The sequence below is a fragment of the Anopheles merus genome, chromosome 2R (assembly GCF_017562075.2).
Source record: "Anopheles merus strain MAF chromosome 2R, AmerM5.1, whole genome shotgun sequence".
Classification (NCBI taxonomy): Eukaryota; Metazoa; Arthropoda; class Insecta; order Diptera; family Culicidae; genus Anopheles; species Anopheles merus.
In genome coordinates this window covers 17011270-17072264 of record NC_054082.1, presented here as the reverse complement: position 1 = coordinate 17072264, position 60995 = coordinate 17011270, and the positions used below count along the sequence as shown (strand labels likewise).

General features: G+C 47.5%; 1 protein-coding gene and 1 long non-coding RNA gene across 10 annotated transcripts in view; one reads left to right on the top strand and one right to left on the bottom strand.

Annotated features, from left to right (window-relative positions):
* Window positions 1-867: 867 nt before the first annotated feature.
* Window positions 868-30266, bottom strand: LOC121588067 (octopamine receptor). 9 transcript variants are annotated; one of them, XM_041905602.1, is made up of 3 exons: window positions 30111-30266; window positions 27805-28295; window positions 868-9161 (listed from the first exon to the last, which is right to left on the bottom strand). In XM_041905602.1, exon 3 carries the CDS (start codon window positions 8968-8970, stop codon window positions 7042-7044), a length of 1929 nt encoding a protein of 642 aa, XP_041761536.1. In that variant the 5' UTR covers window positions 8971-9161; window positions 27805-28295; window positions 30111-30266; the 3' UTR covers window positions 868-7041. The 9 variants fall into 9 exon arrangements, with proteins under 9 accessions (XP_041761536.1, XP_041761535.1, XP_041761543.1 ...); XM_041905601.1 differs by having other exon boundaries at window positions 30125-30266; XM_041905609.1 differs by lacking the exon at window positions 30111-30266 and adding an exon at window positions 29929-30090.
* Window positions 30267-52181: 21915 nt separating this feature from the next.
* The window catches only part of LOC121588068, an 11685-nt gene continuing 2871 nt past the window's right edge, over window positions 52182-60995 (top strand). The window contains exons 1-2 of the long non-coding RNA XR_006004148.1: window positions 52182-52374; window positions 53656-53984. This is a non-coding gene — a long non-coding RNA (uncharacterized LOC121588068). The remainder of the gene's footprint in view (window positions 52375-53655; window positions 53985-60995) is intronic.

The following is a 60995-nucleotide window of genomic DNA, read 5'->3' as shown; positions in this document are numbered from 1 at the left end:
TTGCGTCCCGTCCCGTGTTCACACTACTGTTGACTACTATTTTAAACCACCTTGCAAGCACTGTTGGAGTTTCGGATCGATCGGACCATTAAGTGGTTGGGGTGGCACGATTCGTAATTTACATTTTGTTCAAACAGATTCTTTATTGCAAATTGAACTAAAACTAGGCAGCGTTTTTTTGTTGCTTCTTCTTCTTCTTCTTCTTCCGCGAAACACCCTGCTGTTTCTTCCCTTTTTGCTCTCGATTTGTTCGCCATTCTGCTCTGCTTTACTATTTGTTGCTTAACGTTTCAGTTTTAGATTTGTGTTGGCCGATTTGATTTAATCTCGTTTATAGTATCGTTTGTTTAGTGTTTGTTTATTTAAATTTTTATCGAGCTGTGTGTGTGTGGGTGTGTGTGTGTGTGTGTGTGTGTGAGAGTGTTTTGTTTGATTTGTTTGGTTGCTTTATTCGCTTTGATATTAAACTATTATTTATCTTGCATTCCGCCGCAACGGGTGCAAAAACATTCAACAGACCCGCGCCATGCGTTGGTAAAGAGTAAATTTTGCTTCTTTATGTTTTCCCCCCCCCAAACCATTCCGTTTTGCACAATTTTTTTTTAATGTTTTCAATTGCTGCTTCCTACTCTTCTCTCTTTCTCTCTCTCCCTCCACCATGCGGGGGAACCATCTGTTTCTGTTACCTCTTGGAGAGGGTTTGCTTTTATTTGAATTTTGGAATTGGATTTATTAGATACACATCTAGAGTTCGATAACACACTGGCTGGCTTAACTAATTTTCCTCTTTGCGCGACTTTCACTCTGTCTTTCTCGTTTTGTTTTGCTTCCATCCATTTGCTACAGGATGGTTAGCATTTTTTTTTAAATTTATCAAACCAGCTTGGCTCTACATCGTTTGAATTTATGTACACATGGAGTTTTTGAGGGATAGAGAGCGAGAGGAAGAGCGACAGAGAGCAATGTACGAAGAGATTTTCGTTATTTATTTATTTTTTTTTCTGTTTTTTCCTGTATCATCTTCATCTCTCTGTCTCGCTCTTTCTCTCTCTCTCTCTCTCTGCCTCTTTCTCTACATCTAAGTTACTCCGAATTGTATTCCGTTTGACGGTACAGCAATGATAAGCACGGCATTAGCAATTTTCCATGCTGAAGCTGATGCTGTGGCTTTTTTCGTATTTAAAAGAAAACCTTCCCCCACACAACCGGAGGGAAGAAAAACGTTCCCTCCTCCCCAGCTACTCACTTCATCTCTATACACATCTATTCGTTTGATTAATCGCATGTTCCGCCACTAGCACTACCCAATTAAACACGTTTACACACCGTGGCGCATTGCGACGGACCGTACCACCTGGCACCTGGCACGAGGGGGTGACCCCTCGTATGAGTTACCGGCCTCTTCACCCGCGAACGCTCCACCCAAAGCGGCAGCAAAGATGCGCCAACTGGGTGTGTGTTATTACTACTACTACGACTACGATTACTGCTACGGCCACTACTACTAGCTACAGAGTTGCCACATCTCATCTCGCTACCGATGAAATGTTTAATTATTTCCCTTATTCCCTCACTTCCTCGTTCACTTCGCTTATCTTCCCTCCAGTTATCCCTGTTTCGCTTCCATTCTCTGGACCCTTTTTGCCCGAACTTTTTTTGTTTTGTGTATGTGTTTTTGTGTGTTTTTTTTCTGTTTGCTATGCACATGTACAAAAATATACACACAAGCGCGCGGGCGCGCTCGGGGTCTAGTTTTAAAACCGTGCCCCGGACCCACCACGGAACGATATGAGGATGAATTTGTGTGTGTTTTTATGTGTCTCCCCTTTTCTACAGTAAGTTTATGAGTGTGTGTTTATTTCTTCTTCTTCTTCTTATTTCATTTTTAAAAAAACCCATAGGAGCCGTTAATGAAAACGGAATGCGCTAAACAGAAAGGTACAAAAAGTCCCACTACATCGCATTGAAACGAAACTGCAACAGGTACGTTATGAAATTACTATCCTCTTCGCATGCACTGCTAGTACTGGTACTATGTACTACTTAAACTACTTCCATTGCCACTGCTAGCCCTATCGCTGCTGCCGTTGATGCTGCTTCTGTGCATCCTTCCATTGCACCACAGCCCCCCTGTCCGATCCCGTCGATCCGACCTAAACGAAAGCGATGGAATGCACTGAACGACAGCAGCAGTATTTTAAAACACTATTCTTACTGTACATCGGTGTGTGTGTGTGTGTGTGTGCCCCGTTCACTTACACACCACCCACGGTAAATTCTACGTTTATGTTTTCTTTTCCCCCCCTGCTCCGTCTGGCTTCGAAACCGTTCACAAAAGTGTAGTTTTGCCCCAATATTCAGCCCACGTTCTGTGCGCCAAACTTTTTCCAGCGCAAAGAAGCGTGTGTGTGTGTGTGTTGTATGTGAAAGAAAGTGGGACGACAACTATCGTGTTCGAGTTTGTCTCGCATGTCGTGTGTCGTTGCGGAGCTGCGTAGGTTTCGGGGCAGAACAGTCAGTTGTCACCTTTTGTGTGTCGCTCCTGTCGCTCTGTAATATGGCGTTGTGTGGCGTTTTGTGCTGTACAAAGAAGTTGGAAATGGCTTCGTTTGCTAACGTCAACGTCTTGCTGCAACGAGCTTCCAGCTGGCCCCGGTACAGGGTAGTGTGCCGATATGTATGTGTGGCAGCGGGTCCAGCGGGTTCTCTTTGGGCTCGAAAAAAGAAGCTGCTGGAGGACGACTATCGGCACACATATCGGCACGTGTGTGGCTTTTTTCTTGGTTAGCTTTTGGTCGGGCGGGTGTGTGTGTGTGTCGCGTTTGTGTTTGGCTTACGGTAAGAAGTTTAGAGATTCCTTTGACCCCGAACCCCGAAAGATTCGGCTCAATGTTTGATTTAGTTTGATGCTCTCTCTCTCTCTCCCTCTCCAGAGAGACTCCCCATACAATCCTTACAGCCCACCCGAATCGAGCCAGAAGTTTGAGCGGTTCGAGCACACGTGGTTTGATTTTGTTCCATTTCGGGGGGAGGAAGGATGAAAACGGTTCACCCAATCGGGAATTGAAGGGGAAGGAAGGGTGTGTAGTTTTTATTCCTCCTCTCTTTGCCCGTCTAAATTTAAACTAAACTCCCATCCTTCCGGTGAAAGTTTTGTGTGCTAAGTTTCTTGCTTTTTCTTCTCTACATCAATTCGCTTCAACGCTCGCCTGTCCACGGATCGACCGTACTGTACAAACAATAGATTACCCCAGTTCCACACACCCTCCTCCCCCCCACTGTGTGAAAGCTACTGCAGGGAAAGTTTCGCCAAAGTAAACCAGCCAACACGTGGGCGCACGTCGGTCGGCGAGAACTTTCGCAAGTCGACTTTTCGATTTTCTTTGGCTGGGGAAAAGAGCGGGTAAGCGCCGGGAAGGGAAGGGGGAAATGCAAGGAGAAGTGCCACTGGGTTGGGAAGCAACGCAGCTGCACATCTGATTGAGAAGCAGGACGCGAGAATTATAATCATAATAATCATAGTTTTGTGTTAGTGTCGATAGACTATTATTGTCTTGCTTGGGTTGGTGGAATCTGATTGGAATGCAAATGAACTAGTTCGCTAGTTTGCTGGTGTGAGGGGAACGTCAGACAGGGAAGAAAGTTGCAGACCGGAGAAACTTATTTGAAAGCGATGATGAACAGGAAACTAACCAAAGCAAAAATGTTTTACGCAAAGGACTTGTTTGGCTTTGTTTGGTAGTTGTTATCCACTACAGTTGCTGTGGAAGTTAAGGTTTTGTTTTAATAATAATTGTGTTTTCTCTTGCATTACCCTCCCTGCCGCCGTGAGCAATAATATGTTAATGGAGGCGTTAAAATAGCGGCGCAAAGTTGTACACCGACGGGAAAATGAAAGAAGCGGGATGGATTTGGTAATTAATTTCCGTGCTTCCCGTGCTCAGCACAAAACACAGCACCTTTGACGTAATAATTATTATGCAAAATCAAAACAAAACACACATAAAGCAGAAGTAATCTCCGGCGCACCGTCTTGCACAATCCTCCATTATGTGTGTGTGTGTGTGTGTGTGTGTGTGTGTGTGTGTGTGTGTGTGTGTGTGTGTGTGTGTGTGTGTGTGTGCGCGCGTGCTAAGAAGCTTTAAAACCGCAGCAACATTACGTGGAAAAGCGTCTTTGGATGTATCCTGCCCTTTGTAGGCGGTAGTATTTCTGCAGAACACGTTAAGTACTCTTACGACACACAGACACACACACACACACATGTAAAATGTGCTAATATGTGCCCGCATGATGTGTAGCGATATGTGTTTTGTATGGGGGTTTTTTTTATGCGAGACCATACAACAGATAATAATGGTGCATTTACAACCGAGCCAGCCTGCCTAGAGGGCGCTGCCTTGTGTCGCTCGTGCCACACTGCCCCATCCCCAGCGAAAGTGTATTGTGTTTTAGCAGGAGCGTTTTGTCGCCGCAAAGATCCGGAGATTGTCAGCCGCACACGGACCGCGCGGAAGCGGGCTGACACGGGGGGGGGAAAAGTTTTCCACTTTCCATTTGCCATCCATCTGGGATGCGCAACCGTCTCTCAGAAACGCGCGCCCCGATGATTGTTCCTGATCGCGGGCGCCCCAAAGTGCCCTACTTCGCGGTAGCTTGTTGTGGCAAGAGGAGGAGGAGGAGTGGGGCCTTTTCTTACCTTCCGGTTGCTGTTTTCGTCTTCTTCTTCTGTTTCCTGGAGTTGGCGGAATGTATCGCGCGGTAGCAACATACAAATGAATTTCCCCAATTCTGCCGGTTTTCTTCCGCGGCGGGGACATCCCGCTCTGTTTGCTCGCTTGCGCTCGCCCGCCATTGTTTGGAGGTGGAAGGGGTGGTTAGAAATTGCGGTATGCAACTTTACCCTCCCATCACATGGTTCCTCCCCTGGCAAGAAGCGATGAAACGGGGAGGTGGGGTCATGTTTTTGAAACTGTTTTTCTTTTCGCCAACCGCTGCTGCGTCGGCGGTTGATTCGTCGCGTTCGCCTTGACGACGACGACGAGCATGATGAAGAATGGACCACCCCGGGGCACCCCGTGCTAGAGTTTGGTGCCAATGGTTTGGTGCCAGACGGTGGGCTGGCTGGCTGGCTGGGAAGGATGGACATGCTGTTGTACCGCTGCTGTGTCTTTCCAGCGCTACCCTTGGTGACGGGTACAAAGTGGCTTGTTATTGTTGTCGTAGCACACCGACGTAGTTAGCCTCGGGGTTGCTGAGGAGTGGCGGCTCGTTCCGAAGCAGCCGTTTCCCACCGGATGTGAACCGTTTGTCGCTTGCTTTACACTCTCAAGCGCAAAACCGGGCGGGATGAAGCGGTTAGAGTGTACCAAAGCGGGCTGGTCGGAGCGAGGCATTTATTGTTGGCAAGATTGGTTTGATTACAATACCAGCTCCCCGGGAACGTTGTGCGCTTGTTACCGCGGCGAACGGTCGGTAGAACTGGGAGGGATGGAGATTGTTGCTCAAGGAGCGAAATAAAAGAAAAGGCAGTCGGAAGCGTCCGGTTGGCCCAAACAAGTTGGGCGCAAAAGGGCGGTGTGGTTTGTATAAAAAGCACCGACTACCAGCGGGTCCGGTTCCGGTTTGTGGTTTAGCAGCGGTTTGGCTCAATAGGAGAAAAAAAATAAAAACGATGGATGGAGCGGGGATGAACTGCAACCAAAGGGGGGGGGGGGGGGGGGGCAGGACAGACCGTGTGCTTGTCCCCTCCTCACAATTTGTAACGCGATATTGTAACGCGATAGGGCCGTGCGAAGGACACTCTCGCGCTTGCACAAAATGGCCCGAAAACGATCAAAGATAAGAGCACACCGGTTGAATGGGACCGGCCTTGAATTGTGACAGCCTCTCCTCCACTCCACTCCTTCTCTTCCATCGACCCCCTTTTGGTGACTTTTGAGTGGAAAAGCGCTGGACGAAAGCGAATGCAACCGGGTACCGGTCTGGGGATACGGGCATACAAGCGGGATATCGCCGACTTCCGGGTATAAAAGGCAGAGGACGGTCCGGAACGGGACTATATCTCTCTCTGACTCTCTGCCGGCTTGAAGTTTCATCACCACATCCGCCCGTCTGAATGGAATGAATGAACACAATTGGCAAAATCCCTTGAACGCGAGTAAACAACAAAAAAAAAAATGTGTAAAAACAGTGCAAGAACAAAACTCGCGGAAGCTTTGGTTGAAAGCGAGGTGTATCGCGCAGTTGAAAAGCTTTAAGACAAAGGGATGAAGCTCTTTTTTTGTCTTTTTATTGTTTGCATGGAGAGTGCTGTTTTTTTTTTTTTGGAGTGCTCTCCCTCATGTTGCCGGTTCACTACTTACTTTCACCCTCCCCGGAAAGGCAGCACAATAAATGAACGAGGCCCAGAAGAAGAAAAACAGTGCGTAGATTAATTAGCAAACCGAAAGCACCGCAAAAAGAGGGCGAAAGATAAAAATCAATAGCGAGCGAGGATGAAAAGCTTTTACCAACAACCCACTTTGGTGCTGGTTGCTTTTTGCGAGAACTACACAATACAGAGCGTGGGTGATGGGTAGGGGAAACAGTGAGAAGGGACTTGGGGGGTTGGTAGCACAAAAAGGGACACTTACGGATGGATGGATGAGATGCGATGAGGACGGTTAATAGTTCCGCTAGTCGTTGCCGTACATAAAAGCTTTCGAGCACCGTCCCACTTAGTGGGCCGACTTGACGAGTGAATTCCGGTACCGCCCTTTGCCCCGCCTGCACTGGGTGAGGGTAATTTGTAGGTCATTTGCTGATGAGTGTGTACGTGTCTGTGTGTGTGTGTGTGTGTGTGTTGGGGTTTTTTAAATGCCACTTTTCTCGCCTTTCCCGATCCCGTTTTGTACAGCATTGCTTTGACGGCAGAGAAGCACGTCAAGTGGACACCGTTTGCCGCAACAGTGAACTGATTTTCCCCGGAAGTGAATGCTCCCCCCTTTCCCCTACTCTGTGTGGCTCGTCCCCCCGCTCTATACCCCTCGCTTTCGCTCTCTACTGCTTAATGCCGAGCAGCCGCTTGAACGCGCGCCGATAGTCCAGGTTGAAGATGGTGTAGATGATCGGGTTGAGCGCGGAGTTGATGTACCCGAGCCAGGTGATGAAGTTGATCAGCTTGTTCGTCGGGCAGCAGGACGGACAGAACGGCAGGATGACGTACATCAGGAAGAACGGCAGCCAGCAGACGACAAACACGCCCATAATGATGCCGAGCGTCCGGGCCGCGCGCCGCTCCTTCGACAGCGAGATCTTCTGCTTCTCCTCGATGAACTGGTTGATGCCGCCCGGCTTGCGGAACGACTGCTTGAGCCGGCCGCCGAGCCGGGTCGTGGGTGGGGCCGCCGCCGCCGCCACCACCATCAGCTCGGCCGTCGACTCGTGGAAGCCCACCTCGCGCTGGTGGTGGTTGTTGCTGGCCCCGTTCCGCGGGGCCGGCTCCCCCATCGCCGACCCGCCCGTCATATCACAGTTGCCGGTGGGGGGCAGTAGGGCGGACGGGTGGGCCGCGTCCAGCGGCGCCTTGCCGCCCCCACCACTGTCGCCCGACCCGGAGTGGTCCGGGTTGTCCGTCACCGAGTCGTCCTCGCGCTGATGCAGCGCGCTAGCCGCCAGCCGGTGCAGCCGGCCGTCCTCCTCCTCCGCCGGGCCGTCCCCCGGCCGCTTCCGGTGGTGTTGCTTTTTGCGGTTGCGGCCGGCCGCCCCGCCCAGCGCCCGCCCGAGGTAGCCGCCGAACCGGAGGGGGCCCTTTTTGCTGGGCTTGCTGCCCGCCAGCACTGGGCCGCCGCTGCCCGTGTCGGTTTGTTCGTTGTGGTTGTTCGTTTCGCTGCTGATCGACTCCTGGTCGTGCTGGATCGCGTGCCCGTCCTGGTGGTGGTGTGGCTGGTGGTGGTGTTGGTGCTGCTGCTGGTGCTGCTGCTGCTGGTGGTGGGTCGTGGTAAGCTCCTTCTCCCCATTGCCAGCCACCATGCCGATGCTGCGCGACGCGAGCGTGTTGATTTTGGACGCTTGCGCCCGCTCGCGCAGCCGGCGCCGCGTCGCGATGTAGATTTCGATGTACACGATCGTCATGATGGCGAGCGGGATGAAGAACGAGCCGAGCGACGAGTAGATCACGTAGCCCTGGTTGCTCGTTAATTGACACGGGAACTCGCTGGAAAACTCCTCCGGCCAGTCGTTCCACCCGATCAGCGGCGGCGAGCTGATCACCAGCGACAGCACCCAGACGCCCGCGATCAGCGCCAGCACCCGCTCGAGCGTCCGCTTCTGGGCGTAGTTGATCGGATCGGTGATCGCCCAGTAGCGGTCGAGCGCGATCGCGCACAGGTTCAGGATCGAGGCGGTACAGCACAGCACGTCCGAGGTGAGCCACATCTTGCACACGTGGATGCCGAACTCCCACCGGCCGAGCAGCGAGTAGGCGACGTTGAGCGGCAGGACGAGTATGGCCACCGTCAGGTCCGCCACCGCCAGCGACACGATGAAGAAGTTCTGCACGATCCGGAGCGGCTTGTACGTGAACACGCTCAGTATGACGAGGATGTTGCCGACGATCGTGATGATGATGATGAGCGTCAGGATGAGGGCCGTACCGATCGCTTCCCACTGTGGCACGGCCAGATCGATGCCGAACATGGTCGGGTAGAGCGTGTCGTCCGGTTTGGGGCAGCCGTCGATCAGCTCGGACAGATCGGACCCGTTCGCACCGTAGCTCGCCCCGAGCAGCTCGCCATTGCTGTCCAGCCCGAGCGTTGCGGTTAGGCCGGCGAGGGACACGGCCGGAATGGAGCCCTCGTTCCGCAGCAGTATGTCGAGCTCGCGGTACGTCGACGGTGATGGGGCGGCGGGTGGCGGTGGTGGTTCGGGCACCTGGTCGGGGCTGTACCTCGCGCCCGGCTGGCTAAAGTTTTGCAGAATTACACCCATGATGGTGAGACGCGGGGTGGGGGAAGGTTTCGCTTTTGCGCCGATGGCCACGACGGTGAGTGTCGCCGCGGCCTGTCACACTCAGCGCATGCAGGTCCTGGACCGATTTGACCAGCTGGTTTCGCTACACTAAGAGAACCGCTGCCCGATCGCTACAGGGAACGCGAGTGGTTGGACAGTTTTCAGGCTTTCTGGAAAAGGAAAAGAAAGGAAATTGAACGTTAGCTATAAGGTTTTAGTACAGGCGTGCTTGCGAAGTCATGATACCGGTTCGTTCAAGCAATAAAAGCCCTTTAGGCTGTCCACAAAAGTTCAGCGTACATTTGCAGATACGGGAAGCAACGAAGCGTGAAAGAATTGGCAGGTTCCGGATAAGAAAGTGGGTCACATACCGAACACCGTATGGTAGTTGAATTGAACAAGTTGTACAATATAGTAGTCCCATATTTACAGACTGCAAACTTGGCTGGCAAGTAATTCGCACGAGACCGAAACCCCTCCCAACTAGCCGAACAAATTGTTTACCCCTCATAATGCACGAAACGTACGGTCGGCAGCCCGTCAATTCCCGCCAACGCGGGGTCGTTTTCATTAGCACTTAAACCGTCCCGTAGCGTTGGGTTGCCGACTGCCGGTCCAGGGGAAGAGTGGAAAGCGGGCGGTAGTGCTCGTAAGTGGGCTCGTAAAGTTTGGGTGACATCGGTTCACGGTTCAGGTGTGTGTGTGTGTTGGAACCGCAAACATACACCCTGACGTGTCCCTTTCTACGTACTTCCACCACGGGCGGCAAGGACAGTTTGAAATGAACACCAGAACGGCCCGAAAACTTTGCACTTAAAACCTTTCCGTTTTCCATCTTCTCGGTGGGAAGAGAGAGTGTGGGAGTCTTACCGTACCCAGGGCCATTTGCCCCGGCCGAGAACTTACCCGCTACGACTCAAACCATCTTTCTTCCACGCATCTCTCCTCCGTGCGCCTCAAAGTAATCGAGCGCGGGTGCAAATTATATTCCGCACGTAGGATCGTTTGCGGCTTAAGATAATTTGTCTCCGACGGGCAAGACGCCCGAGGACATTAACCCGGGGAGGAGAAAAAGAGGAAGAGCGGGTTCGATATTTGCCCATTCATTGTCCCTTAATCTCTACCGACAGCTGGTTAGCACAGCAAAGTGCGGAAAAGCGGAAGGTTTAAAATGATGTGTGTGTGTGTGTGTGTATGCGTGGTGTCTGAGTGGTATTTTTTTATTGTTGATTTTTGAGATCTGTCTGTGGGGTTGGGTTTGCTTCATTTCACGGGTTTTATCGAACGGCAAATATTTGACAAGTCCTCTCGGTGCGGAGAATCGGTCGAGATTTTAATGGTTTGGTTTGGAAGCAAAACCCGTCTGTGCTCGAACACAATGGCGTGGGACGGTAAATTTGCAAAGGATTGAATGTTGGCGACGTTGGGACCAGCGCTATCATCATCATCATCATCATCATCATGGTGCTATCCGTCTATTGGCATAATATTATCTGTGCTTTTAATTAATTGATATTGAAAATCCGATTCGGAATTACCGAGGATCTTCGATTGCGGATGGAGCAAAAACTCAACCATTGCCGGTTCCCCATTAAGTTCCCCATGTATCTGCGTGCGTGTGTGTGTGTGTTTCACTCCACAGAGTTGGCCCCAGATGTGTGTTAGATGCGTGGGTGGTAATTTGCATTTTTTTCACAGATAAGCGATGCCGTACCACGGTACGGGAGACGAATGGGTTTTATTGATTATTTTATTTAGCACTTAATGCCTCATTCACTCATTCACTGGCGTGCTGGTGCTCGTATATATAAACAGCAGAGAGCACTAGGGGTGGTTTTAAAAGCGGCTGCCACTTGGCGTTGGTTAATGCGCCATGTTTGTGTGGCCGACGCGCCTAAATAAATCGCTGCCGGGAATGATTAAGATTATTAGCTGCGAACAACGTATCTGCGGTGCCGTGCCGGTGGACGGATGAGGCAGCAGCCGGAGGCTGGCGGTGGTGTGTGGTGCCGCGCGGGAGCTCGTTCGAGCGTGTTCGGTACGCTGGCACTGAGGCTTAAGCGTTGCGAGCAGTGTGCGTTGAGTGTTTTAACGTATCGTATTCTTCGGCTCCGGTGGTGTGGTAGTTGGATCTTTTGCGCGTTGTATCTCGGAAGCGTGCCCTTTCGCTAGCAGCAAATGATATGATGCCCCGGGATGACGACAGAGAGATTTACGATGATGAACGGGAGTGGTGGTGGCAGCGTGTGTAAGATCTGGTGGGTGGTACGCATCAACCTTCCGTTTTTCGCTTCGTGCTGATTCTGTTGAGACACCAGGGTGCACGAGGGTAAATAGTAAACAACGTATCACTTGGCGGCCCCGAAGTGCCAAAAGTGCCGAATCCGATCGAAAATAACGCAATCTTGGGGCGGGGAGGTCTGAGGGTGGAACGATCGATCGGAGTCCCACAGTGAGGGTCGCTTTCATTTTTTCGGGCACATTTCCATCCTTCTCGTCAGTTGCCCGTGACGTATGGCACAATTGACGGGAGGGATTTTCCCGTTTCGAAAAAAAAACACTTTTAACCTTTTTAAGGAATGAAAAACGGAACAAGCGGGTGAAAGTGGAATGTATATGTCCCTTTTTGCTTGCGGGTTTAAATTTGTTGCCACAGTTGTTGCTGTTGAATTGCTTTGCTGAACGAGAAATGCTACAACCTTTTCCCGCTAACACTTGAGAGTTTTGTCGTGGGCGTTTGGTTATATTAAATTCCCGCAAAACCGACGGCCTTGTCCGTCTTTCTTGTCCGTCTGATCAAACGTGCGTGAGCTGTGAGTGCTGGAAAAGGAAATTAAAGTTTTCCACTCAACACGACGGTACGTGACCATCGGTCCGTTTCGAGGGGGGGCGAGGAGTCTGCGTGACAGCAGAGTGGAAAGTTTTGCTGTAAAGATTACCATATTTTATAGGCAGCTCTCGGTGCAGCAGAAACGGAATTGAGAGCAGGGGAAATGTACTATTTCGGTCCGCTCGTTTTAGTAGTTTTAGCACACACACACACACACACACACACAGCTTCCAGAACAATCAACCGTCGGCACGCTCGGATCTTTTTTGCAGCAGAGTGCAGCAGAGCGCGGTGGCACGTTGGCATGCACCCGGGAAGCGATCGCTGATGGGAATGATTTTATTGACAAAAGTAATCAGCGTTCAGCTGCCAATTTGCACTTAGTTTTTAGTGTCCGCTAGTGGCGCGCTGGAAGGACGGGGTAATGTTTGCGATAGTGACTCGGGGAGGGGCGAACTAGTTTGGGCAGTGCAGTGGCGTACACAGTCGAATTGAACCGTTCGAGATGGTTGAGGGTCTCGATTATGCGAATGCAATGAGTAAGTGACTAGATGACAGACATAACCTTAACCGTTATGTGCTAAACATCGAGTCGTTTGGTATTTTTTTCGTAATAGCCCATAGTTGTAGAGATGCTCAAGTTTCACAAAGTATGACAAGTGTTGGTAAAAGAATTTCACATCGGTTGTACAATGTAATATCTAGCTGCCATTATCGCTTCGTTCTAAGTTAAGCTTCTTGTCAATGGTCACCTTCTACCTAATCTAGTTCTACTTTTTATCCAAACCAAGGTGACTAGGACTTACTGACTGTCTGGGATTATTTTGTCTATTACTTTGGGGTCGCCATGATGGACGGGGATTTGTATGAAGAGATCGACTTGATGATTTGCTGAGGACTCACCATCTCCTCTCGGCGTTGAAATGTAGATTTATTAAGCTCTAGCATAATTTGAAGACCTAGCAGACAGAGTTTTTATTCATTTTTTGACTCCATGAACGACACAAAACCCCCTTACAATAAAATCAACTACTTATGTATGGGCGTTTATTTGCATTTTTCACGCCACTGTACAAAGTGCTTATCCTTACAAACTGGACGGGCATAATTCGACTCTTTTAGAACTTACTGATGTGTAGCAATCAGTGACAAAACAATAAATTAACCGCAAAGGTTGTTTTATAATATGCACTGACATGAAGGAACAATCATATGAAACAATGATGAGAAAAGGACAAACATGTTGATCCTCATGATTGAATTTATCAGACCATTACATTCAACATAATTTGAGATAAGAAAGACTATTAAAATAATTGCTGTTTACATGACGAGGCCACACGTTGATTTTGATAAAATCTTCCACGCAATTTACATAATCTACCCATGTTGAAGCTTATACGAGTAATGGGGACGTAATCGCTAGCGTAATTTGAAGAATAAACTAACAAAAAATACAATTTTCGCTTAACAAGTCATTACATGTTTTGCTAGATTTTCCTTGAACATCAAGTCGTTGGGAAAAATTGAGTTATTTGGGATTTAATATAAGGTTGAAGAGCTTCAAAGAGAAACAAGCGACAAGCTTTGCAAAACAACTATAATATCATGCTTAATTTCACAAAAAAAGTTGTCAGCACTAAATGCTTAGATAATCGACCCAAGTATGTTTCGTGTGGAAATTGTGCCCCGTCCCCAAGGAGCACCATCTGCATGTTGTCCAATTAAGTAAAACTATCCCCGGGGAACGCTTTCGGCAACGTCCGCACCTGCGAGCTCCTACAGCACCGAACATGTCCCAAACTCTGCATAATAAGGTAAAAGAAACTGTGACACTTTTATTAGATCATCAGAACGTGATCAAAGAAGTGTGCCTGTTATCACTATCCTTGGGGTCCTTGGGTCGGTCCAGTATGTGCAACCCAGCTCAGCGTACAGCTCAACGTGGAAACTTAATATTGCACGCTGTGCGCCGTTTGCCGATATGATCTCGGCCCGAATTCTTCCACATACGGCAGAGCTGCTGACGAGGAGGATGTTTTGCCGATTCAACCCTAAATGATTCCCGGTGCACGTGCACACGATACGATAATGATGAATCCATCCGTCCGGCAGGGCGTGCCGCAATGCTCAACATTTGGCAGCAAAGAGTGATGTGTGCGACCCTGCTAAGATCGTTAACCTTCACAAGCAGGCTGCTGGGTGTGTGCACACGCGTGGGAAAAAAGGGCAAGAAGTGCATTTTACCGCACTAATGAAGTTGTTCGCATCGATGCGAGTGCCAAAAAGATTGGCCGATGTTTTTCAGACACTTTTCACGCAAACAACACCCCCAAACTAAGGCGAAACGAGCGGTGCTGGTGGGTAGAAGAGGGGGCAAGTTTCGTGACAAGAAGCAATTTCGACGTTGTGTTGGCCTGGTATGTGTGTGTGTGTGTGTGTGTGGCGAGGCGAGGCGAATCATGATGGGCAACCGTATCGTAGCGCACGTAATGAAGTGTGATGTTCTTTGATGCAGTTTGCTGCTCCTTGTACATCAACCCGTCCACGAAAAGGGGATTGCACGGGTGGTTGCGATTGGCGTAAAATGCGCACGAATAGCAACAAAAGCACGGCAAATGGTTACAAGATCATGAGCAGCAATACCCCCCCCCCCCCCACCCCTGTCAGTGTGGGACGGTTGGTCGAGATTGACACCTGTGGTGTGTGTGTGCGAAGGTTCATTCTTTTCGGTTCGGAATTTATCTCACACGGCTCCCGCCATCTTCTTTTCCCTACAATGCACCGGCTCATTGGCAGCTGACACGGTGGTGCCAGCGTGTGCCCCCCCCCCAAATCGAACCACAAAACAGCCTTCATCGTTGAGTAGGTGGTAGTTTATGAGCGTCGTTTTGTGGTCGACACCGTTTGATTGGTTCAGCAAACAGACCGCGTATCCGTCTGCTGCGCTGTTGATGGGGTTTTCGATGGCAGCAGGATGGATGGTTGCCAAAAAAACGAAACCCAGTAGCAGTAAACAAAGATCGTTACCGGTGGAAAACCCAAACTCTCGTGTTGATTAACGCGAAAAGTGAAGGGCCACAAAAGTTTTCTTCGTGCCCCGGTGGTCGTGGCAGCGGTGCCCATAGCAATCTGCTTTTATGGAGCTTGCAGTGCTTACCCCGCACTCTAGCAGTAAAAGCGTTTGATGTGTGGTGGTGAAAGAAACCGAACGAAACTGGCCAATTCAATCGCTCGTGGCCCGCCCCCCCCCCCACTCTCTCCTGGATAGATGAGGCCCTATGATCCACTGGTGGCCGGCCGGCGGCTGGCTGGTGGTGGTGCTAGTGTTTGTCATCATAAAATGGTCACAATTTATTGTTCGCATCATAAAACATGAATTATGATTTGCTCTGCTCGGGGGAAAATGAATTGTGAAGAGCGAAATGGGTGAAAGATAGTGGGGTGAGGCAGCACATAAAATGGGTTTGATTTTCTACCTCGTTTATGGGGTGAAGAAAATCAATCGAAGTGAAGCGGCGGGGAGGCGTGAAAAAACGGGGTGTGATTGAGCGGGCTGAGCTATCCATAAGCTTTCCACGTGCAATAAATCATAGATTACTGGGCTCAGCTTGGCATGAATGGCGGAGCGGGGAAACACTGGGAGGCAAAAGGCGGCTCAAGCGAGGTGAATCAAACCTTCATCAACGTTACAAATGACTGTAAAACTGTTGTTGCCCGTTGATTTCTCTTTATTATGCTGTGTGCGTGTGAAGGGTGGAGCAGCAGTGCACACGGCTATCATCACGAGCGGTCGTAAATTATGCGTAGGGCAATAAATTAAAAAGGAAAAAGCATAAATGTTGTTAAACTGTGTGTTGGTTGCGAAGAAGAAAAAAAAACAGACAAGGAAAGCTTGTGCTCACCATGGTAGAAGCTAATCAGGAATCGATTTTCAAAGCACAATGGATAACGATTTTTCGATTACGTTTACACGCACGGTAAGCGAAAGGCCACAGGAAGAGGGAAAACGGAGACATTAATAGATAACATTTCCCTTCACTTTAGGTTTTATGTTTGCTCCGTCCTGCCTGGCAGCTATGTTTATGGCGCAAACGGACAAAAAGAGGATGCAACATGATGCACATGATGTGAAGGTGAGTCAGTGGATCGGGGTAAAAATGCACTAGTAAGTGGCCCTTTTCCCTACGATCCCGTGACCATTGCCTGAGCGGTGACGTTGATTTGCCGCTTCACGTGATTAATAAACGTCCACTCGATTCGCAATCAAAGCCAACCGATCGAAAGGCTGATTGGCTGATAGAGGAGGTTTTTTTTTGCTGGTGTTTAGCCGTCGCTGCAGGGCATCAAAAACGTGTGAAAAACGAAAGGTTGGCGGGCGGAAGCAGACATGAAGGCAAATGTTCCACTAACCGAGGTACCGTGGGAATGCTGGCAGTCGTTGCGATGGAATCCAGCACGAGTGTGTGAGTATGCTAAGCGCGCCCAGTACCGTGGGGTGTATAGCAAGTGGAAAAAAGCAGGAGGTAAAGCGAAAAGATAATGCGGTTGTCACGCAACGGCAAACTGCCAGTGAGTGGGCCAACACCCTTTTCGCCCTAGTTCAGCTCAGGTCCCGGTTTGGTCAAATGACCGGTCGTCGCTGGCGTGTGGATTAAGCTGAGCCGAAAAAAAAGGGAAAGAAACTGCTGCGCTGCTCCTCCCACCATCGATCCCCGCTGGAACACGCGGCCACAGGGGGTGGAGAAAACGCAATCGAGTAATCCCGCTTCATTTCCGTGAGTGCTCTTCTGTGTAAGCGCAGTGACATGTTTTTCCGGGCGGCGGTGATTTGTGGGGGATTTGGTCGTTCGTGTTCATGCGGCGAGCGACTGCAACACATAAGCCGGTGGAATTCTGGTTATGCAATGGGAGGTACGTTCACAGTGTGTTGATGGTAATGATGTGTGGGATATTGCTTGCCTTTATATCGGCAGTATTAAGGGAAATGCTAGGGTTGTAGTAATAATTTGGAAGCTAGTTCATGTACACATAAATCTCAATATTCTCGTTTTTGTTGCGGAAAAGTACAACCAGTTCGCGATGATTGCTCTAAAGCTGCACAGGCGACCTTTTTCTTTGTCTGATTACTTCTTCTTCTTTGGCACAACAACCGCTGTCGGTCAAGGCCTGCCTGTCTGTACCCACTCTAGTGAAGTGAGCTTGGCTTTCAGTGACTTATTGTTACCATAGCAGGATAGTCAGTCCTACGTATGGGGGCACGGTCTATTCGGGACTTGAACCCATGACGGGCATGTTGTTAAGTCGTACGAGTTGACGACTGTACCACCAGACCGGTCCTGATTGGCCTTGTCTGATTACTAATAGAAGTAAAAGAGTGCAACGACTATAGAAACTCATACAGTAGAACCTCGATTACTCGGGCAGCTTGGGACTGGACGGTTGCCGGTAAATTTATTTGCACGGATTATTGGTCCAAGAAATGTTAAATTCATATAAAAATTATAAAATTCCCTAGTTTTATGATTAATTCACTTTGAATCAATCGATTAATCGTTAGTAGTATATTATTTTAATCAAAAACTATCGGTTTATGAACAAAAATGAATTTCGAAAATACCACTAAACACTACAGAGCTGCTCAAATAACCTGTTGTCCACTTGTCTATCGGTGCAAATGTTCAAATGAACAGATGTCACATTTATGTGCACGGTTAAGCCGCCCGCCGGTTAATCCACCCCTGGATAATCGACGTTCTACTGTATATGGACTAAGACAGACAGAGCTCTCTATATGTGGACTAGTCGTTGTATACTAATATCGTCAGAACACTGTTCGGAGTATTGATGTGGGATCGGTCCTATGACGAGGAAAATGTACCACGGTAACGTCCTCAACACTAATGAAATTGGCTAAACTAAACTAAACAAAGACGATGTTTGTTTGAACGATGCTCCCAACGTTAATTTGTTACTCGTTAAATAATGCTCTAGCTGACAATAAAGGCCAGCCAATCTCACCCTGGGTTCAGCAATTATTTTTGGAAATGAACCACCTGCTTATCGGTTTTATCGCCAACCTCAAAGAATCCAATAAAACCAATTCGATCGTTTAAATAACCGTATTATGCCCCCTTAACGAGACCTGCCCGTGTCGTTTGCGTTTTTAATGGTATTACATTTGAAATTGATAATTCGTTTCCCAACCGTTTTGCGTGGGGGGGGGGGGGTTTCTCGTGTGTCCCGCACTCCTCAATCCTGTGGCCAACGAGCGATGCCTTCTTCTGCTTAAAACGGATTCACCGTTCCCCCGTTCAGCAGCACACCGGTTGATTTCTAACTTCTAGTCAATGCTAGAGCACCGCGGGCAGAGATAGAGCGAGAGAGATGAAGCAGTAGAATTCAGCAAACGTCATCATCATCGTCATCACGTGGCAATTGATTGGAATGCAAGACGCGCAAAGGCAGCGGCCGTCAATTTAATTTCGCCCTTCACTTGACGGCATGAATTGAATCGCCGAATGACTTGTCTGCTGCTAACAGCTTATCAAACACTCCGCAGAATATATATTTCTCTCTGGCACTCTCTGTGTGTGTGTGTATATATATATATATACATAGAGTCGTATGATAGAGAGATAGATCTGGCGGAATTTGAATGGCACTTTGGCCAACGAGCTGCTGGGTAGCGGATGGGGCGCGGCGGGGGAAATGTATTCGAGTGGAGAAAAAAGGATGGAAGTGACGTGGCATTTGGGTGGGGAAAAGAAGAATGTCGATGGTACACACCCACACCCTGCCTGCCCGGTGTTCTGCTACTTATCGGAATGTCATTCCAATCATTCCCGATGGTGTTCGGTGGTGCTCGTCTCTATTAAACGAACGTCTCTGGCCTTTCCTTTCGCTGCCCGTCGCCCGTCGCCGAAGAGAGCAACACATGGGGCGAGTGAAAGTGATGAGCAATTTGGGGTGCGATTGAAGAGGGGGGGGGGAGGGGGGAAGGTCTAGGGTGCCGAGGGTGCAGAGATGCCTTTAATCTACTCGTTACTGTTTGGATGCTGGGTATATCCAAATACTGTGACATGGTGCACATACAATCAATAAATACAATTTTAGCTCCTAACCGGGAATGTTTTCGTTTCTTGGAAGGTCGTTGGTGGGTTATTGTTGTTGTAGAAATGTATCTGTGTTTTTTTGGTTTGTTTGTTTTGCTTTATCCTGCCAGAACAACGATTTCACTTTCCGTGGATGATGATAAATTGTTAAAGTTTGGCAACAGTTTTGCCCGGGCTGGCCAATTGTTGTTCGATTGTTAGAAAGTAAAATTATTAAAAATATTTAAAAAAAATTGCCCATTCATCCCGAACGCAACGCGGCAATGATTCTAGCCGTTTTGTGCGCAAAGGGAAAACTTTTTTCATTAAATATGCCGTGTTCGTTCTGATTAAGCGTGCACCACCAATTGGGCTTTCGAGTGGCAACAACAAAAAAGGGGGGCAATAAAGACCAGCAAAGAAGGAAAAGAAACCGATTGCACAAGCTATTTCGATTACGAGAACACGCTTCCACCCGGGAGCGCATCAATTTCGGATTTGGACAACGAAATAAAACCATTTCCACGTCGCTTATGATAATGTTTGCCGTTGATGATGATGCTGATGCTTTCGCGTAATGAATACGATGGGTCTATTTTGTCGCTTCGATGAACAGTGGACAGTTGTGCGAATCAATATTACACACACACACACACGCACGTGTGCACAGACAGATTCCACCCCTTGCAGCTGGAGGGATTTGGTCCTCGATTTCGTGCCAGCGTCCGATTTGGGTTCGGATTCATGGATGTGTCCGATCGTATTATGGGAACGGAGACGACTTATGAATAGCAATGGGCGTTATATTTTTGGTGAAATCTATCTTTTTTTCTGTGTGCCTTTATTGGTGCATGGGGTTTGTATCTATATTTTTTGTTAGTGAAGCTGTTTTTTTTCCTTTTTTGAGGAGCGATATATTGGTGTGAACGTGCTTTTATTTATGATTTTGCTTAGTAAAATCCAATTCAGAAAATGAGAATTTTTTCATGCACATAGTAACAGTGAAATCCCTTTTTCCAATATCTTCGTGCGTTGGTTTCGGCGATACGCGCTGGATGCTGGCCAAGGCTTTTCGCTTATACTTTCAATTTTCTCTCAGTTATGTTCCTCTCCCGTTCGTTTTTTTTTTGGTTGGTGAATGAGCTAAAAGCAGAAAGGGCTCCTTATGTAAAACGATCTTAACGAGATGGTTGTCCTTTGGGTGGTTTATGAGCATCTTGATAGATGAACTCTCGTCCCGTCCAAGGAAAAAGCGGCCCCAAAAGATAATAACCCATGATAGACGACGCACCCTCAGCCTGAGCTGAGAGGTTGTCTGCTGAGTTGAAATTTACATATCAAAATGAGGCGGCCCCCGGTGCGTGCGAGCATAAATGAACCTTGAACGAACGTTGTGCGCCGTACAGATTAGTCACAGATTGAACCTTTATGTAACTAAAAAGGGCATACAATTTAAAATGTGTTCTATAACTAAGTACTCTGGCCGAATACACTCCTTCTATCCGCTGCCGTAACAACAACTAGCCGGTTACGCCCGTTAGAATGCGCCGTTTGAGCCAGCGTGTGTGTGTGTGTGCTGGTCCAAAAACCAGCACTCGCTGGGGTTTATTTTGCCACACTTTGCACTGTACAACTTTAGCTCCATAAATGGAGGAAAAGTTGAGACACGTTTTCTCAACACCAACACCACCAGTGGCCGAGTTGCACCAAAAATTCAAGTACGCACCGGTGGTTTGGTGACCGCCAGGAAAAAAACGCTCCAAAATGCTCCAAAACCAACACTGTACCCCGAAATGTGTGTGTGTGTAAGTTGTTCCTTTTTTGAAACCACCACGGTTGGTTGCTTTTTTCCCACGCGGGATCGCTTCACGTCCCCCCCCCCCCCCAGTGTCGACCCTCGCTCTCTCCATACCGTCTTTCAACCGGCTAGGTTTTCTCACTTGCCATTTTAGTAGCTTTTTGGCACGTTTCCATACAACCACAGTTTTCCGGTTGCCGCGCATAGTTTTCCACCCATCCATCTGGCACTGGCGGTTTTACATGTGTGTCCGCAGCTCTCTTTTTTCGTTCGTTTAGTTTGTTTGGTCGGTTTTGCGTCATATGCCTTCCATGGTGGTGGTCATGAAAAGGGGGTAAAAAAGGGAATGTCAAAATGTTTGGTTTTTTTTTTTCAAAAGTAGCTCGCAACAAAAAAGTAGATGAGCTAAACTGCATACGTATGGTTAAAATCGTGTTTTTCTCTCTGCGACATTCGGCTAAATCAGTGTGGAAAGCAACACACACACAGAAAAACTGGCCCTTAAAAAGCCACTCAACGAGGACAAACTATGTGTGTGTGTGTGTGTGTGTGTGTGTGTGTGTGTGTGTGTGTGTGTGTGTGTGTGTGTGTGTGTGTGTGTGTGTGTGTGTGTGTGTGTGTGTGTGTGTGTGTGTGTGTGTGTGTGTGTGGGTATTGCAACATTGTATTAATTTCGGTATTTTTTCTGCCTCTCTCTCTCTCTCTCTCTCTCTCTCTCTCTCACGTGGTTTTCCATTCCATTCTGCTTTAATTTTCAGCTTCTGTCACGATTTTCAGGAGCTGGCAAACTTTATCCACACGCTGATTTCCCCTGAAGCATTAAGCCCCCGGTCCGGGTGGGAGAGAGGCAGCCCAACTTTTACTACCGCTCAGTGTGATATGAATTTTAAGCTCTCTGAGGTTCAGTCATTAGCCGTGTGCGACAGATTCTGCCTTTTTGTTGCAGCAGCAGCGTATGGGAAGGGATTACGCGTGCTCTGTTCCCATTCATTAATCATACCACTGGCAGAAGAGTGGGGGACGATTGGGGGGACGATGGTTGTCGATGGTGGGTGGAGTGGTGGGTAATCTGGGTGGATTTTGGAGCTGCCTTATGGTGATCCATGCCGTGACGGATCACTTGTATCTGTCTCATGCTGGCAGAATAATGATGCTCCCTTCACTTTTTGCTTTTTCCCTGGACGCCCCTGGATGTCCTGTAACTCCCACTCAACCGAGCTCGAGGTGAAAAGGACCTCAAAGTTTTCAACAAGAGATGATGCCAAATGCTGTCACGACAGCTAGAGGAAAAAAACGGAGAAATTAGAAGTGACATTGTGCATCTATAACACACACACACACACACACACACACACACACACACACAAACAGCGTGGAGCGAATAGGCGACAAATTAATTGCCAAACACGTGCACGCCTGCTGCTGTACGGTGGAGTGTGGGAAATTTTAAGCTGCCAGTTTCCGGCCTGCGCTCGCCCCTCCAGGAGTGAGTGTGTGTGTGTGTGTCACGAAGGAAGCAAAAGCACGAAAAAACCGGTTTGTTTCGGTAATTAATTTGCTTTGATTATGTGCAAATGGGCGAGGGGCAAACGTTCCTGCCGCCGCCCAGCGCCGCCTTCATGCGGGCTGCGAAAACTTTCACCGCGCACCGGACGTGCACAAGCGCGCCCCGAAAACGTAGGTGGTCCTGTTTAATGTTTTCCCAATTTCATTAGAGGAGTTTTTAAATTAGAATACTTTGCTAGGCGGCGTTGTTCGTTCGTGCTGGTGTTTGGATGCTTTTCCTCCGGTTCGCTCTCCGGTGCGTGCAGGGCCGTCCAATTATCCCACGTCTCCGGCGCAGCGCAAGATCGATCGATGGGTCGGAACTTTTGTGTCTTGGCTGGGCGGATGGGCGCCGCTCGTACGTTACGCCCCGGCAGAGCGGCATTTAATATCCTGCAAAGAGGTCCCGCAAGGTGCTGTTCCACAGGCCGAAAGGGGTTTGGATCGGGGGGCTCCCTACACCCGGCAGTGCACAAGCTGTTGCCGCTGCCAGAAGGTGACACGATATTGAATTAGATGTTTTGCCACCGACCTGGCCTGACCCTGGCAAGTCGGCTTCGTGCGTACGTCTAACCGCCGCAAGAAAACGGTCTGGCAGTCGCCTGCACGTCGCTTTGCCTTCACTCCGGTTTTCCAATCAAAACGCTCGAACCAGGGCGGGCTCATCCTCCGTTTTGCTGTACAGTGCGAAGACACTAGCATGAGATAAGGCTCTGCTTCTGGATGGCGATAAAGGCCACGTGTATCATGGGGTGGGTTTTGTGGGAGGGGGGGGGGGGGGTAGGTGATGGTAAGAACGAAACGAACGCAACAAGCGAGAAAGCGGCGAGGCAGATTAAGCTGCCGGATTTGTAATAGTTCCGATATTGCCTTCTCCGCCCCTACACAAACTCCCGACCATCGGCTTGACGTTTGACGCACACCGAGACTTCATTTCATCCAGAACACACAGAGAGACACATACACACACATTGACAGGGTATGTCAATATATTGGTTTTTGTGCCATGCGCCCTGTCATAAAACTCCCATTAAGATCATCACGCACGCGCTCGGTTACATTTAATTTGCCAACCGTTTTAAGGTTTTGAGGGCGAAAGCGGTTCCATGCGGTCACCAGTAGATGGTGCGCCTTCCTTCCTGCTGTTCCGTTCAATTGATATTGGCTTCCATGCATATGTACGTGTCCGTGTGTCATTTATTGATTGTGACATGAATGTGAAACGCATTTCCCCGTGTCCGTGTGTGCGTTTAATTGGGGTACATTAATATCAGTTTCAGTGGTCATCGCCGCTGTCAATAGGCATGAAATGTGAACACGCTTCCCCCGGCAGATAATACAGAATGTGTGTGTATGTGTGTGTGTGTGTGAGAGAGAGAGAGAGAGGGGTATGAAATATCGGTTCCCCGCTTGGCTAAGTCCTAATTACGATTTATTTGACCCGCTTCAATGCACCGGAAAGGGTGCATAAATAATGCTGAACGGGCATCGCTCGTCGCTCGAAGGAGGGAGCAGTGATTGGTTATGTTTTTGCTAAACTGACAGCGGCTGTCGTTTGGAAATCCAGACAATGCTGACCAGCTTCGGCGAAGGTCGGGCTGCTGGTAAAGACTCGGCATAGCCGTGACACTGACAACGCCACCCTTCGAAGGCTGTCACTGCGGACGTATATGCGTGGCCGTGCCGTGCACACGTTTAACCTTTGATCTTTCCCTGCAACGCCTCTTCGATGTAACCGGACTAGCGGGACCTAACATACGATGTTCTTTTAGTGTCCTTTTCCTCTCCCATGTTCTGGCTGTGTCTTGTCGATAGTTCGATCGATTCGGGCTTCCGATCCGATACGGATCGTGTGTGTGTGTGCGTGTGGTTTTTAAATGAATACTCTCACTTCCTTCTGTAAAAGGAACCGGCAATTTCTGTGAAATTCACTCGTCACTAGCCAAACAGCTGACTTGCAATAACTACCCTTAGCTTCTGTCAATTTCTCCGAACTAGTAACATGATAATGCCATCACTGGGTCCCGTAAGTGTACCATTTTCTCCGTAGATAAACGCCTTTAGTTTATTTTCGTGCACGTGTACCGAATCGACCCGCCACAGGGAATTTCTCTCCTGCGTTCTCACTCTCTCTCTCTCTCTCTCTCTCTCTCTCTCTCTCTCTCTCTCTCTCTCTATCTCGGCTTTCAAGGTTATCCGGGGTGCGGATATATTCAGCCTACGCACATCCTTCACCCAACAACTGCTTCAACTGCCGATGGGATGAAGGCTTTGGATGATGCTTTTTTAAAGCAACGCTCCCTCCCCGGACGGGACCGTACCCAGCTGGGCGTGTGGTTGGCGTTTTGCATAATTTCAGGCTTTAACAGCAGAAGCAATCGAGGCTGGCTCTTTTCCCAGCATCACATCCCAGCGGTGAAGCTAAAAATATGCAAAAGCTTGGACCGAATCCGTTCGCCGCCTGGGTAATGGCCCACCCTGCCCTCGCCCCTTTTTGGCTGCTTTCCCATTGACCGCGCACGGAAGGTTAAACCATTAAAGTGCCGTCTGCGTGAAACATGCACCCCCTTCGAAAATATACTGGAAAAGAATTTCCAACCCATAATCAGACGCAAATGGAGTTAATGATTTGCGAGTGGTGGCTAAAAATAAAAAGACACACTCAAATTTAGAGGTGGAAGATATATTTCCACCCACTGTATTGCTCTAAAATTAGCAAAAAAAAGGATAAGAAAAAAACATGCCGATCAGAAACGAGACATTTCCTAGAAGGAGGCTCATTTTCCCCGCACCACTATAACCGTGCCAACATCGACAAGGTGTGTAGTAGAATGTTTGCCCGGGAACGTGTAAAATGTTTGCTTGGGCAAAGTGTTTGCCGCTGGTCTACGGGCAAAACCGCCCAAACGAGGCCGTATTTTGCTACCGTCAAGTATGTGGGCAATGTGTAATGGACCCGCTTAAGGGGGGTGTATGGCGTGGCGAAGAAATTAAAGGCTCTTCAACCGTTGTTCTTTATCGCCGTACCGCTTTGTGCTTGCCAAACGCACACACACAAAAAAAAAAGAAGGTGCGGGGAGTTTGTTTGCTGTTTTTGTTTCTATACTTCAGCAAACCTTCTTTCCTTCTTGTGGGTGCACTTGACTCACTTTACACTTTACCCTCCACGTGTGTGTGTGTGTTTGTGACAGAGAAGCAACGAAACGGTATGGAGCAAAAACCCAACCCTTCCGGTAGGTTGCTCGAGTTCAATCAATTCCAGTGACAAGGGTTCGATCGTTGTCGCTGGTTAAGAGCTGACATACGCCGTGGTCAGCATGGGAAAGGGGAAATGGCACTGTTTTACCACAAACTAGAGAGAGAGACACACACACACGTACGGTTGTGTTTTGCATTGCGTGAAGCTAATTGAGTTATGGGAAAGAGCTTGGTGAAAGGGGTTTGATTGAAAGCTGATACTCGCAGGGCTCAACTCAACCGCCTCACCAGCAAACCCTCTCAGTGGGATGATACGATACACGCAACGCAACGAGGACGATCACGCTCGACTGCCGGCTTGAACAAGCGGAGGGGAGCTGAAGCAATAACATTAAAGAGCTGCGTATCGTTGTTTTCGACGCATTCAAAAGGGAAGGACTTTCTTAAACCAGGAACCGCCATTCCATGCTCCACATAAGGCGAGCAGTGCGCCCTGGGGGGCATCCTCCGGGGACAGATAACGTCAATGAGCGCGACTCATAATCTTCTTGCTGGCTCCGAGTAAAGGAAAGACGTCCTTAGCGCAGGAATGTTTCCCGCAACGTGTAGTAAATTGTCAAGTTTTATGGCTTATCCTCAATGCGGATGAATGTTTCGATACCCACAGCAGGACAGAACGCAAGCGATCAAATTTAAAGCAGATTACACTAAGCGAAACGTTAATGTAAACTTGGAAAAAGTGTCACACGTATCGCAAGAATGTGAGCCCGCGTGAAGTGTGGTTTATAAAAATGCGGGTCAAATACAACGCCTCGCTTTGGTCCCTGGAGCGTTGGAGGGTTTCGAGGACTTTATCTTCTTAACAAAATTCGCACAAACAAACGATGGAAGATAAAAAGGCGACCAGGTGAAATCCCCGACGCAACGAACGGGAAACAAATCGTTCGTTTTATTGTCATACTTCGCATAAACATCGTTTAATGTTACCACTGGCTCTAGTAAATCGAATAAGAATATACGGCTGCCCAGCAGCTCACAGTAACGACTCGCACAATATTGAACCTTGTTCGAGACGCCGGTTTCATTGTAGCTCACATGAAGCAACAAAAAATAAGAAGAAAAGTACGGCAAAATAAAACGAACGTGATTCAATATCGCTCGTCCACGATTCGATACCATCATGCCCTGCTGGGTGATGTTGTGCTTCACTCAAGCAGAAGCACCGAGCGGACACATCGCAAGCCAGCTCGGCAGCAACGACGGCAAAGAAAAGAGAAAGATTTTTGTAACGGAATTTGTATATTTCCTGCGTTGCTTTGTCCTGTTTCAGCGAGCGAAGGTCGGTGAGTGATAAAGCAAGTTTCATACACTGATCTCTTCTTGACACGGCGATTCGACCGAACGTCGTAAGTGAGGCAGTGACCAGTGGGCAGTTTGCCGGTTGCTGTTGCTGCTGCTGCAATATAGAATGAGCGTGTAAGCATGAGCAGCACTTTTCCGAGAACGAATTTCATCCCGTCACGTACCCACGAAAGATGCCTTGTCAGGCGTGTGTCTGGCCGCGGCTTGTTGAAAAGCGCGCGGAGGCAATCTGTTCAGTTTTTCTCGGGGGCCAACGTTTCCCAGCCGTCGAAGCGAAATCGCATCGTATCGGATCGATCGGTCATGGTTTCGCACAGACGGTTTAGCGTGTTGTTGATGCTGCGGTAGGAAACGAATTTAAAGCACTGGGTGAGTCAGAGTCAGGGGTCAGAGGAACGGACACTTTGAAATTGTTTCAATCAGTGTCAATGTGCAAAGCGAACCTGAAGTCAAACCGACCTGAAGTGTTTGTTTTTGACATTATGAGATGTTTTTGCCCCATTTCTCACCCAACCCCGACACACCAACGCACACTGTCGTATAGAAGCAATTTGTTGCCCAGTCGCGGCGGAGGTGTTTGTGTTTGGGTGCAGCACGCTCGAGGGCAATCTGGATGTTTTGGGGATTCGCTTTTTTTTTGATATTATTTTCGGTTTTTGTTTGCAGATGTAAATTTTTCAATTTATCTTGCGACTTCCGGCCGACTGACCACCGCCGCCGGCCCGGTCTTGATTAGGCAGCAGGGCCCTGCCAAGGTAGCGCATAAGGGTAGCGAGCGATTTTGTTGTTGTACGCGTCGTCTCCTCCTCGTCACCTTTTCGCTCGTTGCCTTACCACGACAACGTTCTCGTTCTCGTTGGTCGGATGGCAGGGAATCTCCGAACCGAACAAACAGCCTCGAGACATTGGAAATCATAAAAATTATTTATACTTGCACACACACATACACACACACACACACACACACACAGACAGAGATAACTTACACGCGCAGGGCTGCTGGTTCGCTCGTCTACTGGCGTGATGCGTACTCGTGACGGCACGACCTGTGGCACGGACGGCGACGATGGGCCAATGATGTAACGGGCAACGAAAATAGCCCAAGACGGTACCGGTGGTGGCCGCCGCTCCAATCTGCCATCGTTTATCGCCAGGGGCGGGCCCCGCGGTCCGAACGCCGCGGAGCAATAAGTCACGACGCGCTACCGTTGGCCGTTTAAATTAGTCTTCCGGCGCGGCTGGGGATCGTGCTACAGGCGGGCAGATCGGTGCGGGTTGCATTCAGACAAACCATCCGCTTCACTTGCTATTCTACCGTGGTACGTACGCACACACACACACACACACATACACTGGTCTATATCGGTTGGTTTTGTTGTGCGCTTTTCGGCAGTAACATTCACTTTGCGGTTTCAATGTTCACGATTTCACTGATGCTCTCGCCCTACCGTAGCACGGAGAAAATCGCATCTGGATGCTGAAATGGGATAGAAATCACTCACCTCGATCAGACACACATACGCACACACACACAAACAAGCACACACAAGCACAAATGGCACAGTACACTTTCTCCAGACACAAACGCCTCCCGAACGAATGATTTCCCTTTCAACCCCCGGCGTAACATTGACAACAGTGATGGGGGAACGAATTTTTCACGCCTCGCCTGCACCGGGTCGGTCCATCATCGGTTACTTTGTTTCGTTCGAGTTGAATCTTTCTCCGGCTGCTCGGTTGCTAGGGTTCCACCAAACCAGCGCCGATGGTGCCAAAAAAATCGAACCTTGTTATCGAGTTGTCTGTCTGCCGAGCTGCCCAGTGCTGAAGAATAATTTATGCCCCCACTAGTTAACAGCGAAAAAACACAGCTTATTTGCACTTGTTTTCCCTGCAGGCTCACACACACGCGCGCGCGCACTCCAGCAGAAAAAAAAAACAAACATTCGTGTCAGTTGTGTCGCGAGCATAAATTATTCACCTCGGTGGGGCGAAAGGTAGGGACAGCAAATGTGCGCTGCGGCCCACTTTCAATCACCTGCGTGCATCACCACCGTGCCGCGACGATAGACGAGACGCGATCAACACACGTGTTTCGTTCGATGGATGGCGGCGGGACTGAAGACGCTCGCTCTGACCTTTGCGACACAGTCGTTCCTCGTACCATGGGCAGCTCCGTCCTGCCGTACGATAACGGTAGCACCAGCAGCAGCAGCAGTGATTGAATTTAACATCATTTTCGCACACTTTCTAATGGCATACGTACAACCCGACTAGCACACAAACACACGCGCGCACGTTGTAACACTAAACACAAAGTGGCGTCGCGTCTCTTGGCGATGATGGTGATGATGATGATGGTGATGATGTTGATGCAGATGTAGAGAAGGAGCGATGCTGGTATTGGACGATGCTACCGAAAAGTAACGTTTTTCACGCCACATTCGACAGCACGTGAAATCATCATCCCAAATTCGTTCGTTTGCTGACAAAGCACCGCATTTTATGCTTCATTTAAAGGTGAAACGTTAAAGCAACTAAAGGAAGTGTCTCGTTCATATTTATTTTTTGTATTGCTTTTTCTTCTAAAATTCACTCTCTCAAGCGCTGAAAATGACTAATGCGTCTTTTTTGTCCGGGTGAGAGCATTGTGTGTGTGTGTGTGAAAGTAAATCTAAAAAGAAGCAAGAACTAAAAAAAACAGACAGTACCGCTTGCTCATCGCACATTAACAGAAATGATGCGACTTTATCATCTGCTAATGTCCCTACACACATACATAACAACCTCAATCCCACCACTCCTTCCACCTGTAGGACGGGTACACGTAACGGGTCGGTTCAGTATGCCGGGAGATAAACCAGATGAACCACCATTATTACGCGCCTTGTGCTATGCTTACAATTTGTGATTACTTTTAGCCCCCGAATACGAACGCGGTCGTCATCGTGCCCCCGAGAGACTCGCGAGACAAAACCAAAAAAATAAAAAATAAAAGAAAAAATTGAAGACGTATTACGGCCGTACAGCAGCACACCTGGCAGAGGACGTCAGTTTACTCCCGTTACAACCACACAGAAACACACACATACACACATAAGAGCACATACATCCACAGAACACCACACACAGTTGTTTAGGTGCTGCTGCTTCGTTCAGCGCGGCAAGCAACCAAAATTCAAACGAAACTTTTGCCTCCTTCTGTTTTTCCCTCGAACTGGCCAAAAACACTCGTGATTTTGTTTGCTCAAAGCCCGTTCCACTTTTTTTGTTGTTGTTCTGTTTCACTTACAACTCGCTTCTTACTTTGATCGTACTACGGGGGTCGGTGTGTGTGTGTTTGTCTTGCGGGAGCCGATGAGTTGAACCCTCCCGGCAGACGCGATAGACAGCAGGCACGCGCGGCAAGCGCAACGCGACACAGCGACACTTCCGGCGCCGTTCAGACACAGAATCGAACTGACCGGCCCCCGGTACGGTGGCCTGCTGGAGCCAGCGCACGATGCACTCGGGCGATCGTTTCGTGCGCTCGTCGTGTTGTTTACATGCTCGTTCGCAAACGGATCTCGAACCGCTCGTGGACACTCGTGGGCAGCGGTTAAGTTCGCCACTCCCGAGAGTGGCACTCATTTTCACACTGGAAGAATGAACACTGCCGTGAGAGCACTCGCGTCTTAGGGTAGGAATGCTTCCGAACAGCAAGAAATAAAGGAACCACTTCTATCATCCCTAGCGTGCGATTCCGGTTTTCCCTTCCTTCTTCAAGGAAAAAAGGAACACAAGCAAGATAGAGAAAAATGGTAAAATATCAACTGCACTTGACGTTGATCGACAGAAACAGAGTGTGTGTGTGTGTTTGTGTGTGTTTGTATGTATTTGTGTGCGTGTTTCAAATCACGCCAACCTTGCAAACAATGCCAACACGTGGCCCGGCGGCCAAATTAGAAAACCATGTCAACGGTTAGTTGGAATTTTAGCTTTTTTTGCCATTTTTTTTACATTTCCCTTATTGCTTCGGTTCGATTTTTGTGTTCGACCGGCTGTGCCCGTTCGGTCATTGATGGGCGGGTGAACAAATAAGCGCCGTACCAATGCGACACTAGCCAAAAATCCATTTATAACCTTTATCGCGCCCCTTCCTCTCCCATATTCACATTTCACAAAATGACCCCGCAGGCATTGTGGCATCGAAAGGTTGAGTATATTGTTTCGCCTATTGCACGCCCCGAAATGGTTTTCCCGGTTTCCCGGTGTGTTTTATTTTCGTTGTTCCCGCTGCCGGGCTTTTTGGTGCGGCGGAAATGGAGACGCCCAGTCGCTCACGTAGTTCGTAGTGTTTGATTAATTTATGAACCGCAGCGTTTCGCGGCCTCAGTGAGCAGCAGCAATCTGGAAGGGAGCAGCGATAGCTTGCGCGTGCATACCTTACGACGGTAAACGGTGCTAAGGAAATTCGAATCAAAGGGAAAGAATTAGGTTTTCTCGCGCAACAAGGTGCCATTACCTCTGCTGCCACACTCGCTCGGGCCGCCCTCTTGGCGAATCGCTTTGAAGCTTTCCCCAAAACCAACCCGATCAAACGGAAGCACTTTGCTATTAATTACTGCGTCAGTGATGATCGAACATGCTGCAGTGCACCGGGGTTGGTGGAAAGGGATTGTAGTTTCGCGCCATCAGCACGCTATAAATCATTCAGGACGCATAGAGCACACGTGGCAAATGATGCATTACAATTTCACCCATGCACCTTTGATGCACACAAAGAAGAGAGGGGGAGAGAAAGAGAGAAAGAGAGAAAAAAGAAACTAAAATGTGCTTCTACATTGTGCTCCCAACGCTAGCGCGCACTTGACAATGTACGTACCGATCGAATGGTACGACCGTATCAGCCCATTATTTTCAACTTTTCGCAACGGATGAATCGAATTTGAGTGCCGTAAACCATTCGCCAAGCATTACATTCAATGCTTATTGAAGATGCTGCTCGTGCAAGGGGTACATATATAGAGCGCAAATGCTTGTTAGATGAATCGGCGGTGTGTGGCAGAAATCGAATTTCAGCAACCGATGCATTCGTTTGCCAAAGTTGTCGGATCTTGTGATGCGTTTCACTTCTATCTTCCTTGTGCCACACGCTGACGTCAACGGGGTTTTGTTGAAGGCAAAGAGCGTCCGCAAGCGAAACGGCGACACGCTTCCAAACGTTGCCGCGTGCGTGATGGATGCAAATCGTTATTATTTTCGGTACGGTTGGAAATAAAAATAAATTTTACTGCACTCGCCGGATAAACAGCAGTGGTGCGCGTGTAGCACGCGCGCCTAGCGGAGCAATGTACGTTTCAAGAGTCGCTTTTAAGCAAGACAAAGGATAGCTCTCGGTGGAGTGTCGGCGATGCTGTTGGCCGTTTGGTTGGTGATTTGATAATTTACATTCCCGTACAGAGTGGCACAGGGACCGTACACCGTTGCCCCAGAACGCCGGTAGAAGTTGTACTAGATAAATCACATCACCGTGTACATTATTCGTGCGCCAGTTATGATGGTTCCACAGGAAGCAACCCTTCTTGCTTTTAGCGCGAAAGCGACGGGAAAGCTGTGAAAAAAAAAACAAAAAACAAGAAGTGTACCACCATTTCAGAATCTGTCATGTTTCGTTTGGAGTAAAGCATTAAATGAGCACAAAAAAGAGACAGAGAGAGAGAGAGACAGCAATGGAAGGCACAATAGAGAGCAAAAAAGGCTAACCTTCCCGAGGAAAGAAAACAGACAAAAAATAAGCTATCCTTACCGTTTTCTTTTCTGCATCGCCCAAGCGTTAAATAGGGACACCCAGCTACCTGTACCGTGCAACAAAGTCAGCGCACGGGCTTAAGCCAACCATGTTTTATGAACTGTGCACGTTCACGGTGCAGAAGCAGGCGAACATTTTGGCGTAGTAGCTGTGGTGAAATGAGTTGTTTCGACCGAAGCGTTGTTAATGTAAAACTCTGGGCACCCGTTTTTGAAGACATCATTACCTCCCGGAGCTGAAGAACGGCGGAGGACAACACCCACAGCCTCCCGCGATGGTGTGGTACGTGTTCTTACGCCTATTTCCCTTGTGCAGGCGAATGCTTTAATGCTCCACGCGCTCGTTGAAAATAATTGTCGCCGGCAGCATCCGCAGCAGCTGCGAACAAAACTACTCTTTCCCTCTCTCGCTCTCTCTCTCTCTCTCTTTCGTCGGCCCTTTAATGGTACCATAATGATGTTGCCAACCCGTTAGAAGAATGGATGCTTTTTTAATTACGCAACACATTTTGTGGGTCATGCAACTCCATTCCATGGTGGAAACGAGCACTGTTAAGCTTTTTTTGGTCGAGTGAGTGAGCGGAGCGGAGCTTGAAAAGCAACTGCTACTCTCTTCTATTTAAGATGAAGATAATTGTCGTGTGTCTGTGTGTTAGAATCGATTGAAGATTGAGTGGAAAAATAAAGACAAAATGTAAGTGCAAGAAAGATGAAGCAGAAAAACAATCGAAAATTTGAGTGGTAATCTTGGTGGAAAAACTTGCTAGTAGAAAAAAGGTGCTTTTTAGTTTATATGGACTTTGCAGCAAATTATGGACTCATGGCAAGAGAAAAAAACGCACTTCATTGAAAAAATGTTGAAATTGTTGAAAAATGTTGAAAAAAAAGTCTATGAAATTGTTTAATAATTAACTTTTTGCGTTGATGTTTAAAAATCTCAAAATTTTACCATAGTTGAGCTTATCAAAATGGCTCAAAAGTTAGTAATGATTTTAGCTACAGATGAAATTTTTGCAGCCCATTTTTTGTTGAAATGTTTACATTTGGTTTTAAAATTATTGGCCCAAAGTTTTAGAAAGTAAACTACCCGTTTTGCATGGCAAAATATTGTTCGTTATAGCCATATTTGGTACAGCTTCCCTACTTGTGCAAGTGCTGCTGCGAAAGACCGCTTTTTTAGGGTGCTGTGTAGCTCGGGAAAGTGTGACCTTTCATTAAACATACTCGATTTTCACTTGCATGGGCAAAACTGTTAGCGTTCGCTTGTTGGCGAATGTTTGCATAGATGGAAAAGCCCGTCAGAACTCATCCCAATTGCTGACCGGAAAGGGGCGACGCCTTCGTTAGTGCTGTTGCATTTAAATTTATGATATTTTCCTTGAAGATTAGCTAATGAGTTATGGTAGGTGGGGGTAGACATCCTTTTCTCTATAACTTGCTTCAGGGGAGACCACAATTTGATAGTTTTTCGTTTTAGGAAATTTTAGACGAGATCCAGCATAGGGCGGATTTTCGTGTTACTGGCCAAAAACACCCCGGTGTGGGTATGTGTGCGTGTTGCCCCTTACACAAGCACGCTCATTAAATCAGTGGACAAATTTCTCATCCACAAAGACATGCTGGAGGGATGCCCCTATGAGCCTGGACGCATATGGTTGTAATTGGAAAAGTTTGCCTTTATTTGATTTCATTAGCAAAAATGCAAATAAAGCTTTTTGGATGTGGGTGGACGTGGGGTTGACCCACCAGCAGGCCAGTGCTGAGTGGCAAAGGCCAGCATAAATTTGTTTAAACACGCTCTCCGGGACCGCTCGCGGTGGAAAGGGGATTTCGCTTGGGTGGTACGGGATGTGTGGAAACCAGTGGATCGAATGCTTCAAATTAGAGCCCAAAGCTATAATTGGTGTGACCTTTTTTGATGTCAGTGGATTCTGTAGTGGATTGGGGCAGGAAGGTCGATGGAAAGCTTGTAATTTTCGATTGAAGGAAATGTCAGCAACAAGAATCTTCTGTGTGTCTGTGTGTGTATGTGCGAGGATCGGCTTTAATCGATCGCCAATAAATCTCACTGCACTTGGAAGGGAATGCGCAAATAAGGGGTGCCACACCAAGTAAACCATCGCTGGCATGTTTACCAATAAATCAGGATGATAAATGGTGTAACTCGATACATTTCTTGCATTCTTTGCTTTGGCTAACGAGGGGACGGGGGCTGGCGAAAGAGGTGAGCCAAATTTGATGTTCGGATTTGTCCCGCAGCTTCCAGTGGTGCGTACGTACGTGCGAAGGTCGATAAATCGGTTGTGTTATGCGGTTTTGAGTTGGGGAAATCGTGAAACGGAAAGTGAAAAAAAACCAACCCCAGCGAATAACAACAACAACAACAGCTCGTTCCGCTTCCAACACATCTTAGAATTGTTTTCCTTCCGTTGAGAAAAATCACGTCTCAGCGATGCTCCTTTTCCGTCACTTCTCTCTGTCCATAACCTCCCCATTGCCGATGGCGTTTACCAACAACTAAAAAAGCCTTTTCTCAAGCAACCCTTCAAGTTACGCTTCATTTCGTACGTTTACCCTTTAGTCTCTTTTTGGGCTGTTTTTCCCTTCACCCCCTTTTCATTTTCCTCCTCCTCAACGGGTGTTCTGTGAAAACAGTAGTTGCAAGTGGGTGTGTGTGTGTGTGTGTGCGTGTGTGTGTGTGTGTGCGTGCGTGTTTAACTGACTGACAATGGCGCTTGGGTTTGTGGCTTCACCGAACGAGCGCTGGTCGTTATTTTCCATTAAATTCAACACCGTCTTGATACTATGGGGACGGGCGGCAGTGCGGGATGTCGATCGCAGACACCATCCGTTGCAGCCCGCAGCCACGACCAGCACTGTGGTGGTGGAGACATTTTTATGGCCTGTGTTTTCGCTTCACACTTTCCTTCCGGCTAGACGCAATGTCGTGGCGCGACAGCGTTCTGTTCTGTGGGTGGTTCTGGTGGTTCGAGGGCGGGTGTAGATTTGTCGTGGGCGTAAACCATCAGTTCCGTTTCGGGCAGGGGGAGGCAACAACTGCCCGTTTTCCGGGGTAGCAACACAAAAACGAAACCGATTGTTGTATCGATGCCTTGCCATGAAGCATCGCACAGAATGATAGGAACAGGAGGAAGAAATTGTTAGAAAGACGTAGCATAGAAAGGAGCGTTTGGGAGAGAGTGTGAGAGAGAGAAGGAGGAGGAGCGGGGAGGAAGGAAGAAGATGAAAGGACTTTCCTTCCTATTTTGGTTATAAGTTTGATTTCATCGCCTTCTCGTAAGTCCTGCATTCTTGGTAGGAAATAAGTGTAAATAGCCACTCTCGTGCAACTGTTGGTGTAGATGTTTTTTTGTCGGTAGTAGAGAGTGGTCTTAGTGAAGGCTAACCAGGAAAGATATGATTGCTTCCAATTTAGCAACATAAAAACAGAAACGCTTCCAAACAGTGCATACAGTAACATCTAGTCCCGTCTCAGAATGATTGTGTAAAAAAAAAGAAAACCTTTAAAAAAGATTTTAACACAAAAAGTTTCCCCAACAAAAAAACCAAAACAAAATTGAAATACCAAGTACGCGAGTGTACATTAAGTATGAGATTTGTTTGGATACACCACCCCAAGGGTTGGTTCGATTTTGTCAGAGCAAACGGAAGTGCTGTTTGTGTACAAGTTTAAGTGTCTTCATTTTGTTTGTTTGTTTGTTTGTAATGATGTATTAATGTTAGTATCAACAGAGAAAAGGTCTCCAAAGTATGTTTCGCAAGATTGATTGCACGATTGCTCTTAAACTGTTACGGGTGGTCGTACTGCTTTCGTTGAAAAACACAAAAAAAAAACATTCCCACCTCCGTTGGGCGTCTTCAATAAATGGAACGAACAATTTCTTTTCCCCACAAAATAACGAAATTGCAGTCAAGCTTTACGGCCATAGTGCTGTCGGCCGGTGTCCCACGTACCAAAGATGAAACGGACGGGCCTGTGGCTGTGGCTGCATCGCGCCCAAACCGTCCACAGTGTGTAATGCCTTCACTATGCTTAATGCTAAACTGCTTGGAAGCAATACATCGGCCCACGTGTTGCTGATGGTCGCTGTGAGCGCAAAGAATGGCTGCAACAAAATTCGGGGCCCCCCTGTGCAAACGCAAAAGCTCCCGGGGCCAGGGGCATGGTTTGGCCGTACGGTAACGGTAGCTATATGGTTTCAATTCTTCTCGAGAGTCAACATCCTCCAGCCAGTCTGCATATAGCTGACTAAACACGGACAAACACAAAACAGCGCCACACGTTGCCCCTGCTCAGTGTGCTACTTGGTTTGAGCAAAACGTGAACTTTCACCGTTCCGGATGCTTACCGACCGATTTCACTTTTGGAAAGATTTATTTTTTGACATACAATGACACACACACACACACACATGGGCTAGTCGGAGACAAGGACACGTTTATCCGCTCGGCTCGGCTAGAAAGGCAGAGGGAGGGAAGCATCAGGAGAAAACCAAACACAATGCCACAGCCGGTCGTCGGGCCTTTCCTGTTGGGCGGCGAGCAGGACCCAGCACCGCGCACCGTACGAGGTTGATGGTTTGAATTGAATGGCCCCGAACGAATGTATGGCAGGAAATCGATGCCTCTCCGCTGCCATGGCCGGGCTGTGTAAATATTTCATCATTTCGTTCGCCCACTTAGACGGCAGCCGTCGATCACGGGTGACAGTGTCGGATGACAGAGTTGGCGGAGGGATGGGACCGCCAAGCAGTTTGGCACTTGGCACTTGGTTTTTCTGAGCCCCTGGAACACCGACAGTGGGAGCGGACAATCAGTGCAGAAAAGCATTCATTTTGAAGCAGATTTTTAATGTAATAGGGAGCAGCAGCACGTTAGCGTTTGTTTGTGCGATAATGCAAGTAAAAATAAAAATGAATATTTTATTCATAGCAAACGATTAGCAACTCAAACGATAATCGTTTTTAATTAGGCAAATAGCATGCGCATTAAACTGTGCTTAAACGAAGCAATGCTAATTATCGCATTCGATTCGCTGGGGGTCGCCTTCACACGCTGTTTTTGAGTGGCTCCTCTCAATTAGATCAATTATTGAGCGAGAGAAGTGTTTGCGGAGCCAAAAAAAAACGCAAATCGCAACCAATCCAATGGCACAATCATTGATGTTAGATAATTCTCATCAATAATTATTGTCATAACGAGAGTGATACCAGAAAGGGGAGGAAAAAGATTAGCAGCATGATGAGCCTTTCACGTGCAGGCACACGTATACCGACAGCACATTCCCCTCTCCACCCCTTCTGATGTCTAGATTGCGTATTAACCTTCACAGTAATGCAGCAATCCGCAGCTTTGGCTGTCAAAACTGCCAGCCCGCTGACAAGGACACATGGCTGCCGGTGGATGATTGACACTGGTGGATAAACTGGCTCGCTTTACCCGGGAAAATGTGCCCACGACGCTCGAATGGCGTCCTGCAGGGAGGATGAATTATAAATGCTGCCTGTGCCGCACCATGGCCTGTGGGTTAAACGCACAAAACTGGCGCTGGTGGCGCTGGTTAGCAGTGACGATCCCAACAATTCGCGCGAAATGGATGGAATCGCTTGCCTGCCCGGTTGGTCGCCTTTAACGAGTTAGGCAAGTCGTTCCATCCCTCTCCACTCTCCAAAAAAAAAAAAAAAAAAAAAAAACAGGGATTAGAAAAGTGGTTCTTGCTCGTCCCGGGTACTCGTCGTGGCTTTCGGCATTCTTCAAGCAAGGCGCACTGACACGCAGCAAAGGGATAGGGCAAAGTGGGACAAAAGGGGCATGCAACTAGAGTAAAATCCGTTTCTGCTCCAATTAGCATCGAGCATCTTCGACGCGGGTACATTGGTGCGTTGGAGGGAAGGGAAGGCGAGAATCGTTTTCCGCCCATTCCGCACTGGCCGTGACCGTGACAGACACAAGCGCACAAATGGAAGGTGCGGGGCCGGAAGACTCCACAGTGTGGGCGAAGAATAAGACAGATTTCTTTGCACTCGAGCGCACTCGAAAGCAAGTGCAAACGAGCGTTGGCGGAAGAGAGAGAGAGAGAGAGAGAGAGAGAGAGAGAGAGAGAGCAAGAGTAAGAACGACAGGAACGAACGAGCGAGCGAGTTGAGCGCAAATTTACATACTAAGAAATGAGATTTCCGGCGAGTGGCGAAAAGTGCGAATGCCGCTGGGAAATTACGCCCAATGCGTTCGTGTGCGTTGCTTTTGGCTGTTGGAATACGGGAAGCAAAACTAGAACCAGCATAAGAAGCAGCAAAAACACAAACCCATCGACACTTGGTCCTGAATGCCAATGTCGGAAGAATGGCGGCAGGTTGTACGGGAAAGGGGGTGAGGTTTAAGGAGGAAAAAATCATTTGCCAAGCAGGGTTGCCCTCACAGCACTGTCAATGACGGATGCGATGATTGAGCCACTGGTTCTGGCTGCTTGTCCCAGTATGTCTGTGTTTGTATGTGGTTCTCTCTCTGTCTCTCACACTGTTCCAACACTCGCCCCTGCTCGCCCATCGGGTTTTTTTTTTTGTAAATTGTCAGTCAAGTGAAAATGTGTGGAAAACGACAGGTCATTTTCGCGCAAGTGACAGGGCGGCGCACCGTTTGCTGCGTACTGGGCCGCGTGTCGAAAATTGAATCGCACCGGGCGCCACAGTCCATTAGTGGACGGCTGGCTGGAAGCGCTAGCCGCTGTTATTTAAATCACGACCCGGATGCTGGCTGAAGAATTTGTTATTTCCAATGAGGTTTGAATGGCATCGTTGAATTTGGGGCAGCCGGTTTGCTTCTGGCAAATGGGACGATTGTTCTTTCCTTGTTTCCTTTTCGCTATGCTGCAAACACTTTTCGCGAAAACCATTTGGCGCATTGTGTACAGAGTTTAATGTGCTTTCTTTTATGTCACCGCTTCGTTGATGGGCAAAATGTGCCCGTTAACTACTTTCGGCCACATTCCATTAATATTCCGGCCATGCTTTGGTCCGTTGTGATATTCAAATGTCGCCCGGTTCGTTGACGGAAAGCATTTCATTTTACGGAAAGCATTCTTGCGTCTCTATCATCTTTGCTTCATCTTGCCTGGCAGCGCAACCGTTGCCATGGTGGTGACGGGTAATAAGCTTCCGGATTTGTGGTAATGTGTTTCTTCCACGTGGTAGCTGGATGGATGTTGCTGCCTCGTTTGGTTTTGCGCGAATGCAAACGTCCTGCGTCCTCCGTCTGGCAGTGGATGGAAAATGCATTGTTTCGACATAATTTTCTTTTAAAATTTAATTAACCCTGTGATGTGCGTTGTGCACACGGGTGTGTGTGGGTGTTTGTGAGCCACATAAATACATCCCAATTAAATTCTGCACTAAGGTGTGTGTGAGGTAAATGTATGGTGCGGAAAAGATGAGATGGAAGACGAAAGCCACACGAAAAAAAACAGAGAACCGTGTTGTACCTCTCAAAAGTGTACGAAGCGATGTAAAATTTGCTTGAATATACGTTTCATTTTGCAACAACTGCACAGGTTGCGGTGCGCACGTAACATAGCCACCTTCTTTCCAAGACAAAACTAGCAAGCATCTAGTGCCGAAAGTCCCAGCCCTATTAGGCTACGAAAACACGTATGAGAGCAGCGCCCACGTTAAACGTTTGCTTTGTCGGGTCGTGAGCATTACGTTGAGTTGAAAATTTCCCTTGCGACTCACTGCGCTGGCTGGGTCGTCTTGCTCCCCCATTGGACCACTTACGAGCGTTGGTGAATCGATACGAGCGGGAACGAGACGCCTCATTCTTAGCTTTGCTGCGCGCCTCCGGAAACGGTAAAAAGGCTCCCCGTCAATGGGATATACGCTTTTGCTGCTGCTCCCACTACGGCAGCCGAATTATTAATGAAATGGATGAAGAGACTGGTGAGCCCGGGTGGCAGTTGCACGGGTAGTTCCGCGGGACGCCTAATCTAGCCTGAGTTGCTTTATGCTACAGCGCTTTTGTGCCCGTGTTCGCTTTCGAATTCGCGGGCCGCAATGAAAAGCAGCTTATTAGCCGGGTGGTTACAGCTCACTTTTAGCACTTATTCATGTGAGGGGGGGGGGGGGGTTAATTTCTTATTGAATACAACGCCAGCACATTATCGTAATGGAGCAGAGCTTGCCAACTGTCCTCGAGTTTATCCGCGTTGTGAGGTGCGACGCTCGCATGCTCGTGATGCCGTCGACAGTTTTCAGAGAAAACGGAGCCTGCAATAAATATGATTAATCACCTGGCTTTTCCACTTTCCATCTACAACTGTCGTGCTGTTCGTTGAAGCGTGTTTCTAAAGCTTTACAATCTTCCAACCATAGCGAGGGCAGGTCAATAACGATGTGTATGCATATAATTTTGGCAGTGATGCGTGTCGTTGTCAGGCCTCATGGTAGCGGCAAGCGATGTAAGATAAAGGAAGGACATTAACATTCCGTCTTATCGAGAAAATATTGTTTCATTGCGTTTGTTTAGAATGTTTAAAAACATCCGTTTCTTTGTGATTCTTGAGGTCAGGATATGTTTGTGTGCAGTTTGGTTGATTATACAATGCGCTGAAGCATTCAATCAGTATAATTGTATGTGACTGTGTGTGTGTGCCATTTTCTGGTCACTAGTAAGTATTATATCCTTCTGGAAATTGAAAAGCTTAACCCTCCTTTTGTATCGCGTGTAACATATTTCCCTTTTTTCTTCTTTTTTTCTTTTTTGCTGAATGGGAAGCCCAAATTTCACGCAAAACCAAAACAAAGCACAAACCCTCCTCCTCCTCTCCTTGGTTGGTTCCGCTCGGAATGCTAAATTACGCATTATTACATTTTTCATTCATCGTTTGCCTGCACCGGCAAATGTCAATTGCTACCCTCAATTCCAGGAAATGGATTTTTGTTGGCCTCCGTCCAGCCACAACACGGACAAGTGGTCTAATGAATGTTTGAATTCAAATGCTCTCTTTACCGCGCAAGGTTTTCCCACTCCGCCAGGACCAGGAGCACCGTACAACAAACAAGATTTATCTTTCCTTCCGGAACGAGTCAATCTGGCGCTGAAGCGTGTAAATGGAATCTTAATGGCACGGGAGCTTTAAAACGAGAAGCAACAACAACAACAACAGCAAAAAGAAAGCACGAACGTTCTCTTTAAAGCGCCTGCAAGTATGCACAGAGCGGCGGCAAAAAATCCTCCCGGGGGGACAATTTGCCACACAAGGATAATCAGTGTGTTTCTTTCATTTTCGGGCGTGTAAGGCCTGTAAGAGGGACGGTGGGGCACTAAAGCACTTTCAAACGAGTTCCATTGTTAGATTACTACACCCGCTCATTACAATGGCGATAATGATCGCAGCTCCGACGGCCCGGGCTCGGTCGGAAAGGACTTACTGTCGGCGAAGGTTTTAAGCACTCCCGGCAGGGTCGTGCGAGTAATGAAGCGATCATTCCTCCGCTTTTCCCTTTCCCTTTCAGTACCACTGCTACGCCAGGTAGCAGGTAAAACAGGTACACCAATCAAGGGCAGCTGAGGGAAGAGCGGATTTCCTCAAAGAAGAGCGAATAACAAGTCCCCAATTCCAAATTTGTTTCTTTGTTCAAAAGCCCCCAACCTTCGGCTGCCTTCGTGTTCAGCTGCGGTGAGATTAAAATAATAAATAAATGCTTTCGTACTCTCTCTCTCTCTCTCCTTGCTTCTCTCTATCTCTCGCTTGTTAGCAGAATCCATACATAAATTGAAAGTATGCATTTCCAGCAAACGAGACCCTCCCCACACACACACACATATCAGGGCATAATCAACCGTTGGTTCACGTTCCGGTGGACAATAAATTTGTTTTCCTCCAGTTGTTCCATGGGCCCGCGTTCGGCGAAATCCGTTGCCAAATAAGCCTTTTTTCAGACATGGCTGCCTCATACAGCCCACACACACACACATACACAGGGGGTAAAGGTCTTGTGGTACAAGACATACAAACAAACAGTTTGCTCGCGATAACAATCTGTGGCCTATTGGATGCGAGTTTTACGCGCAAGTGGCATCGTTTGCCAAGGCAGACTTGTTGCCTTCGCCGTTTCAACCCCGGCCATCGCGTTCGTGGTTTGTTTTATTCCGCTTTGCCGTGGGACCGTGTGTTGTATGAGCTGTGTGAGATGTATGTATCATGGCGTATCATGGGAAGCTTGCTCGCTGCGACCGAGCAATCTGTTCGCAAATCGTAGCGCAGATGTTTTTGGCCAATTTTTGTGGAAAAGTTGTTGTTTTTTCTGTTTTCCTTACGGCCTTCCTTCAACACCCGGGTCGAAACGGATGGCCCATAAACTGGTGCCCAGCAGTATCGCAGTACTGCCTTTCATCACTGCTCCTAAACATAATGCATCCCGTATGGCCATCAGTGCAAAGTTCAGCTTTTGGTTGCACGTTTCTCGAAAAATCCTCGCAAAACCCTGTTATAGCCCTCCCATAGAGTATACAGTAGGCACTGGAAACCGCGCAAACACCGCGCAAAGCCGTGATTTTCCCATCCAGCGCTTTCACCGCAGCCGCCAAAGCAACCGGCGACCACAGGAGCTGGTTAGTTAGCGAGCGAGTGTGAGCCTGTTCCTCCGGACTAGGTGCAGTGGCGGTCGGAACAGCTGTCAGCAGTTCAGAGCCATCGTGCGCGCATTGATAAAACCGCAACCCAAGCGCCGGAAAGGATTTGCCAAGTGGCCAAGTGGACATCGGTTGTAGACGTACGTGTTCAGTTTATTTGACTAGCCTGCCAAAATGGGCATGTGTGTGTGTGTGTGTGTGTTTGGCGTGGCTCTTTACTGCGCTGTGATGTGCGGCTTTTGTTGTGCAGCTCGAAGCTTGTGTGACCACGGTCAAGTCGTGTGGACAGCGCTGCCAGGCCAATTGGTGACCTAGCTTCCCGTGGAATCATCATGCACTGTCAATAACCTGTGATATCCGCTGATGAACGGAATGAACCACCATCGTAGTGGGGAGGAGGGAACAGGGGTTGATTTCCACTTCCCGTCATTCCGAAGTCATTGTGAAGACAGCGTTGATATGTTTGTGTGTGTGTGTGTGTGTGTGTGTGTGTGTGTGTGTGTCCCCATTCGATGTGGATTTTGGTGAAACGCGCGTAGACACAGGACAGGATATAGCGGGCTCTTCGCACAATTCCGGCACTGTAAACGTAGCAGTAACCGGGATTCTATATTCCAGCTCGGAACACGTGCATGCGATGGATGGAGAATTCTTTGCATGAGTGACATTTTAATTAATTTGCAATCATTTGATGCGCACACACGTGCCAATGTCGTACGCAACGGTTCAGTGCACCTTAAATGAAGTGTACCATCGAAATCGGTCGCCGTTTGTGTGTGTGTGTTTGTGTGCGTCTGCATGTAACATATTATAGGAATGTGACGCATTTTCGCGAAATGTGCCGAATAAGTGCTGATTGTGAGGAATGCAATGTCGCAGGGAGTAAATATTTTTCGAAGCATTCGAAAATCAACGAATAGGATGGAGTCAGTGGGTGGTCAATATGGTTTAAAATTACAATGTATGTACAATTTCTGATTTATATAGCTGTATAACATGATTGAATAGTTTGTCATTAACTTGTTTTATTTTTAAATGCTTTATTCATACATTCTTACTAACAAATTACTAACATTTTAGATTTGCTCCACACAACAAAGTATGATGAATTGGGATTGCTTAAACTACTAACTACTACCCAGCTCTCTAACTCACAGCCTATTAGTGGCCAACCGCATCCATGTGTTTAATCACATCAAAGCGATTGCTTTCGCATGTCGTCACACTCGCATTCTTCACTAAACAAATGCCACACGATCATTGAATTGAATGCGGTTTTTAAGTAGAAATTGTTACGCTACTGAAGAACGCAATGTTTTAAACCTGCGCCCTCTGGTAGCAAAGACTCATACCTCGTGCCATCACCGTGATCCGCCGTACACTAATCACAAACTTCATTAGCAAACGTTTGAAAACACACTTGCACGCTACGCTTATTTAGTCTTCGTAATAGTTGTAATAGCGTCCCTGCTACTGAATCATAAAATTGCTTTCCCATTCATCCTGCAAAACCATTCTAACGGCCTTTGTGCTTTGATCCGCAAGCGAAAGAGGACCGTACTCCTCCGCACCCGGAAATATATGTTTGCAAACATTCTCGTTGGTACCGGAAACATAATTGCCTTTTTAGTTCGTTTGTTTTTCACTAACGCTCGGTGCCCGGAAGGAAGATTACCTTTTTGTTTTGTTTCGTTTTTTTTTTTCCTACGTTTGCTGTGTGGAAAACATCACACACCGCTATCCTGTTGATGACATGTTAATACAGACATACAGTGGAATGGAATCTTTTAATTCGTTTCCTTTCGTCAGCACTTAATGAAGCGCTTTGCTGTCCGTACGTCTCACATCCAGGCATTTTGAACGGTCAAGCTTTATGTGCTTCAAAAGCTTGATTTAAAAAAACATACACACACACACAGCGGCAAAAACACCATCCGTACGGTAGCGTACAGGTTGGCCTCCCAGTTACGGTAATGATGATTTATACTATTTACATTTTCTTCATCCTCGTCCTTTCATGGTGCTGGTGAATGCTTGGTTTGCCCATCTCGGACACTCCCGAGCACGTTACCTTTACCGTGTGTCATCTCTCTCTCTCTCACACACACACAGGCCAGCTCAAACGTGCTCGGTTGGCGAAGAGCGGAGAAGCAAATGTTATTAATTTTAATGTATGCAAAAGCTCATTCGCGGTCACAGCAGTGGTGCCGCAGCAGCCCTGTCGCTTGGCAATTGGAGTTGCATGGGGTAGGGGTAGATTTCATCTCCAACGTGCGCGGATGCGCGTGTCCTACCTGGCAGACAGTTATTACGTACTTACGCTCTAATTAAAGTTGATATCAGGCTGAAGTTGTTAGCGAGTGTGCAAACTAGCGCGATAATAAGATTACGGCCAAGATGCTCCGGGAAGGATTGAAGCTACGGCGGTTGCGGACGCATTTCACGCCCTTCCTCTGGCGAGCTGTTTGGAGTGTAGTGTCCTGACGCCAATGTTTTTCCGGTGCCGCTCTCCTTTCGCGTAGTTTGAGTCGAGCGAAGGGGGGGGGGGGGGAGGTGAGCATCACATCCATGGGCGACTGTCTGGGCGAATGCCAAGCAAAACAGCAATTGCGCCAAAGCAAACCAGTGGATTGAAAGCAACAGCATAAGCCCTTAGGATAAGCGTGAAATGTGCAGCTCTTTAGCTTTTGTTGGTACAGCGGGTGCGCACTTTAATAGCGTTAAATGGTGCTTAAATCGATTTTATGCAATGGATGAACAGGATAAACACCATTCGGGTGATGTTTAACCATCGTAATAATGATGAAATAACAGCGCGAGAGAAAGAGACAGTATGTGTGTGTGTGTTTATAATTTATCGTACAACAAAACATCAACATGAATGCAACCTCCAACGTGTGCATTGAATGCTCTTTAGCGTTGGTGCATTTTTATGCACGCTTTTCATGCCGTAAGTGCATTCATAAAGTAGTTCCGGCGCGTGTTTTCTTATCATCGCTGTTGAATATTAACCTACCGTAATGTGTGTTTGTTGCTGTCCGCTGTTGATAAATTAGCACGGTGTTAAATATTCATGCGTGTGGGGTTGATTAATTTCCCTGCGAGAAAGAGAGACAGAGAAACAGAGCGAAAGGAAGAGAGAAAAAGCTCAAACTCCGATGTGCACCGCACGATTTGGTTTTGTTTGCTCTTTTAATAGTTTGCTATAACAAAAAGCTGTTCATCGCGACCGCAACAAAACATTCCCACTCAAACAAACCCACTCCGCCCGCCCACCAGCTGAGGGCAAGACCCCTCCGTCGTCCCTGTTCGTGAATGTCCCGTTTATTTTGCCCGTTCGGTCCGCCAAGCGAGCCACCTTTGCCTTGCGCCGTCGGGCACGTGTGTTAACACACCGTGTGGGTGTCTGTGTGCGCAAGGGGGACGCGAACGATCCTTTTGGCCAAACGTGTGGAAAGCCGTCAGTTGCCAGAGCTGCAGACGATGACGCGCTCCTTCACACATCCACCGACACGGCCCCATGGACACGCGACAAATGAACATCATTTCGTGTCGATGTGTCACAACCGGTAGTAGCGATGGCCAGAACGAGCGAGAACGAGCTGGGTCTGTTTGTGCCCGGAGCGTCTGACAGCAACAAATGGACGGCCCATAATTAATAGCGCACATTCACGACAGCTACACGGTTGGTCGGCAGTGGCCTCTCGTCGGCTTCCGATTCTCATTAGAGAAGGCCTTCTGCTCTATTGTATTCATTCTCTCTCTCTCTCTCTCTCGCTTTCTTGCTATATTGCTTGCTTGGTGTAATTAGTCCGCCTCCCAAGTATTGGGTAAAGCAAACGTCACGAAGGTTTCACAATTATGTTAATAAACCCATAGCTTCAGATTGGCCATTTTTCTATCGCTGTATCTCTCCGTCTGTATCTCGATAGTGAGCGGTATCTAGATAAGATTGTCAAACCTGCTGTACAGATTATCATTTGTACCGCAATGTTTTCCAGTTTGAGCTCTTAGTTTATGGTTGTTTGAGTACAGTTTGAGCTCTTTTACAGGTGTTTTAACGATATGTATACCTCAAAAACAATTTACATGCCTTAGAATGGCGCACAATGAGATTGAACAAGTATCATAAATGCTTTATTTACATAACATCACACTTCAGACATTTCCACGGATATCACAACTGAGGGATAACAGTTTAAATCCCGCTAATCTGGCAATCATAAAATTATGCGTAAATTGTCATTACCAAATCACTGCTCAAAGTACGATACCACGAATTGGATGTAAATTTCCTTTTACCTATGCTACGTGAATTTCTCTAAATGTATTGCTCCCGCCTAGTAATATTATCTGATGGGAATGTGTTATGGAATTTTCGTGATAATGTTGTTATAAGTTCTGCCACCATTGCTGGCACGGTACTTTATAATTCGAACCTTTTTTTCCCCTTCGTCTACCTAAACTTTCTCTCATTTAACACATCTCGTCGGGTGGTTCCGCGAAACAATTATTAGTAATGAAGCCCGATTTATTGGAAGATGCACAAAACTCGCACGCGCACGACGAGCAAGTTTTAGCACGCCGTCGAAACTAATAGTAATGGCCAAGTGGCGCGCTTTGGTTGTGGGGGTGGTGGTAAAGTTTTACCCTTTGCTCCCGTTTTGGCCAAAGTTGTGCGAGCCGCGTTTTGATACACGCGATCGTTTGCTCTCCAATGAAGCTGGTTCATTTCGGTTTGAAGAACATAACAGTAGATTCTGCAAACCGGGATGGGTTTTCGTGGAAAAAAAACTGTTGTTATGCTATCATTCCTGGAATGATTGATGATCTCGGCATATACACAAACAGAACGGTTGGATCGGATATTGGCTTGAGGGTTTGCGAAACGGCATCTTCTGCTGAACGTGTGTTGCCAACTGCTTTCTTCTTCTTCGTGCACGATGTGATTATTGTGTGTTTAGGATAGTCTTGGAGAGAGAAAAAAGATGAGCCCAAAAGTACGCCTAACCGGTAGCTCTAATAATAAGTTTTTGCATTAAAAAAAGAAGAGGATTTTCCCTCATTAAAGGGCGAGAGGTTTTCCTAACGATTGACTGAAGCAAAGGATAAATCGAAAAAAGGACGAAAGGATTAGATACGACTAAATGCGTGTATTGTTGACCAGTAAACACGCGGCTCGAAAAGTCTTTTTACCGTTTAACAAAGTTTCCCTTACCGGGCGCGGCTAAATAGGGATTGTTGAGGGTTAAAAAACACAAATAATCGTCTTGAACAAAGCCCATCACGTGGGGCGGATCATCTCATTAGTTTAGAAGCATAACCCTGGCAACAATTGAGCCATGCTTAACAAGCTGAGAAAGAATGCAACTGGATAGCAAAAGCGCTAAAACATTTCGAATATGAAATACAATAAGAAAAAACGTGTGTACAAATATTCTTAAAAAAGGTGTACGAATAACTGCCTTTTTTTAAAGGGGTTTCTGGCAAAGTGACAACAAGCTCGGATGCACCAGCGAACTGGCAATGATTTAAATGTAAAAGTCACCCAACCAGACGCACTTGTCAAAACATCTCCCACAGCTCCTGGCCACCGATGACAGAGCTAGGCTCTTTCCCGCCCCATCAAGTAGGCGGTGGCCGAAAGTGTACTTCACGACATGTTGATACCGACAGCCTCCTGACAGACCATCATAGCCTCCTGCGCCCGTCACTCCAACTGGCAGCGCAGACAGAAAGACAATCTGTTGCAAATGCATTCTGTCAGATAAAAACCACTCAACCATGTGGCCAAACCGAGACGCTGTTCACTTTGCCATCGCCTCCCAACCGTTCCTCTACACCTCCCATCGGCCTCCCATGGCCCACACTTTTTGACCGGTAGCAATTGTGACTTCGGCGAATGCTGGTATCAGATGTGTTTTCGTGCTATTTTATTTAAAATCAGCAATTTTTTTTGTTCTTAGTGCTACTGCAGATTTCCCCTCTCGCACCATTCGCTCTTCGCTCTTTTCGATTAAACTGCATCCCAGCTCGGTTGGTGCAGATTCAGGTTTTCCATTTCCTTTCCGTTGGAATTTATTGGCGAAGTGGCTTTCGGGGGCTCTCGCCCATCCATCCGGGACAGGAGGAGGAAGAAGAAGAAAAAAAAGCGATGACACAATTGCACCACTACCACTCAGCAAATGGGTGGGGTGGGAAAGGGAGGAGGGAGCAGTACCCTCTTTTACTATGCCGCACTACTTGCGATGGGAGATTTATTTTCCACTTCTGATAAAAGTGCACTTCACCGGGAAGGGATGTTTAATTTCTGTTTGAAAAAGTACGGCACTAGGAGGGCAAGAAACCTCCCCATTCGTTTTCCGATGAAATGACAAAATGAACACGATAAACCCGACAAACGAGCGGGGTTTGGTAACTTTGTAGTGCAGTGGGCCACGGTATGGCGAATGGCCGTTTTCCGTTACCGTGAATCTGTTCCGCAATTTTTACTTAGTTTGCTGAACGTTGAATACACGGTACGATAATTCCAGCGAAATGGTTACCCATTGTGCTTGGCTCTGCATGTACAAGGGAAGTTGGTGCGAAACTGCACCACGGTAATCGGGTCGGGTTTTAGTTCGGGGACGGTGAGAGGCACACAAACCAATCCGCGATCGTTTACTGTGCGCGAAACCCTGTTCGCTGTTAATTAAATAACATTTATGCGTATTACAGGGCTGAGTTGAGCATTAAACGTTTTGATGGGGTCGAAGGGGTTTAATGTATTGCCTGGCATTCACGGCCAGCAATTCCGTTCAATTCGCGCTCTCGTTAATTAAAGTAAAACAATGCGCTATTGTTACAACTAAGCAAGGTGGAGAGGGAGGGGAGTAGAGTAGTGAAACATGGGGCAACATTGATCGACGCTATGAAAAACGCATTAATAATTGTACACAGTTCTATGTAACGGCTAGTGAAAGACGAACTGGAATGAAAATATTGCAAGCGCGAGTAATAAACTGCTGCTTCCCTGTTCCAATGTTTCCCCGAAATGCGCATGTAAAACAGCGCACAAATACTAAATAAAGTTGCGCGTATTTTGTTATTATTCCATCACAACGCAACATCACCTTTTGTTCGTGAATATTTGCAATACACAGAACCCTTGAACAGCTAACATGGGCATGCGAAAACATAGTACAGCTCACACACTCACACTAAGCCTGTATGAATGCGCTCGGCTGCGTTTGATCCGTGGGAGTTTTTCACACCCCCCCCCTCCCCCCACTTCATGTGTGCACCAACGACGATGAGCGAGAAGTGTCCCACCGCTGGTGACAATTTGTCATTAGCAAGCGGAAGAAGTCATAAAGATGGAGCTCCCGGTCCGGATTACATGCGATTGCATCAGAAATGAGGTTCGCTTTTATGGCCGTGGCGTTTCTGTTTCCATCACTTTTCCTCATTTACTTTCCCCTTTTGCTTTGCATGCCGGAGTCTTTTTGAAAGCCATTTCCGGGAATGCCAACAACACGCCGCCGACGTCGTCGTCGTCACTGGTGTTCGCTGCACATATCTTAATCTGCTTACCAGACCGACCGACCCGGTTGGATGCCTTCGCTTTCTCTGAGCTCGAGCTTTCCTCTTCCCAAGGGGTGACAATACACGGATTCCATGTCATAGGCTCTGTTGTTTTGTGCGTGGGCGCGAGTGATCCGTGCCTGACGCCTGGTGGGATGTGCCTGGAGCGCAGTGTGAAAAGGGGGTTCGTCGCCTGGCGAGGCTTTTGCTCCCTCACGGGTCTATTTCCACACCGGTGTGGTGCTGATGATTGTGGTATTAATGCTAAGCGGCCCATTTTGAAACGCTTCGGTTGTTGGGTGGGTTTGGCGCAAGACTTTCAACTTTTGCCTATGGCGGTCATAAATCTTTACCCTCGCTTTGTTTTGGCCGTTTCGATATTGTCGTTGTGAAATTTGTCGTGCAGGAACGGTACTGCCTGCTTGTATATGCTGTAGAATGATCTACTAACTGAAAATGAAATATTTATGGAAATTTTAAAAAATCAAAATCCTCCCCAACTACCTTTCAACCCATTTTGATCAGACCACTCCACCCAGCCCTACATTGTACCATCAGTAAAGAAGAGTGGAACGAAAAACAGTTCTAAGCGTTACTCATAAAACATGTACATGCATTAGGTAAAAAAGGGGGGTTGGCGGACTTGAACCGTGTTGTGCAGCGGGCGGCGTGCTGCTGCTTTGTTGTGCGGGCCGGGATAAATCTTGAGCTCACTATCTCAAATCATTTCCAATAAGCTAGCGCCAGGCGCACGCCCTTACCATAAATATGCAATGCGCCGCCTGTGCTGCTAGTGCTGCCAGCGCTGGGTGTTTTATCACTGCGTGGTTCAACCTGCTCGCATCCTTTTGCATGATGCGGATGCTTTCGTTTATACGATCGGCACTCAAACGGACCCACCGAAAAGCTGCGCCCGTATTCCCCAAGTCCCACCCACCCGAGTGATGTGCGGGACGTTTGCATAGCCAAGTGGAACTCCCTCTGTACACAAAAAAAGCAAAAGATGAACAAAACGGGAGAGCTAGGCTGCTTTCGAAATCAATCTACTTCATGCAATTCCCCAGCTGGGGAGAGTTGCCCGTGTGTGGTTCGGTGAAAAAAAAAAAAGATTATTTCATGAAACATTCATGCACTTGATTCGCTTTGCCAAAATCCTCCAGAATTTGATCTAACTGAAACAGGGAGCTTGTGTATGAGAGAGAGAAAGAGAAAAAGAGAGAGATAGAGAAAGAGTAAGAGATTACTCGTTGCAGCATTGTAGTGTGCGGCTCTACTGCGATGTGGTTTGTGCCGCTACTGCTACTACTGCTGTGCATGGTCGTAAAATCGTAGCAAGCTATGGAAATGGTTGATGAGAAGCAATTGTCAATTGACGTGCCCCGGTGGTGTGTTGTGTTTTGGTTCATCCCGATTTCGGGAATGTTTTGCGTCCGTTCTTTGTCTGTATGGGGGTTTTTCTCTCTCTAAAGATCATCGCTGTAAAAATACCGAATCGTTAAGTGTGCAGTCAACAGGAAAGAACAAAACTGAAGAACCGGGATATTGCTGGACAAAAGGTAGTCTGGGGGGCTGTTCGTTTGTGAAACGAGGAAATAACGTGTAGAGGGTGATCTAGAGGGTAAAGGGAACAGCGAAAGAGGGGAAAATCCATTAAACGGCACATTAGATGAGTGTGGGAGGATTTTTATTCGGGTTCAGTTACTACAGCTCGCCACATCTCCTCCCATCCCCCGGTGGCACGAGCCTGACTATTGAATGGCAGTAATAAAAGGCTTCGACAAACTATAAATAAGGATGTCAGCATTGGACCGGCCGGTATGCCGTGTGTGAACCAGGAGGGACGTGTGTATGTGAGCACATATTGTTCACTGGATCGTTTGCCCGCGTGCATAATGTCACCTATACAACGTGCGCAAACACATCTACACACACACATGCATGCCCACAATAATGGAATAGGTAATAGGAGAAGCATCCATAATGTCCTTCTAGCTCGAAGATGTATTTCTTCATGCATTACGGCAAGTGTTTCGAGAATTCCGCTACCCACACATACATACACACACATACACACAAACTCAAATCCACAAAGCTTCCGGAGGGCACCGAAGACGAAACGTGCTGCAAGGCCCTGGCACAAGCACTCGCACGGAATGGAAGCACCACATTACCCACATACACAGGGAGAGACATGTTCACTGTACAGTCCCGTGGCTGTAATAAAGTGAAACTATTTATGACCTACACGCCGCCAGTGCCAGCGTGCACTGGGCCACCTTTTCCAGCGTGGACCAGGCTGGCGACGGACGGAAAGGTAAGGGGTTTGAACGTCACCGGGTGGTAAAAAGGTATGCACAACGATACCGTCCGCATGTTAATGCTACAATTGCTGGCCGGATGGGACCCGCCGGGTACAGCGAAACTGATCTTCCAACCGGTTAGGAGAGGTTGAAGGTGGTACAATCCACCACCAAAGCAGGAGGCGATCCATCAAACTTAAATAGACTACACCAGCATAATGCTTGGTGTGATTTACTGAATCTCGGAGCGCTAGTTACTGGTGAAGTAAGAGTGGTAAAAGGCGGTGGCTTTAAAACACAAAACACCCTCCGAAACTCTTGAGACGGTCGCTGGAAAGGGTGAGAGTATGATTAGGCTAACGAAGCCCCATTTCATACGGTGTGTTGAGCTTTCCTGCTAGTACGATCGGGACGATGTTGATGATTTTGAATGCAAATGTTGTGTGTTTGTGCTGTATTATTGGTACTTTTTCTTTGCAAGCAGCTAGGAAATAATGCGATGTTTGAATTACGTTTTCTTTTCCATTTCATTCACAGCACAACGTGCCCGCAACGCACGTTGCCTGCTGCTATCGGTTCATCGTGCAAGAAACAGATCGTAAATCATGGCGCTACTCGCACCACGGGGCGGATGTAAATGAGTGTGCTGCGCCATCCTTGACACTCGAGTAATGTGTGTGCACGACCGCGCTCTCTACCCCGCAGTTGCCCAAACGGTATAAAAAATTGCATTGAAAGCGCTTGCTTGAAGCTTTAATATTGCCTCCGTGCACGTCATCGCCCCCGGTGCCTGTGACAGCAGCTTCCGGCAGATGGATACGCACCCGTCAATCAGTCACTTCGGCCTGCGTCTGCTCGTATTCGGGGTAAGTCGTAAGCCGTTTCGGTGTTTGTAGATGAATTCTCTGATCTCGACAACCACAAATCGCTGCAATGGATGTTTGCATTCTTTACCCTGTAACGCTGTAAGAACGTGGAAAAGGTGTTCATTTTTTGCCTTTGTTCTTTTTTTTTGTTTTTTTGTTCTTTTTTTCTCATTTTTGGGTAGAAATATTGAATTAAAATGAGAAAAGGAGGGGGGGACTCAGCTTCAGCACTTTCTAGACAGATATTAATACATTCTGCCGGCAGAAGGTTTACTCCCAATTGTAGCAAAGAGTAAGCAACGATAGCAAGCAACAGCCAGAATTAACATAAATCTCTTCACAATATCAAAGAGCTGCCTTGTTCGTGGGGTTCGTCTGGAGGTGTCTCGGTGAGTGCGACTGTTTGGTTAAGTTTGTGCCCAAGCGACATACGACCTTCAGGGCATCCTGCGGCTGGTATAATCGTTATGAGTTTTTTTTGTCAGTTAGAGGTTGGTTGTTGATTTGAATAAATGGAGGGTTAAGGACAGGCCGGATGAACGGTACTAAGTGTTGTCGGTTTTATTGAATTTCATGAATGTGGATTTGCGAAATCTATCTGGCTTACCAATGTCAATAATAGCTAAATTCATATTAGTTATATAAATTGTTACATATAGAAAGATGGTTGACTCCCTTCCTGCAAACCAACAAACGATGAAGCCAACTTATTTTTAATGTTTTTTTTTTCATGAATCCTGACAGCCGTTATATAGTACCTAGGAGCCTGCTTCACTTCGAACCTTCCCTTCTGCTTCCCTTATTTCCTTAAGTCAACAGCTGGCAACAGAATATCACTCCAGAGCAGGAGAGCAGGCCAAAGTCAAACACGTGCCAAAAGATATGCTGCCTTTGACGGGATGCATCGTATGTCCTTTTGATGGATGTTTATGCTAAGAGGCACCTTCGTCAAGGATGTCGAAGGCAACAAAACAAAAACCATTCGTCTGTCGCATTCTCCCCTCTGCAGCTGCCTTTTCCTTGGGCACATAAACGCAAATACATATCGCGAGGTAGAGCCAAACATGTAAATAAGAATGCTATTCCGACCTTTTTGCCTTTTTTGAAACATTCTTTTCTTGGAATGCGACCTTGAACGGAAACATTTTCCATTCTGGACAGATTGCTGGTCGTATGAGCAATGCGGAAATGTGAAGCTGTTTAAAGCCTACATAACATGCTGGTGCTTTTTGTACCACCTTGAAGGGACCAGGTAGTTTGCCAGTGTTTTGGTGAAAGGTTTTTATCAGTCTCACCATTGTTCGGCGCAAATCAACAAGAAAAATAAATAAAACATTTATCACCGAACCTATTTCCCATCGCATTTTTCTTTGCACAATCGAAAAAAAGGAACAATTTTGCTGTGTCCCTTTAGTGCCTTCCGTTTGTGCCCTAACGCCCTTCGGTTCAATCAATTCTGAGCGATGTTGGTCTACCGCTGCTCATGTTTGTTCAATTTCAGAAATAAAAGCTCCACCCCGAAGCGATTCGTCACTGGTGTGTACTCGTCTCGCCGGGTAGGCAGATCGTCAACAGAAATCATCTGTTGAGCAGCAGCTCTGCGTCGTTCACTAGGCGTTGGCTTCCCTGTTTGGTTGATGTGAAATGATCACCCCTTTTTGTGGTGTGGCCTGCGATATTTTACGGCTCTCGGTTTATGGTTCAATTTCTCTTGTTCCTCCCGCGCACGCACCGCGCGGCTCGTAACGATAGGTCGTGCTGGCCCGGGGGGACGAAAACTGCCAGCAAAGGCAAACAAATCATTGTCTGGTGAGGGTGGATACTTTTTTTTTCTTTGTCAAACCGTTATCCAACTGGTTCGCAAAATCAACGGATTTGACGTACCGGTGTGTGATTGAAGGGTGATTGATCTGTTGTCGCTGCAATTTAATAGGACAATTAAGGTACAAGTGAATTGTTGAATTGTAACTGAAAGAAAGAGAAAAGGTTGACAGAAACTGTTTGTGTAACGGTTACCATGGAGACTGATGTTACGAGACCTTTCAAAGTTTCAAATATCTTTAGAAAGATTGCAAATGGAGACGCCTGGTCGTTTGTAATATATCATCTACCTAACAGATATGACGTAACGTATGGAGAGATATTCTGACTCTACACTACTATAAATAGCATCATTCGTTACGTTGGCCGTTTTCTTTATTGTATTTTTTTTAATTTATTAAATGAAAAGAATAAATAATTCAAATGGAGGCGCCTGGTCTTTCATACGGAAGGCAAAAGAGTTTACTTAATCGAACACTTTGGTTATACTTTTGGTAAGGCGTGCAGTTGCAATCAAACCGTATGTGTGTGACGAAATATGTTTATTGATTCCTCATTAAACATCACAACAAACGCAAACGCGCTCGGTCGCTTAAATATTTAATGCATAACTTCATAATACGCACATGCCATATTTAGCTCCCTTATGCGAACGTGCTCGACACTAAACCATCTGCGAAGCATTCGCTCTACGAAAGGTAGCATCGCCTCATCGAAAGTGATTGATTATCATGGTGATTCATCCTTTCCTCGAGCTGCTAACTATCTTTAGCTCCAGCGCACCACATGATTGATTGACTTTTCTTCACTTTCCCTCTTTCATCGACACACATACTCCCACATGCACAGAATCGCTCTTGAAGGATGTATAACGCACATTCCGAAATAATGTCATATTGTTTTCAGCGAGCGAAACCACTCACGGTTCACGGACTCAGCCTCTGTCGAGCGTTATTATCACTCGGTTGCCAACAAATCCCAACATGTGCGCGTGCACTGATTATTGGCGTTCCATGTGAGAAAGCTAGCGTGTGCTCATCCTCTCCCGCAATCCCCCCACTCACTCATTCTCTATTGGGATTAAGACGTATCTGCTTTTACCGAAGTTCATTACAGGTCAATGGCGGGACTGGTTGCCAACCAACTGCCAGTAGAGGTAGATTTTCTCTATCGAATCACTCGACGGTATCGCCCTTAAGAATACGCATTGATTGATTGCTTGTTGCGAAGAAACCGGCAAAGCTGTTGGTGGAAGCTCGTACCACAATCTGCGCTGCTGAACGGTATAATTAATGCAAATGAAGCCATTTCAAAGCCATCGTTCGTGTAAGATCAAACGCAAACTAACGTCACGACCAGAAACGCTTTCGGGAACTGGTAAACGGTTTCACGCGAAAGAATGTGGTGGGCATCCGTTCCCCTTTGCCGCTGCCTCACCACAGCCAGGTGAAGAGGTATTAAAAAGACAGTCACTCCGGAAAGATGCAAAGATACAGGCGCTGCTTCCTGTCTCTGCCTGTCTACTTCTCGTTGGAATGGCCCAAACACATCAAACTATGCTGTGGTATCCCGCCAGCTTATCACATTTATCATCGGATGATTAGCTGCACTCGACTACTGCACTGGTTTTTCACTTGCTCATTTTCCTACTCTTTCGCTCTCCTTTTCACGCACACACACACACAGGTTCCATTAGTTGGCAATGAGTAATGAGTTTCTGTACCAGTTCTTCCTCAACATGACGCTCTGTTGTGTAGTGGTATCGGTGAAGTATCTGGGCAGGACACGATGCATTTTCCCGGTACGAGCGACTCCTGCCAACACGAACTTCAGCGACCGGGCTTGACGAGGCTTGATTGTAAAGCCAAAGCGACAGCTGAAAAGCCACCAACTATGCCGGGGTAACAGATAAGCTCCGATGCAACGACGATGGGGGCTGTTTGCCTTGTGTGCGCTTCGGTTTTGTATGCATGTGTGCTGTTGGGCTTATCGGAGTGTATTTAACTGACACGTCACAGTGGCAGATGTCTTGTAGCATTTATTTATAATCCTCTCCTCTCGTAACTGGCCACCCCTCCGGGGGCTCGGGCCGTTACCAAATGCGTAAAGCAAGCGATTGCTGGTAAAAAAGCACCGAGCCCAAGCTATTCCCACAGCAATGGGATGAAAAATCAGGCTCAGGCCTTGTGGAAAACACATTTTTACACACACACATACACACAGTTTGCTGAAAGTACACGCACACGTCCAGGAATGGCTCGTTTCGGTAAAAGAAACACCGAAAGAAATTATCTCTTATTTTCTCAGCTAGATGTGCCGGGCGGATGAATGGCTAGATGAGTGGAATTTTCATTCCCCCATCTTCTCTATCCCCTTATCCGTGTACCACCGCTTACCAACATGCCCGCCCTGTCCGTGCTCATTGTGCGTTACTTTCCCGGTGGAAGGTTTTTTGAGCTGACGCCCAAACAGGTCTAACGAAGCGTGGAATTGCTCGAATTTTGTCAGATTGTCAGGCAGCGTTTTGCCGGCGCAGAGTTGATAAGCCTTGCGGGTTCTGGATATCATGTGTGTGTGTGTCACGCTGATGAAAAGAGCCTCGGCAAGCCACAACCGTGGGGAGGGGGGGGGTGGGGTGGTAGGATGATTCCGATCGAGACCGCGCTCTCGCACACATTGTTGCCGTTTTCTCGAGCGGCTGGCTCTGCATCTCTGTTGTAAATTGAATTTGCATAGATTTAACGTTTAGCAAGGCGAAGCTGGCAGGATGAATTGAAATGCCGCGAGTGTAGCATTCCAGCAAAATGGAATGTTTTGATTGCAGAAAAATGTACTACAAATCAAGTTCAGCCGAGTTGTTGTAGACAGAGGTGGGGCAAAAAAATCACACACACACACAGGATTAACATTGTCGAATATGGCTTGCCATCTTGGAGATGTTCCAGGAAAAACAATATGCCAAACAAGCGCACACACTGAGCGGTGGCTTCACTTTGCACATTTAGCAAACGAGGGGGTGCGTGCCGCCGCCCACCCGTTTGGCCAACAACTCCGATCGATTACAGTCATGTTACAATCGGGCCACTTCTACGGAAAATACTTTTACCGTACCGGCCACTGGGAGCGAAAACAATGGCACTCCGGTGTCGGGGAATGTTGATTGAATGACTGTAGAAGATGAAACCAACCGTTTTTCACCGTTTGTGCGTGCGAGAGGGAGGAGAGGTAGAAATATGTGGGTGCTCATATTTTTCGTAATTCATTCTCAAGAAGCCTCCCTATTCATAAAACCTCTCACCCATCCATCACATCCTTCCGACGTGCCGTGGTTCGGTTGTAACACACAAACACGGGAACATATGTACGGGAGTGTCCAAAGGAAAGGGGGAGAAAATGATCTACCAAACGCCGTCTACGTTGGCGAGTGTTTTGTTTGCCCTCGGAATGGGGCCAAACATGTTTTGAGCCAATATTTGCTAAGCGTGCGCGGTTCAGATCGAGTGGCTGGAAGGGCAGGGGGGGGGGTATACAACCGCATACCATCGCCCCCTCGCAGCGCAGGTGAAAGTTCAAGATCCGCTCAAGGAGTTCGCGCAATCACTACCGCCCACGGACGAAACAAAACAAACTACTTGAAAAACTTTGCAGGCCAACCCAAGCTATGGTCTAAGCAAGCTGGGTGGGGTTGGGTTTTTGGGGCGCCTTTGTCGGCATTCAGATCAGATTTCGATGGCTCAGGACCATCTTCCGTGGCGTGTTTCGGGGTTCTGTTTCCATTTGTTTGGCGGATTAAACGCGTGTGTGTGTGTGTTCCTGGGCGGCGATAAAGCAAGGGCACGATATGCTGGTCGGCTGAATGAGGCACTTCGCTCTCAACATGGCAGCAGCAGGAAGATGAGAGTGAAGGATCGACTTTCAACGGCGTATCCATCCCGCCCTGTTACTTCGGACGGTAATTTAACACCACACTGAAAAGAATTCTCAGAACAACAGACGCTTTCTCTGTTTCTTTGTGGAGCAGTGCTTGTCCTATGGCTTTTTCGCTGCGTTTAATTTCGCAAAGATTAACCAGCCACCATGCCAGGTGAAGTTTTGTTTGCACCGGGATGAATTCGAGGTACGGCGAATTGCGCTCGCTCTTACGCTCCGGCAAGAAGAACATTTAGGCGCAAACAACATTATTAAAGCACGCCTAGAGCAGTGTCTAGGAACACTGGCTAAGCAGGGATATCGTCCTACTTCTAGCGGTAATTCATTTAGAGTTTCTGTTCCCGCTCCTGTTTTCGTTAACACAACGCAACTAAAGCGGCGAAAAAAAAAAACACAAAAACATCGACATTTTTCCACACGCGTCTGTGTAGTGTGTAGGAGCTTAATGTCACTTTTTCGTGTTCCGGCCCGATTGCGATGAGATTATCACCTGGGGCAGGCCAGAAACGGACGACAGCGCGACCGGCCGGCGAACGTATTGCCTCATTGCTAATTCAACAGGCGCGCGCTACGGCGCTACCCGGGTCAGATAAGCGGCCCCCAGGTGTGCAGTACGGCAATCCTGCATGCCTGAACAACCATAAGCCCAGCGTGGCCGTGTAAGTGGCGCACCAGCTGACCATCACCACCAAATTTCCGCCCCAAAACCAAGTCCGCTCGATCTGCATGCATGCTCTGTGTGTTTGCTTTACTACTGTTTGATTAAAGTAAATGTTGTTGTGTTGTTGTTTTTGTTTTTTTCTTCACCATCGTGCAATGAAGCATACACAGATCCTAATGGGGTTGGCGCTTAATCTGCGCACATGGGAAAACAAATAAAATCTTTTACTTTGTCCGTTTCGATGGATGACATGTGCTCGAGCTTGCCCGTTTCACGCCGGCCAGGTGCATTAATTTGTGAATGATTGTTTCCGACAAACCTGCGTCAACATCCTGCACACCCTCGTGTTGCTTGTGTTTTCTAAAACGTGTTCGAACTGTATGTCAACGACAAATAAATAGCAAACGGGGATGTAACTGAGCGTTAGTGATTTTATGGTAACATACACACACTCTCATGCTAATAACCGTACTGTAAACTGTTGGGATGGATAGGAATACCTAAATCAATAGTCAGTAAAGGCATTTGCTATGATATGTTATTGCTTTTTTATTTAGTAATTTCCTAGAGCAACTGGCTTTCCAATATCCAATCAATGT

Excerpts from the sequence above, each read along its gene's own strand:
- LOC121588067 (XM_041905602.1), bottom strand. The coding sequence starts at position 8,970 with ATGGGTGTAATTCTGCAAAACTTTAGCCAGCCGGGCGCGAGGTACAGC.